The sequence below is a fragment of the Pelobates fuscus genome, chromosome 4 (genome assembly GCF_036172605.1).
Source record: "Pelobates fuscus isolate aPelFus1 chromosome 4, aPelFus1.pri, whole genome shotgun sequence".
Lineage (NCBI taxonomy): Eukaryota > Metazoa > Chordata > Amphibia > Anura > Pelobatidae > Pelobates > Pelobates fuscus.
In genome coordinates, this window is record NC_086320.1 from 351,651,695 (window position 1) to 351,723,783 (window position 72,089).

The 72,089-nt window shown below is 41.0% G+C and overlaps 3 protein-coding genes across 3 annotated transcripts in view; 2 read left to right on the forward strand and 1 right to left on the reverse strand.

The window, feature by feature from the left end:
* The first annotated feature begins 4,868 nt into the window (after nucleotides 1–4,868).
* Nucleotides 4,869–14,434, forward strand: LOC134609473 (patched domain-containing protein 3-like). Its single transcript, XM_063453145.1, has 4 exons — nucleotides 4,869–5,588; nucleotides 8,172–8,293; nucleotides 9,864–10,009; nucleotides 12,585–14,434. The coding sequence occupies exons 1-4, from the start codon at nucleotides 4,869–4,871 to the stop codon at nucleotides 14,432–14,434; spliced, it is 2,838 nt and encodes a 945-aa protein (XP_063309215.1).
* Nucleotides 14,435–23,629: 9,195 nt separating this feature from the next.
* On the reverse strand, nucleotides 23,630–38,642 carry LOC134609474 (patched domain-containing protein 3-like). Its single transcript, XM_063453146.1, has 4 exons — nucleotides 37,890–38,642; nucleotides 37,333–37,454; nucleotides 36,623–36,768; nucleotides 23,630–25,269 (listed from the first exon to the last, which is right to left on the reverse strand). The coding sequence occupies exons 1-4, from the start codon at nucleotides 38,640–38,642 to the stop codon at nucleotides 23,630–23,632; spliced, it is 2,661 nt and encodes an 886-aa protein (XP_063309216.1).
* Nucleotides 38,643–59,599: 20,957 nt separating this feature from the next.
* The window catches only part of LOC134609475 (uncharacterized), a 14,934-nt gene continuing 2,444 nt past the window's right edge, over nucleotides 59,600–72,089 (forward strand). The window contains exons 1-6 of the mRNA XM_063453147.1: nucleotides 59,600–59,667; nucleotides 60,663–60,816; nucleotides 61,521–61,681; nucleotides 62,119–62,322; nucleotides 63,817–63,998; nucleotides 69,047–72,089. The exon at nucleotides 69,047–72,089 is cut by the window's right edge and continues 2,444 nt beyond it. Of these exons, the coding sequence (XP_063309217.1) occupies nucleotides 59,610–59,667; nucleotides 60,663–60,816; nucleotides 61,521–61,681; nucleotides 62,119–62,322; nucleotides 63,817–63,998; nucleotides 69,047–72,089 (3,802 nt within the window). The 5' untranslated portion in view covers nucleotides 59,600–59,609. The remainder of the gene's footprint in view (nucleotides 59,668–60,662; nucleotides 60,817–61,520; nucleotides 61,682–62,118; nucleotides 62,323–63,816; nucleotides 63,999–69,046) is intronic.

Consider the following 72,089-nt stretch of genomic DNA (forward strand, 5'->3'; position numbering starts at 1 on the left):
TACTTTTCATAATTTAGCAAGTAATACCCTAAATTTATTAAGAAACTATTTTCACGAGGCCACCCTCCAGGACCCTTGGTGACTAATGGTACACATGGTGTATAAAGTGCGTTCTATGGGAGGAATCTATCAGACAAAGACAATCAAAATTGTAATAAATATATCCAGTCGGCTGGAATTTTTTTCTTATCCTCTTCTACACTGCAAAATTATTAGTCGAATGCTTGATGACTTGCTTTTACTTAGTAGCAGTGTGAGTACTTCAACCATAGGCCCTGGGAAATCTGTCTGGATGTCCCTTTATAGCATCCAGGGAGCACCTGTGCTTTCCAGAATGTGTATTTATTCAAACCAAAATAATGTTTCCTTGTTAGGATGTTTTGTACAGCAGTGATGGCCAACAGGTTTATCTTCAGCTCTTAGGATGAAGAGACCTGGGACTATGTAGGTTTGCAAAGCACCAAAGGAATTGTTACTAAGAGCTGGAAAGCTACCGGTTAGCCACCTCTGCAGTTCAACAACTGATTGATGACAACTGTGTTCCTGTACGTAAGGAACTAGGTATGTTTAATCTGGGCATAAACTTCAAAGACAATACAAAGTTGTTGTTCTTGTATTTTGTTTCTGTTTATTCCTTTAGCAATATCTATAGTTTTATTTTCCAACAGGCGGTTTGTTTCTGTTTTAACTTTGGCAGTGGCTTGCAGTATTTAGGTAATACGTTTTTTTTTTTTTTTAGCTCTGCTACATTGGCCTGGATGTTAAAAGTTGTTGTCCGCTCACCACAACTCACTGGTTAGTGAACAAAACCTAATTTGTCTCCGAAATAAAATAAGAACTAGACCGACTCAGAGGCAAACTGTTGCCTCTACAGCATGGATTTTAATTTGGGTGCAGGTGCCTCATTTACATGCAACATCTAGGGGGAAAAATTAAATTGAAAGAAACTGGCAGGCGCCCCTGCTTTTCGCTTGTCTTGGATTTTTGTTAAAGGACCACTCTAGTGCCAGGAAAACATACTCGTTTTCCTGGCACTAGAGTGCCCTGAGGGTGCCCCCACCCTCAGGGACCCACTCCCGCCCGGCTCTGGAAAGGGGAAAGGGGTAAAAACTTACCTTTTTCCAGCGCTGGGCGGAGAGCTCTCCTCCTCCTCTCCGCCTCCGTTCCTCCCCGTCGGCTGAATGCGCACGCGCGGCAAGAGCTGCGCGCGCATTCAGCCGGTCACATAGGAAAGCATTCATAATGCTTTCCTATGGACGCTTGCGTGCTCTCACTGTGATTTTCACAGTGAGAATCACGCAAGCGCCTCTAGCGGCTGTCAGTGAGACAGCCACTAGAGGAAATAGGGGAAGGCTTAACTAATTGATAAACATAGCAGTTTCTCTGAAACTGCTATGTTTATAAAAAAATTAGTTAACCCTAGAAGGACCTGGCACCCAGACCGCTTCATTAAGCTGAAGTGGTCTGGGTGCCTAGAGTGGTCCTTTAATATATGTAGTCTAATTCTGCAACTATAAACCACTTTGCAGTGTATTGCTTACCTAAAAGTCACCGGGATGAACTTAAACCGAAAGAGAGAAAAAAGCTCCTCGTTCTAAGTGAGCTGTTTGTTTCTTTAGCATATTATTTTTATAAAAATGGGCCGCACATCAGCCATCGAAAACATGTTCTGTGATCTTAGTGAAAGCTGACATTACATAGTACAAAGTATATTTTTATTATGGTTTTTTGATGTAGACTTTCTTATTCTCAAGGCTATATTGGCTTTTTAGTTTTTTTGGACTTTTTTTTCTTTTTATTTCCATTTCCTTTTCACTTTAAGCAGGGTTTAGAAGGAGAGTCTGCCATCTGACATTGCTGTACAATGCACACTCTGAAAGCCTGCTCATACATCTGTCTTCGTTTGGAATGTAATGGAAAATACCGTGTATAATACTGTGAGGAAGCATATTTAAAACATGTAAATAAATTTGAAACTCTTACATCTTTTTACACTTGTTTTTATTTCTAGAGTAGATTTTGTTTACCTTTGTTTCATAGGCCCCTGAGCCCAACCTGATATTCTGTATAGGCTTACATAGGCACACCGGTATCCGTGAAGTCCATAGCTAGGTCTTATGATCTGTGATCAAGATGGTGCAGTTTTAGGAATACAACTTTGCATCACTGGAGACATTGTTGTCCAGGCCCTGAACATGGTAAGTTCACATTTTGCCATTTCTTGGACTCCCAGAATTGTTAATCAAGCCCTGTTTAGAATCCTCAGATAAAGACAGAATCCTGAGTGTTTCTAAGCATTCCTTTCTCCAAACAAATAAAAAATGTAATATTAAAATGTTTTGAGAGTGTGGTTGATTTAAGCTGTATAGAAGTAGGCCTTTGCGCCCTGTCAGTGACTTCTCTAAGAATGATAAGGAAATCCCAGACATGCCCTGTTCATTACCAGTTTTTGACATTTACTGAGAAGTAAATACATAAATATGAGATGGTCATAGCAAATCTTTGAAATAAATGATGACCAGAGGACCCAAAACAGTCTGTAATGGTACTCTTAAAATAAAAGACAAGCCTTACCAAAGGATGTAATCTGAGCCAATACTATTTAGCAGACTCGCTTACTACAAAAAAACAAACCCCAACATAAATAATGATTTCTCAATGCATAAGGGAAAAAGATAACTCATTAAGAAAAGTACAATATGTGCTTCTAATAAAACTTTGGCAGGGTAATGGGGAATATTGGTCGGAGTATGCTCTACATCACGTCTTTAGAGACTATAAAGGTTTTATATTGAGGAATAAATTACATTTTGTGTTTTCCATTGGCTGATTTAAGGTATGGTTTATTTTGAGGAGGGGGTTGTTAGGAATGTTTTAGCAATTGCAAATTATATCAAAATTCAGATTCATGGTAGAAGAAAAAAATGCAATTCCGCAGCAGACAGATTTTTTTTTTTTTTTTGTTTCGTTTAGGACAGATGTCTCTATAAACAAAATATGAAATAATGGCTATAATTATACTGGTTTCAGTATAAGATTTCTACTTCCTCTTACACCAGCTATGCTTACATATCCATTAACATGACTGAAACAACTTCTTTTATAATGCAATATTATAATTGCTAGAGTTAGTGTATTTGAGTAGAGTAGGTTATGATTCTGTAAGATCAAGCCTAGCATTGAGTAGCTTCCAAAGAAACAATAGGCTTGCGTACGTTATAATACGTCAATGATGAATAAACAAAACAGAATGTTGAACACATAATTGGCTTAAAGGACCACTCTAGGCACCCAGACCACTTCAGCTTAATAAAGTGGTCTGGGTGCCAGGTCCTTCTAGGGTTAACCCATTTTTTCATAAACATAGCAGTTTCAGAGAAACTGCTATATTTGTGAATGGGTTAAGCCTTCCCCTATTTCCTCTAGTGGCTGTCTCACTGACAGCCGCTAGAGGCGCTTGCGTGATTCTCACTGTGAAAATCACAGTGAGAGCACGCAAGCGTCCATAGGAAAGCATTATGAATGCTTTCCTATGTGACTGGCTGAATGCGCGCGCAGCTCTTGCCGCGCGTGCGCATTCAGCCGACGGGGAGGAGAAGAGGAGGATCGGAGGAGGAGAGCTCTCCGCCCACCGCTGGAAAAAGGTACGTTTTAAACACTTTCCCCTTTCCAGAGCCGGGCGGGAGGGGGTCCCTGAGGGTGGGGGCACCCTCAGGGCACTCTAGTGCCAGGAAAACGAGTATGTTTTCCTGGCACTAGAGTGGTCCTTTAACAGGCCACCAGGTAACCAGACACAATGATCAAACATACTTATACGTTTCTAATGTATATGTTAACTGCTTTGTTTCTTTCATGCAGTTTGGACTTTTTTGCATTGTAAATTTTTTAGTTTAGGCAATCAGGGTGAATATAAGGAAATCGTAACCGTGCAGGCTGTCATTTGACCCTTTCTTAACAAACTTTCTCATTATTTTTTTTTATTTTATCCTTCTTGTCCCCCTCACTTTTTCCTTTTCTCATTGTGTTTTATTCATTACTTTTAGCACCCTATAGATGTATATACGATGCCTTAATGGAAAAACGTTACTGAAGTACTGTAATTGTAACATTAACCAAAGAGCTACTACACCAATATCTATATATTCTCTATTATTTATCACTCTTCTACTTCGGTGGCAATGACTGCTTCATTTTACATGATTTAAACCAAGTGCCCCCTCCCCCACCCTCCCACCCAAGTCTGTAAAAGCAGTAATGGTTGATTACCTTTTATTATGCCATTATTGATTAAGAAATAATTAGCAGACTACATATGCTTTTAGCTTTGTTTTTGTTTGTCTTGAACGGTAAACCCATAAATGCTGTCATTTTCTGTTACTCTCTTCTCTTGTTCTGATCATTTATCATCATCTTTAATAATTGTTTCGATGCAGTAATGTGTTTCCCTGCCTCTATGGTTTTGTAAATGTTGTGAAAAAAAAAACTATAAAATGCTCAAATATATTTACACATGATATCAGGTGAGCTGGCACAATTCCTGTGTTCCCTGCCATTTATTGATAATGCCATTAAGATACGTGGAGTAATTCGTTTGTCAGCTAAAATAAATGATAATGTTGGGTACTTTTCACATCTGTCTTTTACCTGCTCCATTGGATATATCAACCTACACCTTAAAAGCCTGATAATTCGCTGAAGAGTTGGCATTTTTTTTTTTGTTGTTAATCACTGATGATGTGTTTTTCAGGCTCTCTCCATTCTTCAACAAATATGATCATAGCTCTAGATTTTTAAGGCATTGTACTTGAAATAGCAAGTCATTGGCTCTTGATTATTCTTTTCATTTGATATACAAAGAGCACATAACCATGGGCAGGTGTCATACGGACTGCTTGGAGAAGCCACTCTCCAAGGGATTTCGGCATCTCGGAAAACTGATTGCCAAACATCCTTGGTGGTTCATAATTGTTCCAATTGTCCTATCAGTTGGGTTCGGAGCAGGTTTTTGTTTTCTAGAGCAAAGACAAATTAATAGCATGGAAGACCAATTCACTCCGGTGGGTGGTGCAGCAAAGGCAGAGAGGGACTTTGTTAGGATTCACTTCCCAGTCAATGATTCTGGAAACTTTTCTGTTCAACGGATGTATAAGCAGGGCACTTTCGCTTCGCTTATCATTGTAAGCTTGCCCGATAATATCTTGAATAGGAGCATATTTGAGGAAGTGCATGCCTTGGACATAGCAGTGAAGGGGTTGATGTGTCCCTCAAATAGCAGCTTCTATCAGCTATGTGCCCAAGTCAATGGTTCCTTGTGTCTTCCTGCCAACCCTTTGCTTGCTCACATGCAGAACATAGAGGACGTCACGTTCACCTATCCCATGTTCCAGAACACAGTCTTCCTGGGATTGTACCTTGGAGGAGTAACAATAGGGCCTCAAAACCGAGTTATAGCGGCTAAAGCCCTTAGGCTTTTGTATTATCTCAAGGAAGACAGTGATCATGAACAAGACAACAACCTGCAATGGCTCAATCACTTCATAACAACTATTCCTCAGAAAATCCATGAGTTGCAACTAAAATCTATAAAGGTAATTATAGAATGTAGCTAAATTTCATTTTCTTACGTTTAATGCTGACATTTCTAATTAGGCACATAGGTATACCGTATTGGTTGAAGAAAGACAAAAAAATGTCAAACTCCTTGCATTATAACGCAAGCAAGGTGCATAAGTGGTTTTGGTGCCAAATACATGGGCATCTGTGTATGTGCATGGTACCATGTTATAGAGTAGACTTGGGTATTTCTTTTTGGAAGAATTCAAATTCTCTTTTGTCCATTCCTCTGAATTCCAAATGGCACAATGGAAGAATGAATGAATCCCACAAAACTAAAAATTCAGTTTGATCCATACATTAGTTAATTCTTGTAAATAATTCATAACATTGGTACGCTTATGTGGGATTGCCATATTTAAGGGTACCATACCAAATTAGGCAGCTGTGCTTTAGTCCTTGTAAATAACAATCCCACATACTGGTGTCGAATTTGGGAGCTATCTACTGAACAGATCACAGGCCAAAATTAAGAATAGAGCTTTTATTAACGTTAACCCTTGAGCTGCTTAGTAGATTGATTTGCTTTTGGGTGAAACAAAATTTATTTTCTTAAAAGAATGCCATAGTGTCAGGAATACAAACGTGTATACCTGACACTAGGTATAAATGACTGTTTAGTCATTTAAAAAGGTGATTTACTCAATTTCTTTCAAAATTGACAATCTCAGGCAATCCAATTCTTTCCCATAGGAAAGAAACCATTGTGAGGCTATCGTGCATGCGCAGCAAAACGCCACTTTGCACCAATCAGCATCTCCTCGCAGAGATGCATTGAGTCAGTATGAAATACCACACACATGCAAATTACCATCAAATAGGATAAAACCTCAAGAAACAACAAATCATAGTGAAATCTGTATACAATACTTTAAAACAGATTAAAATTGGTCTCACTCACGTGGTACTGAGCCATTTGTAGTGGGCTCAGACTTTAAACGCGCCTTGGGATATATATATATATATATATATATATATATATTAAAGTACTGGAATATTCCACTGGATACTAAAATCTGCAAGGAAACAAGCAGAGGAAAGAGACCATTGCTAGCAGGGAACACAGAAACAAAAAAGGATACATTTGTTCTCAGAATACTCTTGCAACCTTTTTTTTTTTTTGCCTTCCATAAGTTTAAAGGGTAATCCAGACATGGACCCCTTGCTCACGGTGCCTAGAGAGATATTAGCTATGCCTCACTGATGATGCCTAACAAGGCTGAAACGATCGTCTGGGGTTGCTGTGTCTCTCGTGCAGAGGGAACTTGCTGGCATTTCGGATCTGGACTGCCCGTATGGGTGAGACCAGTCTGATATGTTTCAGATATGTTCTCTCTGTAATGGCCCAAGATAAGCTACAACCAGCTTGATAACTGAGCGGGGACCCACCGAAGGGCAGGCTATTTCAGTTACTGTCTGTTTTCAGAATACTCTTGCAACCTTTTTTTCTCTAAAAAAGGATAAATGGCAAAGGAACCTTTGTGTCTTATTTGCTACACTAGAAGTCCCTTTCTCTGCTTTCTCTTTGAGCACAAAGAAACCAACGAGAAGAGGGAAAGGTGTTACCTAAATACACCAAAGTGACTGTAATTTGAGCCAGTCTTACACTTGGCTCTTTATTTGTGAGTGTGTTCTATATATTTATAGTTTATTCCTTTTACCATACGTACTTCACCATTAGATTCTCTTTATTTTTTGTATATGTGAACTGGATTTTACATACCCCCAATTTCTAAGGGTGAGTGAATACTGTTAAACGCTCCACTTAAGGGATTTTTTAAAGGGTGTATGTCACCTTATCAAACACCTTATTTGCACTATATACTGTATTCGGTGGATAAGAGAGATTTATCAGTGATAAGAGACATGCAACAGTGTTGCAGCAGCTTATAGAGTGGGATTTTAGATACTTTTTCTTTTAAGTGCCTAATTTAATGCACAGAGCACTTTTCACAAATCACACATTTTAGATCAACATAACCCAATTGTAAAAGCCTCCAGGCACTAAAAATGTTTTCATCTGTGCCATTTTGACGCAATATCTGGTCAAATGTTTACAGTTTAGCGAGTAAAGCCTGATGGAGTATTTATATATCCTTGCACATTCCCTACTTGTTATCATAGGGTATTTAAAGGGACACTCCACTGCCCAAATTTTAAACAAATCACTATTAAGTAGATTTAATTCCCAAATTAAAAGCATTCATGCTTTTAATTATGTGTTATGTTTTTTATTTTTTATTAGACTATATCTAAAAATAACTTAAAAAACAGATCTCTAGACTTTACAAGCCCTCCCCTTCTAACCCCACCCAGACTCTCTGTGGCTGTCCAATCACAGACCTCCCAATGCAGCTCAATGAGAAGTCTTTGCATGGCAGATGCTCTGAGCAATTGCTGCCTCTTGAGTTTAGCTGCACTGAACTAAACAAACCAGGAAGTAACAGGAACAGATGGTTCTTAGCTTCCCACAACCACCCACTGTTTAATAAACTAATCCTGTTTTATAGTGATTTCTAAAAACACATCAATAACATTTTATTTTTTTATTTTTCTAGGTTTTCTATTCCACATCTATTTCTCTAAAAAATCAGCTGGAAAGAACTGTAACGACATTTATCCCCTATTTTTCCATCACCTACTTAGTGACAGCGTTATTTTCTATTGTGTCTTGCATGAGGTAAGTACATCTAAAAAAAAAGAAGGAAAAAAAAGCTTTATATATAGTTTTTATACAGCAGCTTATGTTTTTTAGATTTTAAATAGATTAGTTTAGATATATTTTAGCAGGAAGCATACATTCAGATTTCTCTTCTAGGTATTTTTTGGAAGTGTATTCTAAGTAACTGCTAAGAAAAATTAATTAAAACAATGAAAAAAGTGACATTTTCACAGTGGAAACATTGTTTGTTTGCTCATGAATCAGGCGGCAAATAATCCTTTTCCTTTGTGTAGGAAATCTTGTAAACAGAAATGGCCATTTCTGGAAGCGAACGTTCATTCCTCGTAGCCAAAAGATTAGCTTTAACATCAACAATTGTCAGATGATAATTCATTCACTTAAGTTTAGTGGGAAGGTTCTGCTGACAATAGGAATTAATAAATCACCTGTGCAGATGCGACAAATTGCAAATACACGAGTTGCAAACTTTTTTTTTCACTCAATAAACAAATCAGGTATGTGCGTTAGTAGCCAAGCATCAAATAAGTAACCGACTACTGTATTTTTAACCCCTTAAGGACCAAGCTTCTGGAATAAAAGGGAATCATGACATGTCACACATGTCATGTGTCCTTAAGGGGTTAAAGGAGCTCGGTCTCCAGACCATACATTGTGACTATCTCATGAAGATATAAACTTTATGGAATTATCAAATTGACTGTGCTGGAATTTCATTAAAACACAGTCAAAATATAGCATAAGAAAAAGTAGGTGCTTATTGCTGAAGTTGACCAAACTCAACAAAAGGCAGAGCTTCCGCCATCAGGTTTTGTCAACTCCCACAGCTGTTGCTATCAACAGCTATAGGAGCCAGAATTATTTTTCGAGAACAGTCAGACTTGGACTTTAGAAGGTCCTATGGTCTTGTAGGATTCTCCAGAGAGATTAGGGTTGAACTCTTGTGGCAGCTGGGGGATGAAGCACCAGGACTTGAAGAAACACTCGAGGAGCACCCACAGGAGACAGCTTCAGGTAAATAAGTACCTGTATATCTACTCTCGAGTGCAACCGAGCCACTACACCCCAAATGGGAACATTACTTTATATATTCTTTGCAAAGCATGCAAAGACGTTCACGGAAACAGAACCAGTTTAAGTAATCTGACTTGATTGTTATATGTTATGAATAGCAGTAGGGCTGGATTTTGAGTTTCAACTAGTGAAGCATGTAATGAAAGAAAAATGACTATTTGCATTGTGACTGCTTTGGGCCTGGAGCTACTGCTCCAATAGCCCCTATATCAATCTTGCCCCAAATTCCATAATGCTGACCCAGGAAGAACTCTTCTGCTTTAACCCCTTAAGGACACATGACATGTGTGACATGTCATTATTCCCTTTTATTCCAGAAGTTTGGTCCTTAAGGGGTTAATTTGCTTCATATGAAAATTTCTGTTCTGTCACTATAAAAAAATAATAAAATATGAAGCAAATTATAATCATACAATATCATAATTGTATATTTCTTACTCTTTAATAAACGTTGAATGAAAGCAATGTAACTACACACTATTTGTGTCTTCTTCAGATTGGACAATATAAGAAACAAGATCTGGGTTACTGCATTTGGCGTGTTTTCACCTGGGCTGGCTATATTGACCAGTTTTGGGCTGCTTTTACTTTGTGGGGTACCCTTTTCCATAACGGTTGTAAATGCACCATTTCTCATTCTCGGTAAGTAAAGCGCTGTATCTTACACATCACTCCCTATTGCACCTACCCCAGTTAGTAGTACAAGTTTATTTAAAATGTACTATTTTTTGTACTAAAATGTGAAATTCCCTCTGATTTCCTAAGAACCTATATTTTAAAAAAAAATTTAAATGCCGGTGAGATAGCTCAGTGGGCTAATGCATCATCAGTAGAATCTGTTGGGGGTCGCAGGTTTATTCTTCCGAGGTAGATAAAACGAGTGCCGTTAAATTGGGTAATAGTAGCCCCTGGATGTTGGGCTAAGGTAACATCCCCAGGACTTGAAAACCAGAATAATCTGAATGTACCTTCCCTGGTTAAATAATTTGTTATTATTATATGGCCACCATGCTTGTTTAATAATGATTTAACCCCTTAAGACCGCAGGGCATTCTATGCCGTCCTTATTTAAATGGCTCTAAACGCTCTACCCGGTCGCCGGCGATCCCACGCCGGCGATCGCGGTATGGGGACTTACCTGGGAGCCCAGGGAGTCCCCCTCCATCCTATTCGGCCCCCCTGGGCCATGTGATCACGAGGTCCTTGTGAGGATCTCACGATCACATGGACGGCATAGCCGTCCAAGGCATTGCCAGCAGGGGGAGTGCCTGAAATGACAGGTACTCCCCCTGCTGTCTGAAAAAAAAAACATGTTAAAACAGTGTAAAATTAAATAATATATACTTAGATCATATATATATTTATTATACATATAATCTAAGTATATATATATACACATATACACACATACACATAAATACACATACACTGTCTACGTGTATTTTAATATTAATATATACATAATTATATATGTATATTAATATCAAAATACACGTACAATGATATTGATTAAATATAATAATATATATAATAAAAAATAAATAAATAGATAAATACGTTAAAAAATAAAATGAAAAAAATAATAATAAATAGATAAAAATAAATATACATGCGTATAAATTCGCCAGGTTGCCTTTGAGACCATATGGTAGCCCAGGAATGAAAATTACCACCATGATGGCATACCATTTGCAATAGTAGACAACCCAGGGTATTGCAAATGGGGTATGTTCAGTCTTTTTTAGTAGCCACTTAGTCACAAACACTGGCCAAAATTTGCATTCAAATTAGTTTTTTGCATTTTCAAATATTAACACTAACTTTGGCCAGTGTTTGTGACCAAGTGGCTACTAAAAAGGACTGGACATACTCCATTTGCAATACCTTGGGTTGTCTACTTTTGCAAATGATATGCCATCATGGGGGTAATTCTCATTCCTGGGCTACCATATGGTCTCAAAGGCAACTTAACCAATCTGGCGAATTCCAATGTGAAAAAAATGAAATATGTAACATGCTATATTTGACCCTGTAACTTCCCAAAACACCATAAAACCTGTACATAGGGGGTACTGTTTTACACGTGAGACATCACTGAATACAAATATGTGTATTTTATTGCAGTAAAAGCAAACAGTATTGTGACATTCACAATTAGAATGTCACGTAGAACTAAAAATAAAATCGTATTTTCTCCCATTTTTTAATAGTTTTTTCATATTAAATTATGTTTCATAGCTAAATATTTGATGTTAAACGAAAGCCCTGTTTCCCCTGAATAACATGATATATAATAAGCGTGGGTGCATTTAATATGAAAGAGGTGAATTACGGTTGGACAGACATATAGCGCAAATGCCAGGTTTTGTTTACGTTTTGTTTGGATCACAACTTGTACATTTGGCTGTGGTCTTAAGGGGTTAATAATAATTTGAAATTTATCATCATACCAGTGATGACACAAGTCTGTCCAGTACACCTTGGAAATACCATAATGTGCTGATGTTACTCTTTGGAGTGCAGGACAATAAACTAATTGGAAAGATATATATGGTCCAGATAGAAATCACCTTCCACCACAATCTATGCTGCTCTGTCTATGAATGTAAGCTCTTTTGATCAGGGCCTTCTGTACCTCTATATTCCGTATGTTAATTACTTGTCAATATCCCCTTGTTATAATTGTAAAGCACTGTGATGGTACTATATAAATGGTAGTAATAATACAATGTAAATACTATTCTAAACTTCAAAGACCAAATCTCTTCTAATTTATCTGAAACTCTTTTCTATCCAATATATTCCAATTCAAACTTGGCCCTCGGTACCCATTTAGTGTTAAACCATTTTTGAGGACTTTAACAATGAACGAGGTCCCCTTGCTTCCCACAGCTTAGCCACTACTGAAGTTATGGCTAGGGAAGGGATCCTTAGCCAAACCAGCAATGGGTGGCTGTGTTAGGCTGAGAGCTACTGGCTCCCTCATTTTGGACTAGTTTCAGTTTATCACTGAACAGATACATGGAGGGAGCCAGTGGACTATAGGCACTATAACCACTTCAACGAGGCAACGTGATTACAGTACTCAGAGGGTCCCTTAAACACAGCATTTGTACTCGATAACTCATTTGATTAATTGGTTTATATTAAGTGGATATTAACTTGCCTCATTCAAGTATCTAAATTTTGTCTTTTTTTATTTTTATTTTTTTTGCAGGAGTTGGGGTTGACAACATGTTCATTATAATCTCGTGTTGGCAGCAAACAAAGGTGAAGGATACACTTGAAAAGAGGATGGCTGATACTTATCAGGAGGCAGCAGTTTCCATAACCATAACCACTCTCACAGACGTTTTAGCTTTTTACATTGGCCTGATGACACATTTTCCTTCAGTGCAGTCATTTTGCTTTTACAGTGGCACGGCTCTCGTCTTTTGTTACCTATATTGCATTTGCTTTTTTGGTGCTGTCCTGGCGCTAAACGGTAAACGGGAGAGTGAAAATCGGCATTGGTTAACTTGCGCAAAATTAAATGGCACGCAAGCATCACTAAACAGCCCCACATACAACGTGTGTTGTGTTGGAGAATGTGTTGGACTTGGTGCAATACAAGAGACTGAAACGGAACATCCTATAACAAGATTCTTTCATAAATATTATGGACCTTTTCTGACAAACTTTTGGACAAAATTCATTGTTTTATTTTTATATTTGGGCTTTCTGATCAGCAGTATTTTTGGGTGTATTCAGATACAGGAGGGTATCGATATTCGCTATCTTGCCAATGACGGTTCTTCCTTATTGCAATTTTTTAACGAAGAAGCACTTTATTTTTCCGAATATGGCCCAAGGGTAATGGTTGTGGTTTCCAATGACGCAGAATACTGGGAGATAAAGACTCGCCAACTCATTGAGACTTGCATGCGGGAGCTGGAGAAGAATTATTATGTTGCAGAAGAATCTACTGTGTCCTGGCTTAGAACCTACGAAAGATTGTCAGACATGGCACAGCTAAACATCAGTGGTAAAGAAAACTTTATAAAACATCTCGATTTACTGTACGCAAAATTTCCAGAGTTTAAACAGGATGTGGAACAGCGAGGAAATGAAATAAAAGCTTCTCGTTTTTTCATTCAGACTTTTCATTTGTTAACCAGCCAGGATGAGAAACAGATGTTAATCCAGTTGCGTAAAATTGCTGATAACTGTGATGTAAATGTTATTGTATATCATCCAATATTTATTTACTTGGATCAATATGTTATAATAATTCAAAGTGCAATTCAAAATATTATCGTGGCTACGGCTGTCATGCTTGTCATATCCTTACTTTTCATCCCAAATCCACTTTGTTCCTTATGGGTAACGTTTACGATAACCTCCATTATACTCGGCGTCATAGGCTTCATGGGATATTGGAGAGTTAATTTAGATTCCATATCAATGGTAACTCTAGTTATTTGCATTGGATTCTCTGTTGACTTCTCAGCCCACATCGCTTATGCATACGTTTCTAATAAGAAGACCAATGCAAATGAACGAGTGATTGATGCTCTGCACGTTCTTGGTTACCCTATTGTACAAGGAGCATTGTCGACAATCTTGGGGATTTTGGCTCTCTGCGCTGCTGAGAGTTATATTTTCAAAACATTTTTTAAGATCATGTTCTTAGTCATTACTTTTGGGGCCCTTCATGGTCTTGTATTTATTCCAGTATTCTTGACTTTATTCGGGGCGTACGAAATTACATGTAGCGAAAAAGTAAAACCGCAAAACACAAATATTCTAACAACATCAGAGCTAATTTCAGGGTGTCCAGAGGAGTATGACAACAAGATGAGGATGCAAGAGCTACCAGGCAATGTGAGGCCAATGACCACTGTAATGAATGTTACCGAGCTCTGCAAGTTTTATTGCTATCAGAGCTGCCAGAACAATGTTTTCACTGATCTGCAGACAGTGAGTGATCTCAAGGTAGAAAATGAATGCAGAAACAATCAATTACAATACAGGAGGAGAATGTTGGAACTGTACTTGGAAGGTAAAATTGATCCTGATTGTCCTTGAGTCTCCCTTCGATTAACATACAAGGTAGGCATTTTATTTAAAGAAATAAGATGCTGTAATAAAATTAAGTTAAAGGGTTACTCCAGGCACCATAATCACTTCATTGATTTGAAGTGGTGATGTTGACTGGAGTCTGTATCTGCAATATTTCACTATGTAGCACTTCACATGCAAAGTCTACCCCTCTGCTGCCGGAGGTGAAACAAAACCTAAAGCAGCATAAATGTTATAATCGTTATTAGCCAACCTGGAACAAGAGAACTGGCTAATGTGAATTATGTGCATAGTGGACAACTTTCTTCAGCATGCAAAGACATCCAATGGAAGCACGGCCCTCATCCATGCTGCCCATGTCCTCCACTTAGACCGCGCTTCCTGATATCAGGAGCAAGCTGCAGGGGGAACTTGGCCTCACAGCTGTAATGTAGGTACGTTTTAGCTTTATTTATTTTTAATTGGGACAAGGCCAGTACAGCAAGGGTTTACTTTAACAAAAGAATATGTTATATGAAAACACTGAATTTTGGTTGGAGTAATCCTTTAAAGCAAATACATTGATTTGGGGTAGAAAATGTGTAAATGATAGACTAGGGCAGAGCGTGCTGTTGAGTTGGTTGTCTGCCTGACTTTCTGTTTGACTGTTTATCTTCATCTGACTGTTTATCTTCATCTGACTGTTTATCTTCATCATCTGTTTAACTGTCTGACGCTTTTGTCCAGGGCCAGCCTTATGGGTGTGCGCGCTGTGCGGCCGCACAGGGCGCCATGGAGCAGGGGGCACCCTGCGGCCGACACAGCTCACACATGGCCGGCCGGAATTAAAAAAAAATGTAAAAAAAAAATTGCGGCGGGGGCGGAGCTAAATGCGCCGGAAAACTGCTGCAGGGGAAGCAGGAATGAGTCCCTGCTTCCCCACCAAACAGTCTACAGGAGCTGCACTGCCTCCACAATGAACTCCACAGGTAACTGTGTGATTGTCAGTGTGAGTGTGACTGTCTGCCTGCGTGTGTGTGTCTGTGTTACTGTCTGCCTGTGTGTCTGTGTCTGTGTGTGACTGTCTGCCTGTGTGTGTGTGTGTGTGTGTGTCTGTGTGTGACTGTCTGCCTCTCTGTGCCTGTGTGTATGACTGTGTGTGTGTCTGTGTGAATGACTGTCTGCCTCTGTGTGTGTGTGTGTGACTGTCTTTCTGTGTGCATGACTGCCTGTGTGTGTGTGTATGACTGTCTGCTTGTGTGTGTGTGTGTGTGTGTGTGTGTGTGTGCGTGACTGTCTGCCTGTGTGCGTGACTTTCTGCCTGTGTGTGTGACTGTGTGTGTGTGACTGTCTGCCTCTGTGTGTGTGTGGATGTCTTCCTGTGTGTGTATGCCGTCTGACTCTGTGTGTGGGTATGTGTATCACATACAACCAATACATGCGTTTCACACACTGTTAATACACCTATTACAAATATCACAAACGGCCAACACATAGCATACATATCACACACAGTCATCACACCTACTATCACATACACAGACAACACAAACATTACATCATACATGGATGACGGGGGGGGGGGGCGCTGTGAAGATTTTTTGCACAGGGCGTCTAAAGGCCAAAGGTCGGCCCTGCTTTTGTCAGTCTGTCTCTATCCTGTGTCTCCATTATCTCTCATTGTTTGTCTGTGAGTTTCCATCATCTGTGTGTATGTCTCCATCATATGTTTGTCTGTCTTAATAAACCATTACTATTACTCGTCTTTGAAGAGCTGTGATGCTGTGAATATATTCTAACAGAAATAGTGTGTCCTACTGTCTGTCCATCCTCAATGTAGCCCTGTGTGTAAACAGTAATTAAAGTGTTTTTTTTTTGTTTCTTCTTCAAAATAAGTGTGTATTTATTTCTTGTAGTGTTTATAATGTGGCCATGTTTCTGTAATGCTGCTACGACGTTTGTGTCATATGCTCCCAAATTAAACATAATATCCTTTACAGAAAATGTATAAAGATTTTGACATTTTTAATTGCATAGTAATATTGATAAAAGATGTTAGAATGTTCGCTCACTTTAATCAGAGCTATATCATGAGGGGACACACTTTGCTAGCCTTACTAGAAGCACTAGCCCTTTAGGCATGATTCTATAATTTGTAGCCAATAGCAAGAAGGGAGGAAAATAATTTGAAAGTGAATTGTTGAATTCAGGATGCCCAGTGGGTGCCACCATCTTCTCTTTTAAACTACTGGCACTTCATCTGTGAGAAGCTTATATTAGTGCTGTACTATGGCATATGAGTGAGAGTACAGCACTAATGTATACGGAGGGTCCCACGAGATCACCAGCCATCACTAGCATCAGCTTGGAGAAGTGAGAAAACTTGGCAGAGGTAACTCAGCCTTTTGTCAAGCAGAAGAAAAATACATAAAACAAAGTAGTCCATACTTTACCTTATGGTTTTTAGGAGAAAAGATAAAAAAACAAGAAAGGACGAACTCATTAGGAGTGAGGAAGGGGAACAGTTTGAAGTTAAGTTTAGGGTGACAGAGCAGCTTTAATATTTATTTCACCGATTAATACATCTCAGAAGACTTTACACTTTAGTATTTATGTATTTTTTCCCCGTGTTCTCTGTTACTACATACTTATAGTTTGATGTTGAACTTTTATATTACATATAGAGAGGCAGTGGTGTACATACCGAGGTCGCAAGGGTCACAGCTGCGACTGGGCCCGTCACTCCACGGGGCCTGGCTGCCCTGCGGACCCCTGCGACCTGGTGCCCGCCGCCATGTGTTGCGGCCCCGGCCTGTGTGGCAAACCGCCAAGGCCGTACGTTCAAGGGGCCCATCGGGTGGCCCATGTTGTTAGGGCCACCCGACAGAGATGAATTTCCATGGATTGTGTGTACGCCACTGTACAGAGGTCTAAATTTAGCAAGTTTGTGGAAGTTACCATTAAAAGATCCAGCCAGTTTTGGGGGCTGAACTATAGCTATCTTTGAATGTTATCATCATTTTGAAACCCTCACTGACATTTTCTGACACAAGGGCGAGAAAATTGCAGAGATTTCAAGGGCCTCTCTTATTCTATGATGTCTGGACCGCTCTTTAGTGTGGACGAAAGAGGAATAAGTTCTCTAATTGGGATTCTTGGCATTGTGCATCAACGTTATCCGAAAATATTCTACTCAATGTTCCAAGCTGTAGTCTGTGTTTAAATTGCTGCATGATATTGCATAGATAATGTCAGAAATTAATAAGGGAAACAATTTTGTTCCAAGCTCAGGATATTTTTTTTACTGCAAATTAAAAAAATATATAATTTTACAATAACACGTAAACTCTAATTTTATCTGAATCTACGGCATCATTACATCATATAATTTTAATTGATTGCTAGAATATTTTTGATTGCTCACTTTAAATACATGTATGAGATATAAACTTAAAAATTATAAAACTGCATTACATTTTTTTATTATGCTTGTGTGTCTATTATATATTTATTATGCTTGTGTGAACCAATACATATATTTTGTTGTCAGTGTTTATTCATATTAATAACATAAAGTTAATTACGATATGGATGTTCAGTAACATTAAGTCGCTTCTTCATTAGATCTGGGATTCTTACTCTGTTAAGACTGTATGATAATAATAATTGCAACATTTGGAATGTTTAGCATTTTGCTCATTTAGACAATTCACCACATTATAAGTTGTTACTCCTGCTTATTTTTTTTTATTGCCAACAGTCCTAAAAGGTATGCAAATATATTCAGAGGCAATACAAACCATTGCTGAAAATCTATTCATAAATAGGACTATACATAGGACATGAGGCCACCCATTTAGACTGGAAGAAAGGAGATTTAGTCTAAGGAAAGTAAAGTTTTTTTTTTTGCAGTAAGAACAATAAGGATGTGGGATTCACTGCCTGAAAATGTGGTTTTATCAGAGTATGTACAGATGTTTAAACAGCAACTCGACACATTTTTGAAAAAACACAATATTCATGGATGTCATTTTTTAATATGTGAGGTAACAGCTGCTTGATCCAAGGAGATATCTGACTGCCATTCTGGTGCCAAAAAGGATAGTTTTTTCCCTAGTTTGTTGGATCAACAACAAAAACAGATGTGAGGAAGGCTGAAATTCATGGACACATGTCTCTTTTCAGCTATGTAACTATGTAACTATGTAAAATTGATGAAGTCCTGATATTGGAGTCCAGTGGCTGAGTATCCTTAGTGAGAAAACGGCAGCCTAAGTTCATGGTTAAATGGGTTCATGGTGCACTAGATCAGAATTCCAGGATGTGCCATCCGATACAGTTTGATGATGTGTAGTGCTTTGTATATGGGCAGTCCTAACTGGCTTTCTATACAGGACAGCCTTTCATTCTGGCATTTATATCTACTTGGATGACATATCCCTTTTATGATCAAGCTTGCCACCAGTGTTACAATTTACGTTGTTGTATTTATTAAAAAAAACAAGCCCCCAAACAAACAGACAAAAAATGAAGAGACAAAAATTGGAAAATATAAGTATATAACTTCCCAACATATATAAAGAGTTTGTAATATTTGTCTACATAGAGAGTGACCGTATAACCCACAGTGTTGCAACTCTTTAAATTACATAAAAAAACCTTCTTTTACCTGTAGTGCATTTATACAACATAAATAGTATGTGCAGTTGAAGCTATATAAAGGTAGGAGCTTGAGGTATTGAGGTAGGATCAGCTGAAATTAAGAAAGAGAAATATAATTTCAATAATTAAGAGATAGGTAGTAGGGATGTGCATGGCCATAAAAATTTGGTTCGGCATTCCGAAATTCGTCACTCCGGCAATTCAGGACTTCAGCACTTACGAAATTTGTCACTTCCGAAATTCGGCACTTCGGTTCGGCTCGGCACTTCCGAAATGAAGGACTTCGGCACTTCGGTTCGGCACTTCCGAAATTCAGCACTTCGGATTAGGGGTAGGGTTGGGTTAGGAGTAGGGTTAGGGTTGGGTTAGGAGTAGGGTTAAGGGTGGGTTAAGAGTATTGTTAGAGTCAGAGTTGGGTTAGGGGTTGGGTTAGGGTTGAGTTGGAGTAGGGTTAGGAGTAGGGTTAGGAGTAGGAGTAGGGTTAGGAGTGGGGTTAGGGTTAAAGTTGGGTTAGGTTAGGGTTAGAGTTAGGGTTAGAGTTGGGTTAGGGTTAAGAGTAGGGTTAGGTTAGGACTAGGGTTACGGTTAGGAGTCGGGTTAGGGTTAGGGTTGGGTTAGGAGTAGGGTTAGGGTTAAGAGTAGGGTTAGGGTAGGGGTAGGGTTAGGCTTGGTTTAGAAGTAGGGTTAGAGTTGGATTAAGGTTAGGAGTAGGGTTAGGATAGGGTTATGGTTAGGTTTAGGAGTAGGGTGTGGGGTACCCTAACCCTTCTCCTAGCCCAACCCTATCCCTTCCCGTTTTGGCACTTTTCAGAAGTCTGAAGCACTTCAGCACTTTGGAAATTCGGCAATTCGATTCGCCACTTCCGAAATTCGGCACTTCGGTTTGGTTCGGACTTCCACAATTTGGCACTTCGGAAATTCAGCAATTCGGCACTGCGGCCATTCGGAAGCATCAGAATGTCCGAAATTTGTCCAAATTTCAATTGGGACCGAACCGAATTGCAAATGTCTAATATATGATTCTGAAGCTGAGAAACAATAAATGTTAGATTTATACACCCTCTGTCGATAAGACAGGATCCATTCGTCCCTCGCTTCCTTCAATTTGTACCGGAATTACATAACTCTACAAGAGGTAGGGAGACCTTCACACGAATGGTAATGTAAACATGGGTACAGAGGGTTGATTCTGCTTCTATGAAACACTTCCACTGTACTTCCACTACTGGAGTACAGGGTAGACTAAATCAAATAAGAACAGGTTCGGCATCTTCTGGTTTCTAAAAATGTATTCTCATTAACACAGCTCTATACTTTAGACTGGAGTAGGCAACCTACGGCACTCGAGTTGCTGTGGACTACATCACCCATGATGCTTGACCAGCATTATGGCTGTCAGAGCATTAAGGGAGATGTAATTCACAACATCTGGAGTTCAGAAGATTGCCTACCCCTGCTCTACATTGCTATGGTTCAAGTGTTAAACTGTTCAAATTCACCCCAGAATGAAGTACCCTACACTGAATTAGACAGTGACCAAAGACAAAAAGGTAATGTAGTACTTGGTCACTCTGCATGGTTTGGACATATATCCATTAATAATATGCATTTCCCTATATAATACAGATGTCTAACTTTGGCCAAGCAACCATACTTACTGTATAAGAACAATATGTGCTCATACAGGGAGTATTTTTAGATTCAGATGGAATTTTTTGCGACAGTGCATTCCTGAACAGGAGTCATTACACATTTTTATGTGCATACAATAAACCTTTGTGTACAACGTCTAAGTAATTTCATGCCTAGTTTCAAACAATTTTCATTCAAACACATAGTGAAAATGTTAATACAATTAAAAAGACATAATAAAAGACTCAGTTCATTGTGACAAATGTAAAAATTAAGATTCAGAGGTTACATAATTATATAGCTGAAAAGAGACTTCCCTCGTCAAGTTCAGCTTTCCTCACATATGTTTTGCTGTTGATCCAAAAGAAGGCAAAAAACCCAGTCTGAAGCACTTCCAATTTTGCAACAAACTAGGAAAAAATTCCTTCTTGACCCCAAAATAGCAGTCAGATGTCTCCTGGATCAAGCAGCTATTACCCCACTAATTAGAAATTATATCCCTGTATGTTATGTTTTTGGAAGTATTTATCCAATTGCTGTTTAAACATCTGTATGAACTCTGATAAAACCACCTCTTCAGGCAGAGAATTCCATATCCTTATTGCTTTCACTGTAAAAAAACTTTTCTTTGCCTTAGATGAAATCTCCTTTCTTCCAGCCTAAATACGTGACCTCGTGTCCTATGTATAGCCCTGTTTATGAATAGATTTCCAGATAGTGGTTTATTCACTAAAAAGCAAATTGTTATGAAATCACAAGTAACTTATAAATCTTTCATTTAGAGTTTTTTGATCATTTGATCATACTGTTTAGTGAACAGACCCTTATCCAGATGGATAAGTAACCTTTGGTGAGTTATGAGTCATTTAGCATTAACATTATGAAAAATGTCAATAATCAACAGCCTGATAATAATCTCCACATTACAGTAATTTTCTTGCCAAATTCAGACAAATACAAGGAGTGGTAGAGAATTGTGGAACATGCACTGTATAATTTTACATTAATTAAATTAATTATGTTTGCTGGTGAAATGAGGCGGACATGGCTCTCACAAATTAAATGTCAATACACTTATCATTAATTCTAATTTCTTTGCGTGGGTAATATATGGCAAGGAAAAGTCATTTACAAGTCTAGAGCTACTATAAGGTTTCAAGCAACATGGTGAGGGTTAAAATTGCTGTTGAGAGTTGTGGCAAAAATGAGAACAGAGCAGTTTAATCTCTGAGCCTAACTGGCTCTCTAATTCAATCAAAATCAGCACTCTACATACATAGACCAAGCAAATAATTTAACTGTTGCCATAAAGTTGACCCCTCACTGTATAATACAAATGTTGGACCTTTATAATTCCAATTTCGACAAGAATAGCTTAGCAATTTCTAGGTGATTTTATTTCTATATTTGTGATTTTCTTTATTTTAGCAGTATTAATCTCTTGAAATATGAGTTGCAGGAAATACAGACAGTATTTGTTAGCACTGCCACTGGGCAAATAATTTGGACGTATAAAATCTGGAACTGAATTCTAGTTATCCTGCAATGTTCGGGCTGGCTAAAATCCAGACAGAATTTTGTCTTATTCACAGCCAGAATTGCAAATTCCAGACAGTTCCAGAATCCCATTAGGCAGCATAGGTACCTGCCTACAGGCCCATGTCTCATTGGAGGCACCTGTTTTAAGAGTTTACAATGTGCCTTTTAGAGCTTAAGTGGAAAGATGGGGAGAGATAAGCACCAGGTGCCTTAGCCAGTGTCCTCTGTACTCCAGTCAGCCACCTATGCTTGATAGTAAGGCTGCAGAAAACCCAATTCTATCCCCCCAGTGTCTGTTAGGCTGGGCATCTGCTCACCAACAATAACAAACAGGAACAGGAACATCACTGAGTGATGCACACTGTATATCATACGACAGCACTAAGTAATGCACACTCTATATCATAGGACAGCACTGAGTGATGCACACTGTATATCATAGGACAGCACTGAGTGATGCACACTGTATATCATAGGACAGCACTAAGTGATGCACACTGTATATCATAGGACAGCACTGAGTGATGCACACTCTATATCATAGAACAGCACTGAGTGATGCACACTCTATATTATAGGACAGCACTGAGTGATGTACACTCTATATCAGGGATTGGCAACCTTCGGCACTCCAGATGTTGTGGACTACATCCCCCATAATGCTCTTACACCCATAATGCTGGCAAAGCATTATGGGAGGTGCAGTCCAAACCATCTGGAGTGCCAAAGGTTCCCTATGCCTGCTCTATGTTATAGGACACCACTAAGTGATGCACATTGTATATCATAGAACAGCACTGAGTGATGCACACTATATATCATAGGACAGCACTGAGTGATGCACACTGTATATCATAGGACAGCACTGAGTGATGCACACTGTATATCATAGGACACTACTGAGTGATGCACACTATATCATAGGATGGCACTGAGTGATGTACACTCTATATCATAAGACTTCACTGAGGGATGCACACTGTATAACAGCTACTGCAGCACTAATAGCAATCTTAGGAAACTACCGAAGACATAAGAGGTGTGAGCACTTGACCAATAACCCTTCAAACTCCTAACACCGGAGAGCCTGAAACCACTAAACTGAAGCCAATGATGCTAGTCCTGCACTGCACTGTTCAAAAACAGTGTGACTCTTAAGATAGGAGTGGGGGAAGCACCAGGGCACTAATGGGACCATTACCACTAATGAAAATTGTTCTGGTAATAGTGCTTGGCGTGTTCATTTAAAATGGTTGACATTGAAGGGTACAGTTTTTAAAAAGTGATGCCATCAGAGTAGGTAACTTTTGACCTCCACTCAACATTTCACTTCTTTCGCCATGGTTACAAATCAGAATTATAACAAATAAAAAGTGAACGATAATTGGTTTAATTGATATGGCTGCCATTGTCCTTTGCGCGTGGTTGTAAATCTGAACACTTAGTACTATTTGATTCATTGGTGGCGTCTGCGTAAATGTTATTTGAATTGTTCCCTGTTGCATTGTCTCTGCATTTCCTATCACAATTTCCAAAGAGGGTTAAAAACACTGGAAGAAAAACCAAGCCATGGAGCATCCCAAATGTGATAACAAGGAATATGATCTTGAAAAATGTTCTAAAGATGTAACTTTCTGCTGTTGAAAGGACAACGACGCCCAAGATAGTTGATAAACCTCCCTGTAAAATGGGGTAACCCAATGAATGCAAAGCATCTGCTACTCTACTGTTAGCTTTTGGGCTACCATTAGAAACATAAGCGTATGAAATGTGAGCTGAAAAGTCAACCGAGAACCCAATACATATAACAAGGTTGATCATTGATATAGAATCCAGGTTTACCTGCCAGTAAGCCATGAAACCAGTGACACCAACAATGATGGAGGCGATTGCAAAAGTCACCCAGAGTACACAAAGTGGGTTTGGAATTAAAAGTATTGAGATAACAAACATAGCAGCAGCAGCAACAAGGATATTTTGTACAGTGTTCTGGACAATAACTGCGTATTGGTCAAAATATATAAATATCGGGTTATATACCAGTACTGGAACTTCACAGGACTTAGCTATTTCACGGAGTTGGTTTAACATATCTTTCTCATCAACTGCGGTAATTACATTAACAGTCTGGATGAAAAAACGAGAGGCTTTTATGGTGTTTGAGTTAATATATAGATCTTGTTCATAGTTTGGGAAAGCCCTGAATAACTCAGTTAAATTTGCAATGAAATCATTTTTGTCATCTATACCCGGTTTAAATTTTTCGTAGACTCTCAACCATGATTCAGAAAAACTTTTGTTGACAAATGAGTTATTTTCAAATGCCTCCATGCAAGTTTCTATTTTACTACGAACGCTAGAATCCCAATATGAGGTTTCTTCTGTAATGGCAACCATAACTCTTGGACCGAATATTGAAAAGTATGCATCTTCTTTATCATAAAATGGAATTACATAAGAACTGTCGGTGGCCAAATTGCGTAAATCAATTCCTTCCTGCACTTGAAAACAGCCATACAGGCTGCTGGCTACATACACAAAATACAATGCTATAATGAACGCCTTGGTCCAGATGTTTGTAATGAAAGGTCCATACTTATTACGGAAAAAGCCAGTAACTGGATGTTCTATCTCTTTACTTGTCTCCCTGTCATATTCTCCCCCAACACAACATGCTCTGTATAGAGAAAACCCCTCACCATCACCAGGTTTCTTTACCTTTATGCAAGTAAACCAATGCCTATTACTCTCTTCTCGTCTGCCATGGAGAGACAAGAAAGCTCCAAAACAGGTTATGTTATAGATAAAACAAAACAATATGGCAGTTCCAGTATAAATACAGAAGGACTGCACTGAGCCAAAAGTTGTCATAATTCCTATGTAAAATGCAAGGACATCTGTGAGAGTTGTTATAGTGATGGACACCGCGGCTTCTTTATATGTGTTCGCCATTCGTTTTTCAACCGAACTCATAACGTCTGTCTGCTGCCAGCTTGAAATCATGATGAACATATCATCCACCCCAACACCTATACAAATAAATCAAAACAGCCGAGTAAAGAATAAAGAGAGTGACAGAATGGCTATCTATATACTAGCTCAACGTTTTATTCATTTACCGTATTTTTCGCTCCATAAGACGCACTTTTTTTCCCCTCAAAAGTGAGGGGAAATGTCTGTGCGTCTTATGGAGCGAATATGAAGCTTTACTTACCTGTCTTGCAGCGTTGGCCGGCAGCACAGGGCGCACCGCGGTAGTGGAACTTGAATTTCATGTTCCGGTTTCCGGCGGGACTGAAAGGAAGTGTGCACAAGCTGAGTGCGCACTTCCTTTCAGTCCCGCCGGAAACCGGAACATGAAATTCAAGTTCCAGTACCGCGGTGCGCCCTGTGCTGCCGGCCAACGCTACAAGACAGGTAAGTAATTATGGGACAAGGGGAGGGGGACAGTATGGGAGAGAAGAATATGGGGAGGGGGATGAAGTCTATGGGGAGGGGGGGGATGAAGTCTATGGGGAGGGGGGGGATGAAGACTATGGGGAGGGGGGGATGAAGTCTATCGGGAGGGGGGGAGATGAAGTCTATGGGGAGGGGGGGAGATGAAGACTATGGGGAGGGGGTGGATGAAGACTATGGGGAGGGGGTGGATGAAGTCTATGGGGAGGGGGTGGATGAAGTCTATGGGGAAGGGGTGGGTGAAGACTATGGGGAGGGGTGAGTGAAGACTATGGGAGAGAGGAGAAGACTATGGGAGGGGGGGACACTATGGGACAGGGGAGAAAAAAAATATTCTGTAGAAACTGTCCCATAGTAAGAAACACTATGGGACAGTTTGTTCAGAATATTTTTTTTCTGGGTCTCTTCCTCTAAAAACTAGGTGCGTCTTATGGTGAGGTGCGTCTTATGGAGCGAAAAATACGGTTGTTAAAAAAAAGTTTATTATTTTTTATCATATGTACAAAAGAAATACGCTAGTTTCCAGAACATTTTTGAAGACCAGAGAAAAGATTTTATTGTTATTTATGGAAAATGTTTAACAACTACACATATTGCTGCTGTAGATATAATAGGAGGAGAAAGTAATACTGATATAATGAAAAATACAAAATAGATATTAACCATAGCAAAATATTTGCAATACACATGTAAATGGCATCAGAAGAGCAACCCAAGATGCTTGACTTCACTCTTGGTTACTCCAAGAATCAAGGCCATTTTAGAATTGGTCATGGTGTCCTGGGAGGGAGGGGGGTGTATAACCAGGGGCGGACTGAGAACCCTCAGGGCCCCCGGGCAAAATAAATCAAGGGCCCCCTTACAGGCCCCACCCATACTCCGCAGCAAGCGCCACCCATGTCCCGCCTCCATGCATCGCCCCAGCCACACCCTACACAATCTTTAGACACAAGGAACAAAAGTGCAATAATCCCTTCGAGGCCCCAGTAGAGACTACAATTGAGGGCTAATGGGCCATGGAGGGGGGTCTTTCTAGCAGAGGCTATCTCAGTGTCCTTTAGAGAGTGTGTTAAAAAGAATTTCCTCCAGGTCCCATTAGAGACTACAATGGAGTCTAATGGGGCCTGGAGGGGGGTCTCTCCAACACTCTGGTTCCTATTCACAATATAGCAACACAACATAGCTTGCTGATACCTAGGCCAAGTTAGCTCCTCTTACCTTAATTACTGTTGCTGGCTGGCAGTCTGTGGGCTTGCTGAAAGGCTGTGGGCTTACTGGCTGCGGCTGGCAGGCTGTGGGCTTGCTGGCAGGCTGTGGGCTTGCTGGCTACTGCCGGCAGGCTGTGGGCTTGCTGGCTGTGGCTGGCAGGCTGATGGCTTGCTGGCTGCGGCTGGCAGGCTGTTGGCTTGCTGGCTGTGGCTTGCTGGCCGCGGTTGGCAGACTGCGGGCTTGCTGGCTGTAAGCCTAACTGGTGGCCTGTGGGCTGGCTGGCCGGCCTGTGGGCTGGCTGGCTGGCCGGCCTGTGGGCTGGCTGGCTTGCTGGCTACTGGGGCACTTGTAGATTATTTAAAGAAATAATTCATGCACAATAACCACTACTGCTCTGTGTAGTCGTTATGGTGCCAGGAGGGCCGGACCCCCCTTTCAGAGTAAGTAGTCAAACCGTTTAAGAACAGTTTGACAACTTACCTGGGGTCTGCTGGGATATGAGGCTGTAGTAGGGTATAGGAGCAGTGGTGCAATGTGTAAGGGGTGCAGTGTGTGTGAGGGGGTGCAGTGTGTGAATGTGTAGGGTGTGTGGGGCAATGTGTGTATGAGGGGGCTGTGTATGTGTGTGGCAATGTTAGTATTGGGGTGCTGTGTGTGTATGGGTGGGCAGTGTATGTGTGTGTGTGGCAATGTGTGTAAATGTGTATGGTGTGTGTGGGTGTATGGTGGGCAGTGTGTGAATGTGTATGGTGTGTGGGGGCAGTGTGTTTATGGGGCTAGAGTTCACTCTCACCACTGCGACCACCAGGAATCCCTGGTGGTCACAGTGTTGAGAGTGAACTCTAGCCCGTAGCTCCAGGGCTAGAGTTTACTCTCGCAAGAGCCGTAACGTTGCCGTGGTAACCGCGGCAACGATCTGTGCTCGTGCAAGAAGGACCCAGAGGAGCTGCAGGCTGAGCTCCCGGGTCCTCTCTTCCTCCCTCCCCTGCCGGCTGCCCGCACGGTGCCTGCGGACAGGAGAGGGGGCAATAGCCCTCCTCTTACTCCCCCCCTCCCCCTCTTCTTACCCCCCTCTTCTTACTCCCCCCTCACTCTCTTCTTACTACCCCCTCCCCCCCTTCTTACTCCCACCTATTCTTACTCCTCCCTCTTCCTACTCCCCTCCCCCTCTTCTTACCCCCCTCTTCTTACCCCCTCCCTCTCTTCTTACCCCCTTCTCTCTCTTCTTACACCCTCCCTCTCTTCTCCTAACCCCCCTCTCTCTTCATACGCCCCTCCCTCTCTCTTCCTACCCCCCTCCCTCTCTCTTCTTTCCCCCCTCCCTCTTCTTACCCCCCTCCCTCTTCTTACCCCCCTCCCTCTTTCTTCTTACCCCCTCCCTCTTTCTTCTTACCCACCCCCTCCATTTCTTCTTACCCCCCTCCCCTCCCTCTCTGTTCATTTCCCCCCCTCTCTGTTCATTTCCCCCCCCTCCCTCTCTGTTCATCCCCCCTCCCTGTTATTTCCCCCCCTCCCTGTTCATCCCCCCCTCTGTTCATTTCCCCCCCTGTTCATTCCCCCCTCTCTGTTCATGCCCCCCACCCCCTCCCTCTCTGTTCATGCCCCCCCACCCCCTCCCTCTCTGTTCATGCCCCCCACCCCCTCCCTCTCTGTTCATGCCCCCCCACCCCCTCCCTCTCTGTTCATGCCCCCCCACCCCCTCCGTTCATTTCCCCCCCACCCCCTCCGTTCATTTCACCCCCCCTCCGTTCATTTCACCCCCCCACCCCCTCCGTTCATTTCACCCCCCCCACCCCCTCCGTTCATTTCACCTCCCCCCACCCCCTCCGTTCATTTCACCCCCCCCACCCCCTCCGTTCATTTCACCCCCCCACCCCATCCGTTCATTTCCCCCCCCAACCCATCCATTAATTCCCCCCCCACCCCATCCGTTAATTCCCCCCAACCCGTTAATTTTCCACCCCATCCGTTAATTCCCCCCCCACCCCATCCGTTAATTCCCCCCCCACCCCACCCCATCCGTTAATTTCCTCCCCCACCCCATCCGTTAATTTTCATTCCCCCCCCACTCCGTTCATTTCCCCCCCCCACCTCTGTAGCGTGGCCGAGCTGCTGTCCGGTCAGATGCCCGGCCGGAGTGATAGGAAGGTGCACACTGAGTGTGTACCTTCCTGTCTGTCCGGCCGGGTACAGGAAACAGAAACTCCTGTTCCGCGCGGAACAGGAGTTTCTGTTTCCTGTACCCGGCCGGACTGACAGGAAGGTGCACACTCAGTGTGCACCTTCCTATCACTCCGGCCGGGCACCGCGGACTGGCGAGCGCTACAGAGGAGGGGAGGTGAGAAGCTGCAGCCGCCTGAGCGCTCTTAAGAGAGCGCTCAGGCGGCTGCAGCATTTAAAGGGGCGGCCGGGCGGGCCCCCTGATGGCGGGCCCCCCTCCCGGCCGGGCCCTCGGACCATGTCCGAAGTGCCCGACCGGTCAGTCCGCCCCTGCAGAGCTTAGCCACTTAGCTACTCCTTAACCCCGTAGCTGCCGAAGTGTAGCCCTGTTCTGGGCTGGGTAATTAAATTCTAGGCAAAATGCACAGCATGCTGGCGCCAGACAGTCAACAGCAGTACAGCCCCCACCTCAGTGCCACCCCTAACCTCCCCCCAGTCTGTCCTCCCCGATCCCCTCCCCTCCAGAGAGAGGGACTGATGTCAGCCAAGGAGTAAAGGGAACTCGGCAATTGAACGGAGGTAACTTTTAGCTTTTTTTTTTTTTTTTTAACTTTGGTAAGCGGCAGACCAGCTTAGAAAAGGTTACTCTAATTAAAAGCAGTCGTTTCTGAAACAACAGTTTTTTGGTCGGAGTTACCGTTTAATTGCAACTATAGACAATGACTAGTGACAAGGGCAAAAATGTTCTATTAAGTATTTTTTTTTTGATACACCTAAATAAAGAATATTATAATGGTTAAAGGAATTAAGCAATTGCGGAATTTTATTTGAATTTGACCTATTTTAAAAGATTGCAATGTTTTACCAGAAGTAACATATACAATATCTTGTTAAAGGGATACTATAGTCACGAGAACAACTACAGCTTAATGTATTTGTTCTGGTGAGTATAATAGCTCCCTCCAGGCATTTTAATGTAAACACTGCCCTTTCAGAGAAAAGGCAGTGTTTACATTGTCCCTAGGGACACCTCCAAGTGGCCACTCCTCAGATGGCCACTGGAGGGGCTTCCTGGCTCAGGGCTGCACAGTAGGCAGCCCTGCCATTCAGCGTCCCCACGCTCTGCATGGAGACGCTCAATTTTCCTCATAGAGATGCATTTATTTCAATGCATCTCTGTGAGAAGGTGCTGATTGGCCAAAACGGTGTTTGGTCCCGCACCCTTGCCGATTTTAGCCAATCCAATGTTTTTGGCGATTTTGATGATGTCACCAAGGGGGCGGGGCCAGCACCAGCAGACCCGTGGAGAGCTGAAAATAAGGTAAGTTTTAACCCATTCTGACAGGGACAAGGGGGGGGGGGGGGGGTAAATGCATCATGATTTATTATTATTTTCCCCTGTACACTTGTACCTTGTTTATTTACCTTTGTATACCATATACAATTCTTAAATAAATAAAAACAATTGTTGATTGGTCATTATGATTCTTGACCATTGTTTTGGTGTTTTATGTATTATATATTTTATACTATTGTGGGGTTTTTATTTTTAAGTATTTCAAGAAATGTCTATCTCAAAAACACATAAGTAATTACAAAAGTAACCTAGTTCTTAGTAATTCAACCCTTTTGCTGGTAATTTATAAATTGTAGATTATGCTAACGTAGTGTACCTATAATCTTAATTTTAATAATGACAGGAGGCGAGTATTTTGCATAACTTCCTTTACTTTATGCCTCCAGCAGCACAAGTCAATCAGAAAACTTTAAACCAATCAGTAACCAGCATCACATCCATATATAAAGCCCTGACAGTCACATGATTTCCTCTTTCTTTGATGCGAAAACAGTCCATTATAGCGTCAGGGAATTCGAATAACAGTCTTGAGTAACGTGTAGAACATAATTTGGAACATGACTTGAAAAACCTTCCAGCTTTATCTTGATTTTTATCTTTATGATGGTTACTCTGAAAAGAACAGAAATACGTGAAAGGTGATGGAACCCAACTGATGTCCACATAAAAACCAGTACTATATGCATCTATATTTATATTACGTTAACAAATTGCAACATTAAACAACCATAGTATACTTAAATAATCGCCACGGCTGTAACACCCGTCAATCAAATAAGCATCCCATAAATATACTGAAATATCCCAAATCTTATAATTAGACTGAGAATGATAACCAGAAAATTAGAATTTCCCAGAGTATAGGGAGGGAAACAGGGAGGGAAAATACTCGCCTCCTGTCATTATTAAAATTAAGATTATAGGTACACTACGTTAGCATAATCTACAATTTTATCACATGACAGGAGGCTTCGTATTTTGCATTTTTAAAGCTTGGTATGAGTGAAAAGGATGCGCGTGTGGTTGACGAAAATAAATATACGGATTGTTCATGGTAACTGGCTTGTATGGTTGGTATAAGCCCAGCAGATGTCTTTAATGTGTCAATCTAAGTGTTGTCTGGATCTCCATACAACAAAACACCGCTATAACTGCACAAAGATTGGTAAACCGTCGGGAACAGGGTAAAATACGGACGCGAAAAAGGATTTAGTTCTACGAGACACCGTAGAGGTCCTTCCTTCTGGTGATACCGAAAAAACATTTACGTCGAACTCCAGAATATCTGATACCCGACGAAACAAATCTAACGTAACGTGATTATGGCTGACGGAGGGGTAGGTTATTGTTATCTGACTAGTTCCGAAAAACCCAATCGAAGTCTCACCACAGTGATACTTTTGCTCGTGGTTCTGGACCGTATGCTACCCCGCGGAAAACGGCCTATCAAAAGTTCTTGATCGACCGGAGTGTCGTGAATCGTACTACGCGCTGTCGAAATAAGGGAACGTATCCCGATAATGGATCGGTCGGATCGTTCCGATCGGCCCTTCGCGAAATTTATGAAACAGATTCAACCTCGAGGTAGGTAGGGGTAATAAAAAAGATCGTAGTCCCTTTCCATACCCCAGTGAATTCCAAGTGTTCCATGTGGATAAGTTATTTCGGGGAATACCTGTTGTCCATGAGTCCCATGACTCTAGTTGGCTGCGATAGTCCCTTGACATACCAGTCTCCCTTGGAAGACATCAATCCACCAACTCTAGCCGCTCCTACATTATCAATCGATGATGTTCTCCCCTTGATCTGCCCGAAGGCAAGTTAAAACTGAAGGAGCAGAGGATGATCCCAATTAAAGACAATCATTCTTGGTGTCCCGCTTAGCTCCTCTACCTCTGTAGTGGGTACTATCGAAGTCCTTGCCATTCTGATCCCAATTTCATAGGTGTGCCCGGATCTTATGCAGTGAGTTTTCAGTCGATGTCTGGCCCGGTAGTGAAGTGGTCCTGGGAAATAATCAAGGTACTATGGAGCCTTTCCGCCATCTCCGTCGAATTTCCTTACGAAAGTCGCTATCGTTGATGCGGGAAAGGTGCAATCCGTCTAGGGTGGAATCTATTCCGAAGTAGAGGTACGTAGTTACTCGGAACTGGAACCGAACCGACTCCTCTCTGTTCACTATGAATCCCAACAATTCCAGAAACTGTGCTCTTCCGTGCGTCCTGACCAGCTTCCAAAACTTCTTGAGGTACTATGTGAACCAATAGGTAAGTGTCCTTTCAAATCTAACCTTGCAAAATCCTTTCGAGGAGTAGGTCTCCTAATAGATGTATACCTTCCTTCTTGAGATGTCGGTACGTCCCAAAAACCATTGGGTTGGCCTATGTTGATGATTGGGGGAGAGTCTCCTGTCTTCTTCTTTACTACTATTACGTGGACTTCGGTCTGATCGGGACATAGATATCCCTGCAGTGACACCGAGCTCCCTGTTGAGGACTATCTTGTTCATTCCTAGATGACCTGGGCATTCCATCCTGAGCTTGTTTCGTACTTCTTTTCCCCTAAGCCGAAGGTTGGCAAGGTGTGCCCGGTGCTCCGGCAAACCCCTTTCGGATGATCCTGGGTGTCTGGTGGTACGCGAGTCAACCAAGGTTGTCCAGTGTGTCAAAGGAAACTTTTCTTGCTAGGTGGGTTCTGTCGCTTTTCCTCTTCCGATGGAGGCTCTCCATTCTCTTATGATCTCCAGAGAAGGGGGGGAATGGAGTCCTCGTCCCCTGATGATGGAGTCTGAGATGTTCAATGTGCAGGACGTTCTGAGAGACGGCTCCGCTAAGTCGGGGTGTTCTCTTTCCCTTTTGGGGAAGTCGCGTTGGGCCCTTCCAATGGTGTTTAGGTGGTAAGGTGCCCGACTTGTTAGTCAGCCTCTTGGAGAGGACTTCTTCCCCCAGAGTTGCCCTGGCGGTTTTAATCTTCACCTGGAAATCGGTCGGTGAATTGAAGGAAATCCAATCTGTTGGTTCATACCCTTTCGTTCTGTGGAGTCAGGGGCGTACAACAGTACGCTTATAGTCACTCAGTGTGCCTCTGTGTATAACCGGGGTCACCCAGTACTTCGATTAATCGGTACCGCTTTCGCAGTATCTGGGTAGTGGCCTGAGAATGAGGACACCCTCCGTAGGGCCGGTATGTACCCGGGTATGGGAGACTTGAAGGCCTCCCTATGTATAATCTAATGGTTCATCCTTATATGTCCTAGAATTGTGGAGTTTGGCGGAATAGTGAGTTCTCCTTCTCGGTTAAGGGAAGGTTGTACTGATCCTCTAATTAAAACATAGAGGTGTCGGAACACATGCCTGTAGTGTACCCTGGTCTGTGCATACAATGCCAGAACATACTCTGAAGGTAGAAGCCCTAGACAAGGGCGCGGGGGATCACCCCTTCGTACCTATGTCACTAGCACCGGAGTAAGACTAGCTTAGGGTCACCCAGCGTAGGGGGTCATCCATGTATGTATGTCTTTTATGGTCTGTTGGGACCCTCTTCCGGGCTCTGGGGTACCTAACCAGGTGTCAGGTACGGTAATACATTTATTGCCACTAGTAGGTCTCCACGTACAACTGGGGTTCCCCCAGAATTGTTTCCATCAGTGCCACTTAGAGATTTCCTGCGAGTGGTCTGAGGAGGGGGTCGCCCTCAATAAGACCGGGATGAACGGTCAGAAATGCCGGGACGTAAGCCCGTGTATGGGGAGATATGGTAGTCTCCAAATTATCCAAGGGGTCACCCTTAATGGATATAGTACTGTGGGGCTTTGGCAGCACCGTGAGCTCTCCTTCTTGGTGCTGTCGACATACATGTATCCATTGTGTTCCGGTCTGGCATACCGTAACAGATCGTACTCCGTGGTTATCAGCCCGTCCTAGGGCGTGTGGATTAGACCCCAATATCTACATGTCCTTAGCCATTCCGGGTCTTGGCTGGGTTCTCCGACTTTTTGAGGTATGTCTTGCCAGTCCTCCTCCTCCGAGGGCGAGTCCTCTGCCCTCCATTCGTCTATGATTTCTAATGACGGTGGTGATAATGGTTCCTCATCCTCTGATGAGGGTCTTGTGGAGGGGAGCGGTCCATGCCTTGGACTGGCGGTTCCGCTTCCTCAGTATATTCCCTTCACCTCTTGGAAGGGTTGTGTTGGAGCCCATCCATTGGTGTTTGGACGCCCATGTCTCCTGCCTAAGTTGTGTAGGTTCCTTATCCTCTGTTCTTGATGGAGGTGTGGTGTCCACCATCTCCGGCGCTGTCTGCGTCATCCTTTTGACTAAAGCCTTTTTCCCGAAGCCGACCCCGCGGCAGTGATCATGGCCTGGAAATCCACCGTTGATGATGGAGGAGTGTCTGACACCATGGTAGCATGATTTTCTCCCTTCTGTGGGGAGACAGTTTATACGTCAGTGCGTATGTAACTACACAGTGGCTTCCACGTACAACTGGGGGACACCCAGGTACCATGTACTCAGTACCACTAGGAATTTGACTAGTGGTCTGTAGAGGGGTCACCCTCCTATCGACCGGGGTGAACGGTCATTAATGTTGGGACGTAGCCCGGTAATGGTCGGGACGGAGCCCGGTAATGGTCGGGTCGGAGCCCGGTAATGGTCGGGACGGAGCCCGGTAATGGTCGGGACGGAGCCCGGTAATGGTCGGGACGGAGCCCGGTAATGGTCGGGACGTAAGCCCGGTAATGGGAGGTATCGAAGACCTCAGTACGCTTTTGTAAGGAGTCATCCTTGTGTAATTTGTCTTGTATGTCTTGTATGTAATTTTGTGGAATTTTTTGCCACTGTGGATTGTGCGTACTTCGTTATAAGCCCCTCATTGGGCGTGGTGGTCACCCTTTGTAAACAAATTTGTAATGGTTTCCGGATAGTTCTTTGGTGTTTTCACCCGTGTGGATCAATCCTCATTGCCTTCTGTGAGTGATCATCCAATTGGGCAGTGCAGCCTGAGCCTGATGGGAGTTGTTCTTGGTTTGGTGTAGTACAATCCCAATTGTAAGTTACCTGCAGTGGCCCCTGAGCACAGAGTTGCAGGGGTTAACTGCCGTGAGAAGTGCGCTTAGCCTGATGGGAGTTGTTCCTGGTTTGGTGCAATACAATCCCAATGATAAGTTACCCGCAGTGGCCCTTTAGCACCGAGTTGCGGGGGTTAACTGCAGTGAGAAGTTTGCTTAGCCTGATGGGAGTTGTTCCTGGTTTGGTGCAATACAATCCCAATGATACGTTACCCGCAATGGCCCTTAGCACAGAGTTGCGGGGGTCAACTGCAGTGAGAAGTGTGCTTAGCCTGATGTGCAATACAATTTTGAAGGTAAGTTAACTGCAGTGGCCCTAGCAGAGAGTTGCAGGGGTTAACTGCAGTGAGAAGTGTGTTTAGTTTTACACATATATATTAAGTGGCAAAAAACTTTCATTTCCAACAGCATCCAAAACTTTTACACTTTACCTTTAAAAAAACCTAGTGCCAGTTCGTGGGAATCACGAACTGGCGAAATTAAGATGGCCGCCGAGGATCTCGCGGTATCGCGAGATCCAAGATGGCCGCCGTTCGCGCGTAAATTTTCCCGCTCGGTCCGCGATCTCGTCCGCGATCGCGGCCCGACGGTACCGGTCGGCACCCCCTTGTGCCCCCCCATCCACCCTCCAGCATCCTGGACCCTAAACAAACCGGTTGGACCCGCGCGATCGCGGTAAAATGCCGCGAATCGCAAGGGTCCTCAGGCAAGCAGCCTGACACAACAGAGCCCTGAAAGGGAAAACCCCAGGGTAGTGTGGATGAAAAAACAAAACAAAAAACGGACCGTCCAGGGAGAAGGGGATTGAGGGGAAGCAGGGATAATAGAGGGACAGGTTAAAGCCCCAGACAGGGGGTTAAAGACACAGTGTACAGTAGAAATTTAAAGGTATAAATACAAGTTAGAATTGCACTATAAACAGAAAGCATTTGAGAGCATAATACTCTGACCTGTGCCTTGGCTGGAAGCAGCAAAGAAAGAGGAAATCATGTGACTGTCAGGGCTTTATATATGGATGTGATGCTGGTTACTGATTGGTTTAAAGTTTTCTGATTGACTTGTGCTGCTGGAGGCAAATACGAAGCCTCCTGTCATGTGATAAAATTATAATTTTATAAATATTTTTAAGCACCTAAAATAAGAAATGGGGCATTGGCTGCAGTAACAACAAATGGGACCCCACAAAGTAACAGTAACCCAAAACTGCTCAGGACGGCTAAGCCAGATGTAATGACTCCAAATGAGGCGACCCACACTTTGTTTCTCACACAGTCAAATCTGTAACATTAGGATGAATATGTGATAATATAAATGTAGAGTACATAAGACTTAGTATGAGAAAAATGTATAGAATTAGCAGTGATGATAATTTTGTTGAACATAGAAGGTGGTTGAGATTTACTTAAAGTTAATCAGGGTGACAATGTTTGGGATAGAACCTGATATATATATATATTTTATTATTCTTTGAGACTGACCCAAGACTGGTCAGGAAACAGCAACCAGAATTTGCACAAAATCAATCCTTGATTTATTATTTTGGTGCTGTTTTGCACAATTAGCAAAACAGCTAATTGTGCAAAACAGTTTTAGGAAAAATATGTATTTTGTCACCACTTTATGAACACACCTTACTTTTTGAACATGTTGTATTTTGCAAACTATGGTGTTTTCTGTTACCAGTGGGCTATATCTGTTGTTATATTAATACATGCTTGTCTTCTCTAAAATAAAAAAAATCTAACATTTGGAGCTGCTACTGTTTTTGTTTGTATTTTATCAGTTTTTTTTCTCAATAGCTGCATCGTCGTGTTATATTTATCTTGTCAGATATATACTTACCTTGTGCACGTTGTGATGGAAAAAAATATTGTTAGGAAGTAGGTAACTGAGTACAGAGGGATAACAGATCGTGTGGTCACTTCAAATTCCTGCTGCATTGATACAGATGTATAATAGGACACCTCATGTGAAGGAAAAAAAAAACCAAAATGTGTGAGATAGAGATGTGTTTCTTAAATAACACAAAAACTCAATAATTCTATGCAGTCAGTCAGTCTATGTTTGATATTTGTTTTCTTGGTTTAGAAGTCTAACAGTGAGTGTTACAGAAGAATATATTGGGTTATGTTACAAATGCTTTAAAAGTAGTTGAATTATTAATTTTTTGAAAATCGTATTATATGAATTTATTCATTTACACTTAACAGCATGTCATTACATAGTAAGAGGAAAGTCACCAGTCTGTTTAAAATCTAACTTAGTGATGTACATTCTTTATCAAACAACGCCAATGGCACATTATTGTACTTAATTGATTGATAATTACATTATTCTACAAACATATTGATGTGCATTAATAATTATTATTGTAATAATATTATAAAGAAAATATTTACCTGTATATGTTTTAGTTTCAAATTGTTTATTTTTAATGGGATGGATGTAATGAAGTGGTTGATCCATAGTAAGCTGTTATGCCTGTCCTGATCACTGTCCTCTCTGATATAGTACACCAATCTGATAGCAAGGGCTTTCTGCACGGTGTGTTCTGGTCCCAATGTGACACCTCCGACATACATTCCTAGGAATGTTCCATTTTGGAACAATGGATAAGTCACATTTAGTATCTCTATCTGATCGGGGTTATCTTGTACTGCAGCTACCAGAGGATTTGGTGGGAAACAACGAGGGCCTTGGACCTCTGCGCACAGCTGTTGGAAAGATAGGTTAACATTGTGTCCTTGTTCTGACCTTGTGATATTCAAACTTCTCACCATCTCATCCAACAGCAGAAGTTCCCTGAATGCATTTACATGCAATATATTATCAGATAAACTGACTGCAATCAGTGAGACAAAAGATCCTTCCGTATAGAGCCTCTGAGGAGAAAAATGTCCAGAGTCATTCGTTGGGAAATGCTTCTTGATAAAGTCTCGTTCGGTTTTAGCTGGACCTCCAATGGGTGTGAACTGTTTTTCTATATTATTAGCTTGTCTTTGTGGTAAAAAATAAAAACCAGCACCGAGTCCTGCAGATATAATAAAGGGAATACATAAAAACCACCAGGGGTATCTAGCAACTATTATTCCAAGTTGCTGGAATCCCTGAGAGAGTGGTCTCTCTATACAATTTGTGCGACATCCAACCATTCTTAATTTCAAATAACTAAGTCCTCTTAAATATGTGACAAGAACTATCAGAAGAAAAAGATCTGCCAATTAAAAAGTGAAAGCAACACTCTGAATGGATTTAAAAGAACAACTAATCTGAAACACAAATAGCATTAGTCACATGTAAATAAATTTCCCAGAGTAGAACAGTGTATTTTAAACAATGCTGGAACCAATATATTTGTCTACATAGCAACCTCTGGTGAACTCGTGAGATGAAGGATATGTTCAATATTCTGCAAAGCAGAAGTTGTTTAAAAGCAGAATTTGTTTAACCCCTTAAGGACACATGACATGTGTGACATGTCATGATTCCCTATTATTTCAGAAGTTTGGTCCTTAAAGGGACACTATAGTCACCTGAACAACTTTAGCTTAATGAAGCAGTTTTGGTGTATAGAACATTAGACCATCCTTATATAAATGCATTGGATCAATAATTTCCTATGGGGATGTTGAAGATGCTGGATGTTCTCATGCAAAGCGAGACTAGAGGCATCCAAAACATTGCAATATGAAGAGGTCTGGGTGCCTATAGTGCCCCTTTAATGTTTATTATATACTCAGTCGGTGTTATAATTTGTATTGCTCACGATTTGTCTTTATGTAATGCTGAACTTCTGCATATGTCATGCACTTAGATATGTTTTTCTTTATGTGAACACTATTCACGTTTGACAATGTCTTGTATTCATAGTTCTTTAATAAAACGCATGGTTCAGGTGGCAATCCCTGGGATTAATGTGGAACTGAAAAGCCTACATTATTTCATTCTTCTCAGAACCTTCTAGTAAACATAGTGATGGAAAGTGACAGGCGGACAGATCATACTTGTGTACACCTGAGCTTCTCAATGACCTGAGGGACATATTAAGAGCCTCTCAACCAGAGAATAGCTTGCCTCCATGATCAACAGCCTTCCATGATGACATTATGGACACCAAGATGAAAAGCAGGTTCTCAGAAGTGTAAGGGGACAAAACTGCTGTAAGAAGAACACTTACCTCTCTACAGGAGCAATTATAGGCCCACTCTTCCCATATCTCTATGCTCCATAGATGCCCTGTGGATATGGACATCAGCAGCAGAAAAAACAGCCTGGGTGAGGACTGTCCCTGAAACTCAGATATCAAAGATTTGATGCAAATCCTATAATCAATAATGAATCAACTGCAGGTGTGACCTGCCTAGACCACAATAATTATGGATTGGACCCATAGAGGCTTGAAGCCTTAATCTGGTAATACTCAGACGCCTAGAGGTTTTGTATGTATGTTCTATTATTACCAGGAAAATAGCTTTAAGGTCTGTTTAGCAGGTCCACTGTCTTAATGTACTATTTTATCAAGACCTATCCCGGTTCACACTGCAGGCACAGTGCTTTTTGCCACCTTTGCCTAAATATCCAAGGGCTTAGAAGTACAGAAGGGGATACCTCATGAATCCATTGTGTCATACAATGGTCTTAAACATTTAGTCTGCCAGCCGTAGGATGTCTAGTCCTTCACATGTGCCTTGGGACTGTTGCCTGCTCATACAGAACCCACATTGCCAACTCACTGAATGGTTTAAAGTCTGATATGAATACAAATCAGTGCTCACAATTTCCACTTACCACTAGGGACTAAGAATATAGCCCTGGACACTCCAGGCTTGCAGTGGCAAGCAACTTTTAAGGCTTGGCTAGTAGTGTAAGACTTGACATTTTAAAGCTCTGTGCAAATTATGACAATTAAGCGCTACAGAATCTGTTGGCGCTATATAAATGGCAATAATAATAATAATAACACTCCATTGTTGTCCTCAAAGAGTTTCTTAATTCTGTTGTTGTTGGTGTGTTGTGTAAATTGGTCTTTTATTTTTTGGTGTAGTAAGTGTGGCTAGTGGATGTAGAGTTTGTATGTCTCTAGGGAAGGGGTAGGCATTCTTTGATAGCACTATACCAACATAAAACTGTGATGTCTATTAAGGTGCCTGTCTACTAAGGCAATGGTTATGTATGTCGTAGAATTCTGCATGCGTTATGTATGGGTGCAGTGGCTGCCTTGTGAGGTTTTATGAGTAAGTATAAGGGGATAAGGTATGTCACAATATGGGAGTTTGGGATCCATCGGTACCGTAATCCTTCAATTAATCCTCAGGTGGATTTTTACATGGAGTAGAAGCAATACCAAAGGCATACAGACAACCATTTTTCACTGATGGAGAGTAGAGAGTATAATTTGCCATATTTATATACTAATAACTTAAACGGGAAACTCCAATGATATCTAATGTGATTTAATGCTGGTAGCTGTGTAACTGGTTTTAGTTATTGTCTCCTTGCTACAGTAGCTGCGGAGAAGTTGTTAAAAAGCTGTTCTAGAAAGTTATTAACAGTGGCAGGTCCCTTCCGGGCAGATTTCAATAACTGCAACTTAATTTTGAGGTAATGAAGTTGGACATCATCATCTCTGGGTGCTCTATCAGAAATGCTTCTACTTAAACAATGGTGCTAATCCGTTAAAAGCATATCTTCAGGAAATCCAGGTATGTGTGTGTCTCCTGAGGTAGTCATGAAAAATGCAGAAAAGGGAGGCGGAGCCAACAGCGGAGCAGAGCGGTCGCACTCACCAGGAGCTCCCCGCCAGAAACCGCAAAATACAGCCCAAAGGGAGATTTTGCGAAGCCACCCGAGCACACTCACCCACGCCCGACACGGGGACTAACCATGGGTCGGAAAAATAAGAAACCCAGAGCCGAGCGAGACCCCGCCACCCACGACATCGGGGAACTTCTCCGGCGCTCGCAGAAGTCCGCATGGGACAAGATGGCGGCAGGAGATGATGGCTATTCCTACTCATCGGACGATTTCTACATAGATCCCGCAGAAGGTATAGCACCTGCTCCACCGCCCAAAACAAAGCCCTCCAATACCCCTACAGAGGAGCCAGTCACTGCCTCCTTACTCAGGAGTATGCTGGCGGAACTCAGGACCAACATAGCGGCCGACATGGCCTGTATAAAAGAAGCAGTGGAGGGGGTCACCACCAGAGTCACGAGGCTGGAGGCCTCAACTTGCACCCAGGATGCAAGGATAGCATCTCTAGAACAAGCGCTGGAGGATGTGCAGAAACTACAGAGTTTCAAACGACCGGATTAACACGCTGGAAGACCAGCGACGGCGCTATAACGTTAAGCTTCGAGGCATCCCGGATACTATAGGCCAAACAGACCTGCCACACTTCGTTAGGCGCCTGCTTGCTGTCCTATTACCGCCCAAACAGGCTAAAGCTGTGCGCCTAGATGGGATGTTCCGTCTACCTAAGCCCACAACGGCACCAACCACAGCACATACAGATCTGATACTCCGCTTTCAAACCCTGCAAGATAAGGCCCAACTGCTAGCAGCTACGCGGGGGAAAACCCCCCTGACATTTGAAGGTGCCACGATATCCCTCTTCCAGGATCTGACGAAAAGCACCCTGGAGTGGCGCAAGACCCTACAACCACTTCTACAACATCTCAAACAGCAGAACGTCCCATACAAATGGGGGACACCGAACATGCTCAACTTCACGTACCAAGATAGAGCTTACCGAGCCGGTAACTACCCTGAACTGGACGCACACCTACGCACAGCAGGCCTGATGTTGCCCCATGGAAGAGAGAGCTCAGACCTCGCTCGACTGGATCCAACCGCTGTCGCTGACTTCATCCCAGGGGCGCCCACCCGACCACCGCACCAACGACAGAAAACCTGAGGAACAATACAGCTGAGAGGGTTCCTGTTATACAACCCCACGGACTGCTGACACCGCAATCCCCAGGGAATGACCCCCAGCCCATGATGATCCCGCTCTGTTCCTATATGAACTCTTATACTGTTAACCTCCGAGTTCCTCCCATTTACTTTTGGTTACCCTAAGTTGCATTCTAATAGACAAAAACAATTCGTATAGGTCCACCTAGCTTAACCTCCACACACCCGAGATGGCCCCACAACGAAAATCACTACACCCCTTACCGGGGAACGCTTACACACTGACGACCAGAGGCACTCCCAACCGTGCCTGCTCCTGACTCTCCCCCTTAACCGATATCAGCAGACGCAGCTACCGACATACACATGGGGACAGGGGGAAAACCTCGGGTGAGAGAGTCATGTACCAGTTCGGGGTGCACCCCGCATCACAGTACACCTTCATGGCTTGTTTTAATGCAGATCTACTAAACACAACACATGCCCAGATACGCACACACAAAAGGCACACTCACGGACCCCTCAGGATTTGGACATGTCAGACATACTAATAGACAACACAACTATACTCTTAATAAATAAAATGTGCTAGGCCTATCTAAGCCATAGCAATGTTGATGCTTGTTACTATGTGTGTCTACAAAAGCTGTTGTGGCAATGTGGATATTTTTGTTGAATCTGCACAATAAAATAAAGAATTAAAAAAAAAATGCAGAAAAGATGAAAAAGGTAAATATAGAAAACAAAACATATGAAGCTGCTTTTTCTGACCGCAAAATGAGACATCTGTCTTTAAAGCATGCATGTTCCTCTAAATGTTAACATAAATCATTCGGTGTCCTGATCTATAGTTTTAAGAAGGACTTCTTGGCAGCATCTAACATGTGGGATCACGTAGGGTAAATATAATCCCTTTCCCGTTCAAACTATTACCTTTCAGACTTTGACTTCAGTTTTTCTTCTGCCGATCAACACTTGTTTGTTTTACTTTTCAGAGTTTCTGTTCAATCCTACACATGTAATCAATAGGCCATTGGCTTCCAAAAGAACAATAATATCAAATCAAACAATATGATTCCATCCAAGACTAAGCTTACCAGTGGCATGCATGTTTTCTGAAACGTCTATAGTTAATAATAATTATTCTTCACGGTACACAGGAAAGGAAACAATTAATTCATAATCAGATCTCACAACTCTTTTGTGTCCAGAACACAAAAATAAAAATTTATGGCAGTTAAGCTGTAAAGAATAACACAAGACAGTGTCATAAATCATCCTTTCATTACGAGAACAAGCCCTGAGTTTAATCAATATTGGCAAATGGCAACTAAGCAAATGACTCAACAGTTGAATCTGGTTATTGTCCAATGTTTTATTAGTTCCGCCATATTATATGTGCTGCAGTAAAGCACGTAAATTAAATAAAATATTGCAACAGGATTGCAATAGGACTAGAGATGTGCAATTAGTTTCATTCTAAATGGAATTTTGTCCAAATCCATCCAAATTCGACAGTTTGGAAGAGTCCAAATTTCACAATCAACTGAAAAAAATTCTATTATCTGCTAAACAACTGAAAAAATATAAGAAAAGGGATTTTATTAATTTTGATCTTTCAGCTGCTTAATAGATAACTCCCTAATTTGCTATTCTTAGGTGGGATTGACATATTTAAGGATGCTAAATTAGGGAGCGATCTACTAAACAGTTGTACAATCAAAATTAAGAAATGGCCTTTTTTTAGGTTGTTTAGTAGAAAACTCACTAATTAGCTATAGTTAATTAAGGATACCGAGCATCCGAATTTCCGAATAGACACAAAACAAAACTAAATGAAAACGGACTGCTCTGTAACAAATCGAAATGAATAATTTAGGATCCATTTGTTTTGATAAGGATAGCAAATTAGGGCGTTAGATACTAAACAACAGAAAGATCAAAATTAAGAAATGGGCCTTAGTAGATAACTCCCTAAATTGGTACTTTGTAACTTTGTGACTGCCACTAACAATCATTCCCCTCTAAGGAATAATAGGCATCGAAATTTACAAAATTAACAAAATGTTTAAATGAATTTCGCTTTGTCTGATTCTATATTTTCCAAATTTTAGATGAAAAACAAATTAGAAAATGAATGAATCAAAACAAACAATTTTTCTCCTGTGCACATCTCTAAACAGGACTAATCATGTTTTTATCTGTATTCCGGGCACTGTCATCTATGATTCAGTGAACTGTAAACAGGGTGTTTGACCTAAGTCCAGCCATGATGGAGCTACATAGCATGTTTGAAGGATGGCATTCTAATTGTCAGGGCTTTGCGCTGGCCGGCTGTTTACACATGAAAAGAACAACAAGTCCCAATTCATTTTCTGTTTATCTCTCTTAACATGAAACCACTTTTTAGGAGAGGATTTACCACTTCTAATAACATGATACAATTTATGTGTTGTGGTTCTCAGAATTATTTTCAAGCAATTTACTGAGCAGAGGCCCTGTCATTTACATCTCGACCTATGTATCAATCTCTTGGAGCCTTGTTCCCGTGCTAAGTTGATGGACATAGCTACGAACCAGACCAGCCATGCTTGGAAATAAAAGGAAAAAGCAGTAACATGTATCTTAGACTTTTAATTAGCTGCAGTATTACACATCACCAATAAAGGAACACTATAGTCACCTAAATTACTTTAGCTAAATGAAGCAGTTTTAGTGTATAGATCATTCCCCTTCAATTTCACTGCTCAATTCACTGTCGTTTAGGAGTTAAATCACTTTGTTTCTGTTTATGCAGCCCTAGTCACACCTCCCCTGGCTATGATTGACAGAGCCTGCATGAAAAAAAAAACTGGTTTCACTTTCAAACAGATGTAATTTACCTTAAATAATTGTATCTCAATCTCTAAATTGAACTTTAAAGGGACACTCCAGGCACCCAGACCACTTCTGCTCATTGGAGTGGTCTGGGTGCCAACTCCCACTACCCTTAACCATGCAAGTGTAATTATTGCAGTTTTTCATAAACTGCAATAATTACATTGCAGGGTTAACTCCACCTCTAGTGGCTGTCTACTAGACAGCCACTAGAGGTCACTTCCTGGGTTCTAGCACAGGAAACCTGTGCTAGAGCGTCGCTGGACGTCCTCACGCTGTGTGAGGACCTCCAGCGTCGCTCAAAACCCCATAGGAAAGCATTGAAATGATTTTTCAATGCTTTCCTATGGGGAGACGTAATGCGCATGCGCGGCATTTCCGCGCATGTGCATTAGGTCTCCTCGGCCGGTGGGCGAGATCAGTCTCGCCCACCGGCCGACGTAAGCAGAAGGTGGAGCGGCGGGGGAGGAGCAGGCAGCGACGTGGGACATGTCGCTGCCTCAGGTAAGTCACTGAAGGGGTTTTCACCCCTTCAGCAACTGGGGATTGGGGGGTGGGAGGGAGAAGGACCCTCCAGTGCCAGAAAAACGGATCGATTTTCTGGCACTGGAGTTTCCCTTTAATCACATACAGGAGGCTCTTGCAGGGTCTAGCAAGCTATTAACATAGCAGGGGATAAGAAAATCTTAATTAAACAGAACTTGCAATAAAGAAAGCCTAAATAGGGCTCTCTTTACAGGAAGTGTTTATGGAAGGCTATGCAAGTCACATGCTGGGAGGTGTGACTAGGGTTAATAAACAAAGGGATTTAACTCCTAAATGGCAGAGGATTGAGCAGTGAGGCTGCAGGGGCATGTTCTATACACCAAAACAGCTTCATTAAGCTAAAGTTGTTCAGGTGACTATAGTGTCCCTTTAACCCCTTAAGGACACATGACATGTGTGACATGTCAAGATTCCCTTTTATTCCAGAAGTTTGGTCCTTAAGGGGTTAATGCCATGTTCCCAATTTGATATGAATACAACACAGAACCAATGCTCTGCTGGATACCAACCCCAACAGATAGCTATTTAATCAGTGTTTGATGTCCGTACAAAGGAGAAGTTCTTATCCAGATTTTAAAATCCAGATAATGATCTGGTGGAATTCATTGTTACAATAGCAGCTAATGAATACAGTGGTGAAAGAGTTATTTGAAATCCAGACAAGCCTATCAATTTCTTTTAAACTCTCATTAAGCTGATGGAGATTTGCCCGACACCGCAATCATGCAATGTCTGTTACACAGGAAAACAATAAACTAAAGGCCGTAATGATTGATTAATCACATTATGAACTGTACATGTCAATTTGTTATTGATTTATGGGCAAATGAGAAAACAATGTAAGTGGCTTGAGCAATATTTACTGATAAGAAATACTTGATTGGTTAATGCAACAATATTCTTATTAGAATGAAGCATATTTAATCCAGTTCTCGGTAGGTTAACATGATTTTCGGACACCATCTGTAAATAGGTAAGGTCTGCACAATTAATGTATTAATGTATGTAATTAATGTGAATTAGTATTAAATAAAATGAAAATGTTCTGACATCTAGTAAGCTTTTCTTATTACGTTAAAAGTATTCTACAATTCATTATTATTTTATAGTTTATGTTAGATATTACCCAGATTTTATCCTTCTTTGGATTAATCTTATTATATTTTATTATTTGTGTTTTATTGATAGAGCACAAGCAAGATCTGTAGGCAGTATGCCTCTTAGCACAGTTACAAACGTGTTAGTGTATGGGAAACATTGTATGCCGTACAACATATAATATTGGTATTTGCATTCTTGGACAGAATTAATGCATGTCCTGGTCTTGCGAGCTTGCACTCTAGAGGGAACAAAAAAAGAGGGGGTGGGGGGGTGGGAGAATCAGTAAGGAGTATTTGGGCTAAGAAGGTAGGGCATGAACCCAGGAGTAAGTAACTTGAAAAAAATAAGAGAAACAAAGTTTCTAGCCCGAATATTTTAATAAAATGTAACTTTTATTATAGCAGTCAATAAAATTGGTTATAGTATGGCCAGAAGGTGGCACTATAACCGCACTAGAATAGATGAAAAATCTGACTAAATGTAGCTAAGTGATTACTCACACAATATATACAGTGTAAAACAAAAAGAAGGGGGTAGAAGAGATAGAAAATATACATATGTACAAATGGTGGTAGCACTAGAGCTGAGTTGCAACAGTATGAGACAGAGGTGTCACTAGAGAAATATATGTTATACCCAATAGTCCTAGTTGCCATGAGTGCCATGGGGAGCCCTCGGCTAAACAGTGGTCAAACTCTGTGTATGGCTACTAAAAGTATGTACAGAAGAGTCCTAAAAAGGAGTTAGTGGTATAAATAGACCAATAAAGCACTTATGTGCTATAGTGAGGTAGATGAAATAGTGGTAGGAAGTCGGAAAGCTGATAAGCCAAAAGTCTGAGCCGTGCTTTCTAAGGCTCCTGTTAGGAGTCTATAGAGGTAGAGATAGCTATCACATGTCAGTGTCCTAGATCACTTTTTATATACCAAAGTATAGGTTGATACTACTGCTAATATTTAGCCGATCTGTGCCTTCAAGGGCACCGGTGTTTAACTAAGATAAACAGAATCTAGCTGTCACAATTAAGCAGTATATAAGTGCTTTAAAAAGGTCAATCAAGCTGCTTGGTATTATAGCTGTTCTGTATAGAAAGAGTTAACTAACTGTTACTAATAGAACCGAAAAAATGCCGGTCTATGATATTTACACTATTCTGTGCCTTCAAGGGCACCTATTTAAGTTGAAGTATAGAGTTAACTTGCTATAGCTAGTCAGGCAGTATATGCCGATCTGTGTGCTCGGGTCCGCCTGTGTCTGAAGGATACAATTGCCGGAGGTCTGTTACACGTGCTAGTTGCACAGAGAGATGAATCAGAGGGTCTGTTGATCGATCTGCAGGTTAGCCACAAGTACTGAATGAAGCCCCGACGCGCGTTTCGCCGGTAGGGCAGCTCTTCAGGGGGAGGTCAACTTACATACTGCTTAATTGTGACAGCTAGATTCTGAAGGAGCTACACCTCACTGAATAGATTAAAAGAAGATTAAACAATTACTTAGATACAAACTTGTAATAAAGTATGGATAAAGCTGAGATGTGCAGTGAATTTTTGTGTAATAATCTAAAAATCCTGATATGTAATTGTCAGGGTACCTGAGGCCTCTACCTCTAAGGGAGGTAGAGACTTGGTGGTTTATCCGTCCAGGCGAGCTGTTTGCCCCGTTCCTCGCGGTTCATCCAGTCACTTAAACACCGGCCGCGAGGAATCCACGTCCTTTTCTAGCAGGACGCTCAATACGTGACGTCATGACGCTATCACGAGCAATCTGTCACTCAAGTGTCCGATATCCAATCGGTACTTGTCAGAGGCGTGATTTACATCCAGAGCCAGGGTATTTAAGCTTACTCCTTACTTCAGCTCATTGCCCTGTCGTGGTTCTAGCTTGTCTAGTCACTCAGTGCTCTGGTATTCTAGTTTGCTCTATTGGTTTTGACTCGGCTCGTTGTACTACCCTGCTTCTCTGTTATCCCTTGACCCGGCTTGTCTCTCGCTTATCTGTCTTCTCGCTCCCTCGACCTCGGCTTGTCTCTGACTATTCTTTACTCTCGGTACGTTAGTCCGGCCATTCTAAGGCCCGGTATACGTACCTTTCCACTCTTTGTACTCTGCGTGTTGGATCCCTGTCCCGATCCTGACATTACGACAGGGCCAATGGATCCTGCAGGTACAAACAGTCAGCTTGGTTCTTCGGATCCCAGGTTTGACGCCATGGAACATAGGATGGATCAGATGGCTTTGGCACTACAGGCACTTTTGTCTCGTGCTAGTAATCCACCTGAGGAGACACGTACTCCTTCTATCTCTCCTGCAGTCTCAGGTCTAGAGGTAGCCACTGTGGGTGCTTCTTCCCGTATTACCCCACCAGTACGTTATGGCGGGTCACCGGAGAAGTGTCGTGGCTTTCTAAACCAGATTAGCATCCATTTCGAATTACAACCCCGCTCTTATCCTACAGATAGAGCAAAGGTTGGATTTATTATTACTCTACTCATTGAAAAAGCTTTGAGATGGGCCAATCCTTTATGGGAGAATGATAATCCACTAGTCTATAATTATAATGCCTTTGTAGCTGCGTTTAGAAGAACTTTTGACCCTCCTGGCAGAAAGGTCAATGCAGCTAGATTAATGTTGCGCCTTAAACAGGACAATCGAACACTTGTGGATTATGCACTAGAGTTCAGATCCTTGGCGGCAGAAGTTAAGTGGAACGAACAGGCTTATATAGATGTGTTTCTGAATGGGTTATCAGATGTAATTCTTGACGAGGTCGCTACTAGAGAACTCCCTGAGAATTTGGAGGATTTAATTTCTTTTATATCTCGTATTGATGAACGCTTAAGAGAGAGGCAGAACACTCGAGATAGGACCCGTAGACCCTCCTTTAAACTAGCTCCTACCTTTCAAATCTCTGAGTTCGAAGACTTACGTATTCCTGAACCTATGCAGATAGGCAGTACTCATCTCACTGAAAGGGAGAGACAGTACAGGAGAAGGGAGGGTTTATGTATGTATTGTGGAGTCAGGGGTCATTTACGCCTAAATTGTCCCAATCGTTCGGGAAACGCTCGCACCTAAGTTCCTCTAGAGGACAGGCCTTGGGTGTTTCTACTTTGTCCTCTATTCACAACTACAAGGAGCTCAGGCTTGTGTTACCCGTTTCTTTAAAATGGGAGAAGGGAGTAGTTAAGACTATGGCACTAATCGATTCTGGAGCTGCTGAGAGCTTTATAGATCAGGGTTTTGCTGCCAAGCATGCTATTCCATCCCAGTTAAAAGAGACACCTCTGGCTGTCGAGGCCATCGATGGTAGACCGTTACTTGAGCCTGTTATTTTCCATGAGACCATACCGATTAACTTGACTGTTGGCATCCTGCATAAAGAGGATATATCCTTAATGCTCATTTCTTCTCCGTCTATTCCCATAGTCCTGGGGTACTCCTGGCTGAGGAGACACAACCCTATTATTAATTGGGAATCAGGGGAGATAGTTTCGTGGGGAGAGAATTGTCAAGAAAAATGCTTGCGGAAGGTCTTACCTCTTGGATTAACTAATACATCGAATACCTCTGACAATCCTACAGAGACACAAATTCCGCCTCAGTATCTAGATTTAAAGGCAGTATTTGACAAAAAGAAAGCCGATACCTTACCCCCACACAGGTCCTTTGATTGCAAAATTAACCTACTCCCTGGTACCATGCCTCCCAGAGGTCATGTATACCCATTATCTATAAAGGAGAACTCAGTCCTAGAGGAATATATTCACGAGAATTTAGACAAGGGATTCATCAGGAGGTCCTCCTCCCCTGCCGGGGCTGGATTTTTTTTTGTTAAAAAGAAAGATGGTTCTTTGAGACCTTGTATTGATTATCGAGGCTTGAATAAGATAACCATTAAAAATGCCTACCCGATTCCCTTGATCACCGAACTCTTCGATCGTTTGAAGGGCTCTACAATTTTCACCAAGTTAGACCTCAGAGGGGCATATAACTTGGTGAGAATCCAGCAGGGACATGAGTGGATGACGGCATTCAATACTCGATATGGTCACTATGAATATACTGTTATGCCTTTTGGGTTATGCAATGCGCCAGCTGTGTTCCAGGATCTGATAAATGAGGTTCTTAGGGAATTTCAGCAAGAGTGCGTCATTGTATACCTAGATGATATACTCATTCATTCTAGTGAGATTGAGATTCATCACAAGCAAGTCAGGAGGGTTTTGCACAAACTTCTCCAGCATGGCTTGTACTGCAAGTTGGAGAAATGTAGCTTTGATCAAACCCAGGTAACCTTTCTCGGCTATGTGATCTCTGGGGAGGGATTTAAGATGGATCCGGATAAGCTCCAATCCATTCTAGAGTGGCCTTTACCCACAGGTCTTAAAGCCATACAGAGATTTATTGGTTTTTCCAATTATTATAGGCGCTTTATTAAGGGCTATTCTTCCATTATTGCACCTATCACTAACATGACCAAACAGGGGGCTGATACTAAGAATTGGACTACTGAAGCTCTCCTTGCGTTCAAGACTCTCAAGGAGCTTTTCGCTTCCGCTCCAATTTTAGTTCACCCTGACACTTCTCTGCCTTTTTTGCTTGAGGTAGACGCATCAGAGACTGGTTTAGGTGCTGTTCTATCTCAAAGGTTGGGTGTTGATAAACCATTACATCCATGTGGATTTTTCTCTAAAAAATTGACCGGTACTGAAAGCAGGTATGACATTGGTGACAGAGAATTACTAGCGGTTATCAAGGCTTTGAAAGAATGGAGACATTTATTGGAAGGTACATTACATCCTGTTACCATTCTGACAGACCACAAAAACTTGTCCTATATCGGAGAGGCCAAGCGTCTGTCCTCCAGGCAGGCTCGTTGGTCGTTGTTTCTTACCCATTTCAATTACGTTCTGACTTACAGACCTGGGTCAAAGAATTCTAAAGCCGATGCGCTATCTCGCCAATATGAACCCTCTGCTTCAGTTGAACCACTTTTGTCCTCCATTGTACCCAAATGCAATATTATTGCTAATACCAGTCTCAAAATTCATTCTCCGCTACTTGACCAGATCTTGAAGTCACAACATCTAGCTCCCGGAAACACTCCTGAGGGAAGAAACTTTGTTCCTCCTGAACTTCAACTGGAGCTCTTACAATGTTTTCATGAAAGTAAAATAGCTGGTCATCCTGGTATTCGCAAGACATACTCTCTGATATCCAAGGATTTCTGGTGGCCTTCACTTCGAAAAGATATTGAGGAGTTCGTCGCAGCTTGTGAGACTTGTGCCAAGACTAAACTACCTCATGCATCTCCATGTGGCCTCTTACACCCCTTGGACATTCCTGAGAAACCTTGGTCCTGTTTGTCCATAGACTTTATCGTTGATTTGCCTGCTTCCAAGAGACAGACTGTTATTCTCACGGTGGTGGATAGATTTACTAAGATGGCCCATTTCGTGCCATTACCTAAACTTCCGACTTCTCCTGAATTGGCGGAGATTTTTGCGAGAGAGGTCTTTCGCCTACATGGGATTCCTTCAGAGATTGTTTCTGATAGAGGTTCTCAATTTGTCTCACGTTTCTGGAGATCCTTTTGTTCTCAAATGGGCATCAAATTGAACTTCTCCTCTGCCTATCACCCTCAGTCTAACGGAGCTGCTGAACGTACTAATCAAAAGATCGAACAGTATCTACGTTGCTTTGTTTCCGAACACCAGGACGATTGGGTCGGTCTGATTCCTTGGGCGGAGTTCGCACACAATAACCTTGTTTGCGATTCAACTCGCTCTAGCCCTTTCTTCATGAACTATGGCTTTCATCCTTCGATTTTTCCTTCGGTTTCCTCTTCTCAGGGGATACCGTCGGTTGATGATCATGTCGCCAACCTGAAGAAATTATGGGATCAGACTCGGCAAATTCTATTACATAGTTCCTCGCTGTTCAAGAAACACGCTGACAAACATAGAAGAGCGGCTCCTGTTTTTGTTCCTGGGGATAGGGTATGGTTGAGTACCAAGAATATTCGCCTAAAAGTTCCATCTATGAAATTTGCTCCTCGCTACATAGGCCCTTACAGGGTTCTCACTCGTATCAATCCGGTTGCGTATCGCCTTGCTCTGCCACCTGCCTTACGCATTCCTAACTCTTTTCATGTCTCCTTGTTGAAACCCCTCATTTGCAACAAATTCTCCTCTAAGGTCTCCTCGCCTCGTCCTGTTCAGGTGGAGGGTCGGGAGGAGTACGAGGTCAGCTCCATCATTGACTCCAGAATTTCAAGGGGAAAATTGCAATATCTGGTCAACTGGAGGGGATATGGTCCTGAGGAGAGGAGTTGGGTACCTCAGGAGGACGTCCATGCTTCTCGCCTTCGCAGAGCATTTCACCTCCGCTTCCCATCTCGTCCCGGTTCATTCCGCCCGGTGGGCGTATCTGAGAGGGGGGGTACTGTCAGGGTACCTGAGGCCTCTACCTCTAAGGGAGGTAGAGACTTGGTGGTTTATCCGTCCAGGCGAGCTGTTTGCCCCGTTCCTCGCGGTTCATCCAGTCACTTAAACACCGGCCGCGAGGAATCCACGTCCTTTTCTAGCAGGACGCTCAATACGTGACGTCATGACGCTATCACGAGCAATCTGTCACTCAAGTGTCCGATATCCAATCGGTACTTGTCAGAGGCGTGATTTACATCCAGAGCCAGGGTATTTAAGCTTACTCCTTACTTCAGCTCATTGCCCTGTCGTGGTTCTAGCTTGTCTAGTCACTCAGTGCTCTGGTATTCTAGTTTGCTCTATTGGTTTTGACTCGGCTCGTTGTACTACCCTGCTTCTCTGTTATCCCTTGACCCGGCTTGTCTCTCGCTTATCTGTCTTCTCGCTCCCTCGACCTCGGCTTGTCTCTGACTATTCTTTACTCTCGGTACGTTAGTCCGGCCATTCTAAGGCCCGGTATACGTACCTTTCCACTCTTTGTACTCTGCGTGTTGGATCCCTGTCCCGATCCTGACAGTAATCTAGAAGATTAAAGTCAAAATGTGCAATAAATCCAGATATCTAACTGGCTCGGTTACAGGTAGAACAGAGTAAATGTAGATATGCTAGAATTGCACTAAATCACTAAACCTTTTTACAACTGAACTAATCAATTTTTTTTTTATTTTTTTAATGTCTTCGTCACAACTTTTATTAAAATCTGATTTCCTCTGTCTCTCAGATCTTTCTGTAACCAGACTTCTCCTTCCACAAACATTAAGCTCCTTTGGCATTTGCGATTGAGCTTTGTCCTGGTTCAAACCACATCTTTGTAATTTTATTTTAACGTCTAACCTAGATTAAAGGGAAACTCCAGTGCCAGGAAAACGATCAGTTTTCCTGGCACTGGAGGGTCCCTCTCCCTCCCGCCCCCCAATCCCCGGTTACTGAAGGGGTCAAAAGCCCTTCAGTCACTTACCTCAGGCAGCGACATGTCCCACGTCGCTGCCTGCTCCTCCCCCGCCGCTCCACCTTCTTCCTCTGTCGGCCGGTGGGCGAGACTGATCCCGCCCATCGGCCGAGGAGTCCCAATGCGAATGCGTGGCAATGCCGCGCATGCGCATTGGCGCATCCCATAGGAAAGCATTGAAAAGGAATTTCAATGCTTCCTTATGGGGAATAGAGCGACGCTGGAGGTCCTCACAATAAGCTGTGCTATGATGCAGGAAGTGACCTCTAGTGGCTGTCTAGTAGACAGCCACTAGGGGAGGACTTAACCCTGCAAGGTAATTATTGCAGTTTATAAAAAAACTGCAATAATTACACTTGCAGGGTTAAGGGTAGTGGGAGTTGGCACCCAGACCACTCCAATGAGCAGAAGTGGTCTGGGTGCCTACAGTGTCCCTTTAACACAACCTCTTCCTTATAGAGAGGGCCGGTGTAACCATAAGGCAGCACAGGTGACCTATTTAAGGTCAAGAGAGTTTAAGATCAAGCTCCTTCCATCTTTTAGATCACTTATATGCATGCAATCAATTATCATCTTGTGAGTGCATTTTAGCCTTTAGCGCAATCTTGGTGTTTTTATATACTGCACTGTAGTGGACCTCCCTGTACCCCTGGCTGGGTACCTCTGCCAAGGACCACTTCCTAGCTGGAACATGGGACAAACATGCCCACAGTCGCGGTGGCTTGACTGGGGCCCTGGAACCGAATGGGGAATTAGCTCTAGTCTTTACAAGAACTTTCCCCGTTGAATTCCCTGCAAGCTGGAACAGTAGACACAGGAGTAAATCTCCTTTCCTTCCAATAACAGGACGACACACAGTTTTGGAGTGTAAGCTGGAATAGATTTTAATGGAGGCACACTGGCCTTTTATGCAAGTTTCCCAACAAGGGCGACACCCAGGTGGACCTGGTTGGGCACAGGGACACAAAGTGAACAAACCAATAAAAACAGAGTCATACATTGAGACACTCCCATACACAAACAATAGAATGTACTTGCGAGATAATTAAATCAGGAACTGTACTAATCTAACCTAATTATCTCCAAGCACAGAAAAAAACATACAATTTTATGAAACCCCAAGAAGTCACATCCCCTGAACAACATATCCAAAAATCACCCAGATCGGTTCAAGGGGTTCAGGAATTTCCTGGAAGTCATAGTTTTGGACCGACCGCAAGCATGGCCCCATGCCCAAAACAGTTCCAGGGAAATCAGTGCTAACAGTCAGTCAAGTACGGTAGTCTTTTACAGGTTTCCCTGCAGGGCCCATAGTCTGTGGGCAGGACGCTGGCAAACAGGCTCCTCCAGGAGCTCGTGGCAAACTCACTTGGAGAGGGGAGTTTGTCACATGCACCATTATTTGTTATTTTCATTCTCATTTTTAGATTGTATTTATTGTATTTCTACTTAAGAAGATCCAAGGGAGCTTCTTACAATCTATTGTACTACAATGATAAATTGTATTTTATATACTTTTTACCCACTTTGGTGAGCACGTGTGTTATTTGAATATATATTTTTATTTGTATTGCATTAGGAATATACAACATCCAGAAGAGCGTGATTATATGTTCTTTTCGAATGTTCATCACTCTTATACTCAAATTGATTCTTTTTTGGTTAGGGCTGACACATTGGAGCGAACCATTAAGGCTGCAATTGGACCCATAACATGGTCAGACCACGCACCAGTCTTTTTAGAAATAAAGAATAATGCTGAATATAAATGTAGAGATAGGTGGAGATTAAATGAAACCCTCATAAAATCTGAAATAAATGTGGAAGAATTGCGCACCCAGGCCAGAGATTTGTTTTTAGAATAATGACACAGGGGACGTTTCAACTGCTATGTTATGGTGTACTTTTAAAGCATATATGAGAGGATGGCTTATAACATTGGGTGCTAACATAAAAAAACTGAAAGGAAGAGAGCTGAATGAGCTTAATATAGATCTGGCAAAATTGGAGTGACTCCATAAGTTTACTTTAGATCAAGGAGTCTTGGAGGATATTGAGGAGATTAGGAAAAAAATCTTGGTAAGAAGAGAAAATAAACAAAGCAATGTTAACATTAAAGCAGGGATGGTATTATGGAAATAATAAAACAGGTAAAAATCTTTCAAATAAATTAAAACATAAGAATAAATTTCAATCCATAAAGAATATCATAGTTGGAAACAATTTTTTTTTACTATAAAAGTTTGTACAATCTAAAACTCAAGGAGCCTTCTAATTGGGAAATACAGCAGTTTTTGGATAAATAAATTTGCCAAAAATACCCATTGAAAAATCAATTCAGTTGAATAGTCCTTTCTCTATACAGGAGCTATAGTAACACCATCAGTGCACTAAAAGAGGGCAAAGGCCCAGATGGTTTCTCAGCGATTTTCTATAAGAAATTAAATGGAATAATTTCTCCATATATGTTGAGGACATTTAATGAATTTGCCAAACATAACGTAATTCCATGAGAAATGCTTCAGGCCTCCATAATGCCAATCCTAAAACCAGATAAAGATCCGGCATATACTTTAAATTATAGACCAATCTCTCTCATTAACCTAGACATTAAATTGTACTCTAGAATCTTAGCCGACAGACTTAAAGGAATCATACCAGATATCGGGCACTTAGATCAGAGCGGGTTTGTGGAGGATAGGGGTACGCTCGACAATATTCGGAAATTAATTAATGTTTTATATCACGCGAGTTAAAGTCCGTCCCCCTTTGCCTTGGTCACCCTTCATGCCGAGAAGGCCTTTGACCGTGTTAGCTGGATATATCTGGAAGAGGTTCTGAGTGCCTTTGGCATAGGCGGTGTTTTTAAGGAGTGTACAATGGCATTATACAAAGATCCCCAAGCTAGGGTCTCGGGATTTACGTTTCAATCAGAATGGTTCCCAATTAGAAATGGGACACGACAAGGTTGCCCCTTGGCTCCTTTGCCATATATCCTTTCTATAGAGCCTTTGGCAGCAGCCATTAGACAGAATGAGGATATCATTGGGTTAAAGGTGAACACTTCGGAGAATAAAATTACACTCTATGCAGATGACGTCCTCCTGTCTCTCACGGACCCTAGTAGATCTATTCCTGCAGCATTCTGTCTGATTAAGGAATATGGTAAAATTTCTGGTTATAAAGTAAATATAAAAAAAACACAAATTCTGATAAAGGGTTTAACCGAGCCTAGGGAAAAAATGCTTAAGGAGGATTTTAAATGTGATTGGGAGGCTAGGAGCATAAAATATCTAGGGGTGAGATTATCTTTGGATTATAGTGAAATCGGTAAACTTAACTATCTAGAAATAGCTACTCAATTTAGAAAAGTTCTTAAATCATAAAGGGGTGTAGAACTTTCATGGATGGGAAGAATTGAGGCAGTTAACTCCTATTTACTTCCCAAATTGACTTTTTTATTTAGGAATCTCCCGTTGATGGTGGATTCCCAGACGATACGCGGTCTTCAAAAACAGATTTCAGATTATATCTGGCAGGACAGGCGACCCAGAGTGTCACTGGAAATCCTACAGAGAGACTGCAGGGAGGGGGGAGTTTCCTTTCCGGATGTTGACAGTCCATCTAGTTATGTGTGATAATTTTACAACCTCAAGACCAACTTGGCTAGATATCTAAAAAGCTGATCTTGGTAATACTGAACCTCTATATCTTATTTGGTGCGATAGTGAGCTTGTGAAAAGCAGAAAATCTAATAATCCGATGAACAATACAATAATATATGTAGTAAAGCATTTAAAGAAAAAAATATGGTACCAAATACATATCAAGAAGTGCCCCACTAGTATGTTTAAAATATTATATAAAACATACAAGTATTCAAGAATGGGAAAAGTGCGGAATTATAAATTTTGAGGAGTTATTAGAGGGAAATCAAATCTTACCTTTTCCAACGTTACAGCTTAAATTTAATCTCCCTTCTAAAGAACTATTTAATTACTTAAGAATAAAATCCTTTATCTTAAGCAAAGAACTTGCGGAAAATACCCCATTTGATCAATTTATAGAATCTCATTATAGAAAAAAAATTGCTTCCCGATTTAACCGTTTAATGAAAAATCAAAAGCAAATAGATAAAGCGTCAGCATTGATTAAATGGGAGCAAGATTTTCAATTCTCTTTTTCGCTCAAAGAGTGGTTATCGGGCCTACACTTAGTGAAAAGGCATATGCATGGAGTAAATATACGGGAAGTGTACTTTAAACTTGTTTATCGATGGTACCTAGTGCCCACCGTCTTCACAAATTTCAACCTATACTCCTTCCAGACCTTTGGAGATGTGGTAGGGCACGAGGCTCTTTTTCCACATATGGTGGGATTGTGATGAGCTGAATCCCACGAAATTAATTCTATATGAGCTAGTAAGTTTTATTCTTGGGGCACAAACTGATATAACTCCCCAACTGTTTTTGTTTCATTTAGAGATGCCAAGGGTTAATACAAAGTGCAAAATCCTCTTGATTCATATTTTTATGGCAATTAAAATAGTTATGGCCAGGAACTGGAGAAACATAGGCCCCTTAAATTGGCATGACATTTGTTCACAAGTGGATTTCCAATACAGGATGGAAGCAGGCATAGCATTAGACAGAGTATCCAAAGAGAAATATGACGAAATTTGGGCCCCTTGGGTTAGATATCTAAGATCAAATGATTAAATCCCATGCCCCATCAAATCCCCAATATCACCTTCTCTCTGTTAGGCAAGTTAGTGTTTTTTGTACGAGTATGAATCAAGTCAATTTGTTTACTTTTTTTGACATGAATATATTTATTGTAAAAAAACGAAAAAATAAAATAAAATTTGGTCTTATATATTATATATGATATGCATAATCTGTAAACACAGCAATATAGTATAGTAATCTATTTTGTAAATATGTTTATGGACGAAATTTAAGTGAAAAATAAAGATATATTAAAGGAATACATGTATGTATTTCTATTGCTGAAATGTTCTTTAACTTCACTTTCTAAAATCAAAAAGTGACAGTGGCCACACTGATAGAAGGGAACTTATAGTCCCAAAACATTGGTATTTTCGTTAGTATAGGTTACCTTTAAGTATATGGTTTATTGTTATAAAACACTGCATTGTTCAGTTAAGAAATTTTATAAAATGTGCTCAATGTGATTGATAAAAACAAACAAGCATGTGAATGTATACTTTCAGGACAGATCACCAGAATGGATGAGACGGACGATAAAATTGCAATAGTGGGAATTGGCTGTAATTTTCCAGGTGGTGAGTTTTCCATCAATGACCTGCCATATGTAAAAAATAAAGCCATGAAAATTGTCAAAACGCAGTTGTTTTAAAACTTTTTTTACAGCAAACTAGGGTGCCACTAGTCTGCTTTGGGTACTGTTCTGCAAAACTGGATCCCAGGGACCCGACCTACAGGTTTAAATATGTCCAGTGGACAGATTTCAAGATGCAGAAGGGGACAGGGCACTAGAACCATACATAGAGTTTAGTTCTTTAGCTGCGCCCAGTGCATGCTCTGCCTTGACAGGGTGGACTGTCACTCATTTTAGGGGAGGTTCCACCCACTTTATAAACAGACCTCCCACGCCTTTCATAGGCAGGTCCAACCCTCTGTGCAGCTTGTTCTCCTGCCTGCTCACCTCTGTCCCAAAATTGTCAGGTATGCAAGAATCTAGATCACAAATCAACTCACTGATTTATAACTGACATGCAAATCAATTTATAACTTTTTTGATATGCGGTTTTCTGGATTTTATTTTATAAGTATCCTGTCCCTCCCTGTTAAAATACACCTACCATTAAATTATAGACTGGTCATTTCTTTGCCAGTGGACAAACGTTCAAAATCAGCAGGGGATCAAATACTTTTTCCCCTTACTGTAGAAATCATGCTATTAAAGGGCATCCGGCCTCTGATCTAAAAGCCAAAGTCCTACAGTGACCCAAAGGGCCTCAATCACTGCCCTCATGGCCACTCTGCCCTTCCCTTCTATCTTCGGGTCCCTGGTGCCAGCCACCCATGCTGCATCCTCTCTTGCTCCTCTGTACTGCAGTCTGGAAGCAGAGAGGAAGTGAAGTTTAATCACTTCCTCCCAGAACAAAGTAAATAAGTAAATTCAAAGAAAATTTAAAATTTAAGGCCAACGTATCTCAACCAAAACTATAGATGACATATATTTTTCCAAAGACAAAAGTAGGTGATAAACTTGCTCATTCTATTTTTCATTTGTCATTAAATTGTCATTTAACAGGTGAAGGGATAGATAATTTTTGGAAAGTTCTTGTTGAAGGAAGGAATTGCACTGTTGAGATACCAGCTGAACGCTTTGACATAAAACACTGGTGGGATACAGATTCCAGTAAACCTGGCAAAACGTATACAAGTCGAGCTGCTCTTGTAGACGGGTATGTGTGTCACTTTCAATAATCAGAATAAGTGTCAAAATATATGAAAGCAGAGGAAAAATTTAGAAAATAGGCTCTGTGTTCCGAAATAAAAAGACAAAAGGTAAAGAGAAACAGCAACAAACAAACCTATATTCCTAAAGCTTTATTGCCCCTGACTCTAGTTATAGAGCACCCCCGTTTTATTTTCATAAAATAATACATTTATTTACCTCTTCTCCTCAGAGATCAAGATGGGTCAATTTAGTGGTCTTTTACAAATTCACAAACTAACATTTAAATAAAAAAAAACAAGCTTTATATTTACCCATAAATATATTAGTTTCCCACCGGTGACATCATATGACATCTTTAACCAGTAGGAATAAAAATGGTTGTGGAATATTATATTCCACACATCTAAAAATGTACATGGTTTGCCAAGGTTCCTGTACTTATCTCCCCTCACCAGCTCACATAAACTCAGAAAAGGAACATTACAAGTGCTGAATACAGACTCCCTAAGTAGACAGGAGCCAGTAGGCAGGCACCTACTCTGCCTAATCGAAAATCCAGGCCCTGAGTATGGTCTTTAGGTCATTAGAATTTTACTTTAAACATATTTTATACAGAAAGTGCTAAAAATAAAATAAAAAATAAAACCACGTCTTAAAAAATATTTGTCTACTATTATAATGATTGGACCATATTTGTTAACTTTATAGATTTAATGAATTTGACAACAAACTCTTTGGGATTCACAATTCCGAGGCGGAGAATATGGATCCTCAGCACAAATTACTGCTTGAATGTACCTATCGTGCCCTGGAGGATGCTGGCTATCCAATGGAAAGGGTCAATGGAACGCAAACTGGTGTCTTTATAGGTAGCAGATTTTTACCAACAACTGAAATATATTTTGTTGAATGTTTGTGGGTTCTTTTATTACTTTTTATTGTTTTTATCACAGACATTCTTCAGTAGATACATAAATATACCAAAACCAAAACATTTAGTAATTGGGTTGTTCTATATGTTTACTCAAGAGCACTGGTTTTCATTGTTGGCTGTTGTATTACAAGTTACATAATTTACTACCTGTCTGATTTATGGGAAATACAACACAATAGTTGAAGGACAACTTTGGATATCACTGACATTGGAGCATCAGTCGGTTAATTTCCTCTGATAAGGGACGTTTGAAGTTAATTGTATCCCCTAGATGAGACGGGAGCTGAGAAGTTATATGATGGGCAATTGTTAGCCATATAATGTGTAATATATACAATGTGATAAGCTTGACATATAATTTTCTTGTTTTAGGTCTCATGAACAGAGATTTCGATGTGATAGATAATAACGCTGCTGAATCCATCAATCATTTTAATGGCACTGGGACTGCAACAAGTATTGCAGCAAACAGGATATCTTACTGCTTCAATCTGACTGGACCATCCCTGGCAATAGACACAGCATGCTCATCCTCTCTTGTAGCTCTGCATTACGCCTGCCAAGCCATCAAAAATGGTACAGGCAGCATTTATAGAAGGCATCTACCTTCTTTTAAATACATTTATTTTAAGAAACTCGAGATACCTGCATTTCTTGCATGTATTGTAAGAGCAATGTGTTTGAATGTTTCGTTGCAAAGATATCTATGGCCAATATTGATATGATATGAAAGAAACCTGTTGCAGAATGAAATATTTCCTGGATTCAATAATCAATAGAACAATGCAAAAAACTTTAATGTACATGCTTTTTAAAATTTATTTACTTATTTATCTGTCTACCTTTTGCAGTATTTTCGTTTCTATTTATCGTTCTCTTAATATTTAAAATATTTAAAAATTTGCCAATATGTTATATTTTGCCAATGCTTTTCAAATTATTTAATATCTTTGGGTAAACTTTTAAAGTCATTTAATATTTTGAAACACGTTTTAATATTTAGATTTTTTTTATTATATTGATTTTTTTTTTTATGTACGATACATTTTTTTAGATTTTAATATAAAAAAAAACCCCAATATTTTATCCAAAAATTATACCATTTGAAAAGCTATCCAAGTATATTAAATGAAGACTTTGGTCAGTACAACATCCCTCATGCTCTGTAACATACCACATATTACATAATTACATGCCACTATGTTTCTTGCACCCATTCCTATATAATTCTGGTGGAGATGCTCGTCAATATTATGTGAAAACTGATTTCAAACCATTTAAAGAATCCCTTACTAGGCATCTGTTGAAAGCAGCTACATCAATTGTAGACCCAGGACATACTTGAAAACGAGAGAAATCTCAATGTCCTTCCTGGTAAAACTTTTTTTAAAATAAATACATTTCACATGCAGAAGTCCAGAGCACCCTTTTTAACAGCTACGATCTAAAGAAATAGATTAGAGTAGTGGAAGAAACATAGAAACATAGAATGTGACAGCAGATAAGAACCATTCGGCCCATCTAGTCTGCCCAATTTTCGAAATACTTTTATTAGTCCCTGGCCTTATCTTATAGCTAGGATAGCCTAAGAGCTGAAGGTTTTCCTGCATGTATGTAGTTAATTTTGTGTGGTGGGTTAACAAATCCAGTGGGCAACAACAATTCTCAGACACTCACTGGTAGTTTTTCACAGAAATGGGAGGCATTTCTGAATAGGGAGAAGTATTGGAGAAAGGAAAATAATTTTTATAATCTTTCTCTATTCCCTCCTTTATCTTCTGATGCTGATCTTCTTGAACTCATTTGCTTTGTTCAAAGTTTTCCAGATCACTTTACTGATTGTAGGCACATGTATGCAAATAGATTCTCTCCATTTATGTATTATATTCTGTACCAATATCAGCTGTCATTTTATTGGTACGCTATTGTTACATATAATTATTTAAAAAAAAAAAAAAAAAGCTTAAAATAGAGCAACTTTAAGACTACCGGGAACACAATTAGGGTAGAATAAAATATGAAACACCAGTTCATTGCACCTTTTTCATTGCTTTTTAAAATTACAAACAGGAGACTGTGAGATGGCGGTGTGCGGTGGTGTGAGCTGTATCATCGAGCCTCGAGTCTTTGTTACCCTTTCTAAAGCAAAAATGATCTCTCCAGATGGACTATCTAAACCTTTCTCCAAAAAGGCTGATGGATATGGAAGAGGAGAAGGATGTGGTATAATTATTCTCAAGTCCTTGGGAAAGGTATATTTCATTTTATTGTTTTGAATATTTCTATCGTATATCTTCAATATAGTATCTCAATAACTCATAGAAATGCAACTCACGTTTACAAGAATTGTGGACATTTTGGCAATTGTAACAAGATGACTTTAAAGTAATCTTTGGACTGCCCAAACTGGAGTATAAAGTGATTTATTTCATTTTTGTTAATTCAGGTTACTGTCATATTAACTCTTTTTTTAATTGAATTATTTTTTTAATGAAAAACTATTTTGTCCAAAATAATTTTTCATAAATTAAAACTGTCACTAGGTTTTATTAGTTTAGTTAAAATAAAATGTTACATGTATTGTAGTCCCTGTAGGTAATACTATGTAATGCATTCATGAAAGCAAATATCTATTTTCAGGGGAACAGCAAAGGCAAGAATGAGCCTTCAAAGAAAAGGCAGTGTCTACATTACTGCCTAGTAATACATCTAGTGGCAATTATTTAGATGACCACTAGAGGTGCTTCCTGAATTAGTACTGCACAGCACTAATGTTCAGCCTCTCCACACTCTGCATGGAGACAATGATTGCTCCACATAGAGATGCATTGATTCAATGCATCTCTACAAGCAGATGCTGATTGGCACAGTGTAGTGTTTTGACAAATGCGCATTAGCTTCCCAATGCTTTCCTACGGGGAAAGAATTGGATTGGCTGAGATAGTCAATTCTGAGGATCTCAGCCAAGGAGGCGGGGCAGGTCCAGCACAAGTGGATCCGTGCAGTGCTGGAATAAAGGTGAGTTTTTACCTTATTTAGGGAAGGTAAGAGGGATGGGGACGGCGGAGGGGCATAATTTTTTCGTTTTATTGGTCTTACTTGTTTGATTGTAAAAGTTTGGTTTGTTCTGATGTTCAATATTAACTAATTCATTAGCAAAACTGTAGGAGATATTGCCAGCAGAATTTTACCCTGTTATACTGCACTCGTGTCCATTAGTCATAATTTAGAGAACTACAGAGCTAGTATGAATCATCTCTAACAGAACACAATGCTATTTTGAATAATAGTTATATGGACTTCTACAGGTGATACCAAGAAATAGCATTTTCAAATTCCCATTTATTTGGTCTGTTTTTCTCAACAGGGTTTGTCTGCTGTTAAATCTAGAAATGTCATATATGGTGCTTTCATTTTATATTTCACACTTTATGTATTTTACGAATACTCTTGCATAAAGTTGTTTTTAAAAATGAAACTTTTTGAGTATAAATATGTAGAATATGCAGTGAAAGATTTATTTTACAAAACAGCATTGAATGACAACAGAAAATCGATTGTAATAATATTTTTTAGCACAGCCAGTTATATTTGAGTCTTAATTAATCACAGTGATGCAGTTACTCTTATATGTAAAGTATCACTTGCAGTTAGGGAACAAAAGTAAAAATGTCAAACCATCAGTAAGGTGTAAAATTGTAGCATACACCTGTGCAACAAATCAGTAAATAAAATAAATGTGATAGGAATTAAAATTAGAAAAAGGTATATTAAAATAATTAAAACACTTTATGTGCCGTGTTTTCCTAAGGGATACACTGAACCATGAATAGTTAGTGATTGCAAAAAACCTTCAAACATTAGGCTTAAGATTTGGAAAAAGTCTCCAACTCCAACTCTCCAACTCAGTGATATCCAGGGCATGACTATTTTGGCCCGAATTGTTCTAATTTTGTTTTCAGTTTGCCACTATTTATTGAATAGTGAGTATTCCTTTAAATGTCTTATTGTTTTATATTGCATAATACAATATCATAAACCTACATGCTCATATAAAGAGGATACGAATGCACCATTCACATTTCTGATAAAAGCTGATACTATCTACATTCCCTTAGGTTTGTCAACACAGGTTTGTATTTAGAAAACAATAAAACTTTTTTAAACAACTCATACACCAACTTAAATGGACATCTATTGTTCAATTCCTGGAAGCTTTAGACATCTCTCAAGATGCTGATCACCGAGCCTAACAGTTAAACTGTGGAATGTAGCAATTTAGTTGTCTTCTCAACTGTGGCAGGTAGTCTGGACCTCACACGCTTGCTTAGTATCTTATACCCTTTGCAATTAAAGCATGTAGTAGAGTTTTGTCAACTGCAACAAAGTAAAAAATAAGGTAGAAAAAAAGAAAGAGAGAAAAAAAAAAGAGTTGTGTCCATAAGCAAGAGGCACCCCTCTGAGCTCAGAGATTGCATCGGCCTCAAGCCCATTGAAAGGACGTTAGCCGGGGTAAATTATCACAAAAGAAGATACAAGTTTGCTCCCTACCCAAGGAGTTCATACTATCATAAAGTTTTGGTGGTCTCATTAAAGGACCACTATAGTGCCAGGAAAACATACTAATTTTCCTGGCACTATAGGGTCTCTAGGTCCCCCCACCCTCAGGGCTCCCCTCCCACTTGGCTCTAGGGCGTGTAAGGGGTTAAATCTTACCTGTTTTCCCCTGCGGGGCTCCCTCTGCGCAGGGAACTCTCCTCCTCCTTTTCACCGTCATCGGCTGAATACGCATTCAGCCAGTCCATAGGAAAGCATTCTCAATGCTTTCCTATGGACGCTGGCGTCTTATCACAGTGAAAATCACAGTGAGAAGCGCGGAAGCGCCTCTAGCGGCTGTCAATGAGACAGCCACTAGAGGCTGGATTAACCCATAGGTTTGAGAAACTGCTATGTTTACAGCAGAAAGGGTTAATCCTAGATGGACCTGGCACCCAGACCACTTCATTAAGCTGAAGTGGTCTGGGTGCCTATAGTGGTCCTTTAATTATTATTATTATGATATTTATAGAGCGCCGTCAAATTCCGCAGCGCTTTACAATGGGTGGACGAACAGACATTGTGACATGAGCTCAGAGATTGCATCGGCCTCAAGCCCATTGAAAGGACGTTAGCCGGGGTAAATTATCACAAAAGAAGATACAAGTTTGCTCCCTACCCAAGGAGTTCATACTATCATAAAGTTTTGGTGGTCTCATTAAAGGACCACTATAGTGCCAGGAAAACATACTAATTTTCCTGGCACTATAGGGTCTCTAGGTCCCCCCCACCCTCAGGGCTCCCCTCCCACTTGGCTCTAGGGCGTGTAAGGGGTTAAATCTTACCTGTTTTCCCCTGCGGGGCTCCCTCTGCGCAGGGAACTCTCCTCCTCCTTTTCACCGTCATCGGCTGAATACGCATTCAGCCAGTCCATAGGAAAGCATTCTCAATGCTTTCCTATGGACGCTGGCGTCTTATCACAGTGAAAATCACAGTGAGAAGCGCGGAAGCGCCTCTAGCGGCTGTCAATGAGACAGCCACTAGAGGCTGGATTAACCCATAGGTTTGAGAAACTGCTATGTTTACAGCAGAAAGGGTTAATCCTAGATGGATTAAGCTGAAGTGGTCTGGGTGCCTATAGTGGTCCTTTAATTATTATTATTATGATATTTATAGAGCGCCGTCAAATTCCGCAGCGCTTTACAATGGGTGGACGAACAGACATGTAGTTGTAACCAGACAAGTTGGAAACACAGGAACAGAGGGGTTGAGGGCCCTGCTCAATGAGCTTACATGCTAGAGGGAGTGGGGTAAAATGACACAAAAAGGTAAGGATAGTATTAGACTAGTGACAGTTGCAGAAGAGAAATCAGTTGGGAGCTATTAACAGTTTAATTGATACGCTTTTATGAAGAAGTGGGTTTTTAACGATTTTTTGAAGGAGTGGAGACTGGGTGAGCATCTAACGGAGAAGGGAAGCGAGTTCCACATGAACGGTGCAGCCCTCGAGAAATCTTGAAGGTGAGCATCAGAGGTGGGAGTACGGATAGAAGATAGACGTAAGTCTTCAGCAGATCGTAAGGGCCTAGACGGGACATACTTGTGTATAAGGGAGGATAGATAGATGGGAGCAGCATTATGTAGCGATTTGAAAGCAAGAACCAGAATTTTAAATTGAGCTCTATATTTTATAGGAAGCCAATGTAGGGACTGACAGAAGGGTGAGGCATGGGAGGTGCGGGCGGACAGGAAGATGAGCCTCGCCTCCGCATTCATTATGGACTGTAACGGCGCAAGTTGGGAGCACGTAAGACCACTGAGAAGCGGATTACAGTAGTCAAGGCGAGAAAGGACAGTGGAATGGACCAACACCTTAGTCGCATCTGGCATTAAGTAGGGGCGGATGCGCGCAATGGTTTTGAGATGGAAATGACAGGATTTGGCGATGGAAATGACAGGATTTGGCGATAGATTGAACATGAGGCTTGAAGGAGAGGTGGGAGTCAAAGAGAACACCTAGGCAGCGAGCCTGCGTGGTGGAGCTGATGGTAGCACCGTTGACTTCGAGGGAGACAGACACGGGAGTAACAACACTTGAGGGAGGAAAGACTAGAATTTCAGTTTTGGTCAAGTTTAGTTTAAGGAAGTGGGCAGCCATCCAATTAGAAACAGCAGAGAGGCAGTCAGAGACACTAGTCAAGAGGGACGGGGAGAGATCAGGAGAGGACAGGTAGATTTGCGTGTCATCTGCATAGAAATGAAATTGGAAGCCAAAGGAGCTGACGTTGGCAGGCGGGCATTCCCTCCAATGGCCATTGGAGCAACTAAATAACCTCAATATGTCTAAATATACATAGGGATTAAGGAGAGAGTGCAGGTAACATTTTTTCTTTTCTTTGGTTTTTACTATATATTGGGGCTGATGTGTACTGTAGTCCTTGCAGCCGGCCCAGTAGTGCTGGGAGTGAGTGCAGGACTTCTCTTTTTGTATTTAAATTTTGAATGGTGTTTGAATGAAAATTTTGCTTGAGTGTGTAGAGAGGCAATCTGTATCCCAGTTATATAGGGTAAGTTTTTGTTTTTTTTGTAAATTGAGAGTTAACAGTGGTACTAATACAGCTATAAAAGTAGTACCATTGTGATGTAAAATAAATGGTTCACTTTTCTTATGACTTGAAATAATAATAAAACCTAGAATACTAGTCATTGAATAAGTTCTACTATAATGTACTGTGTAAATGTATTGTTCTGCTTTGTATTCTAGGCAAAGGAGGATAACAGCAAAGTGTGGGGAGTTATATGTGCCAGTGCGGTAAATCAGGATGGAAAATCAGTGACACCATTAACCAAACCATCTCAAAGACAGCAGGAAGCTTTGCTAAAAACAATCTATTCTATCATTGACCCATCTACAGTGCAGTACGTGGAAGCTCATGGCACTGGAACCCCTGTTGGGGATCCTGTGGAAGCAGCCAGCATTGGAAACATTATTGGGAAAAATCGTCCTACTGGATCACCTCTAAAGATCGGCTCAGTTAAAGGAAATATTGGTCACACAGAGTCTGCTTCCGGGGTGGCTGGTTTAATTAAAGTTCTCCTAATGATGCACCATGAAGTGATTCCTCCATCATTGTATTATTCCAAAGATCTAGGAATTATACAAATAGAAGAAGCCAATTTAACTATTCCAATAACTCCTGAAAAATGGACGCACGATGGAAAACTTGGCAGAGTGGCTAGCATTAACAGTTTTGGGTTTGGGGGGACTAATGTTCATGTTGTGCTGAAACAACATAAACAAAATTCCTCAAAATGTTTATCAAAAAGGCCTGTTGAAATTTTTGTTGTATCTGCAGCTTCCAGTAAATCCCTCCAACTCACCATTGAAGACACAAAGCAGCAGTTAAACAAAGTGGACTCTTTGTCTCTGGAGAACTTGGTCTACACATCTGCATGTAGAAGAAGCCACAGAAACTTCAAATTTAGAAAAGCATTTCTAGCATCGTCCTTAAAACATTTACAAGAACAACTAGCAAAAGCAAACAATGAATCATTTCCTGCACAAAGAAGTCCTGAACTAGTGTTCGTGTTCTGTGGTAATGGACTTCTATATAAAGGGATGTGCAAGATGTTACTGAGATCAGAACCGGTATTTAGAAAGAAATGCATTGAGATAGATGAGTTACTTCAAGTGTATACATCTCTTTCCATGGTGAAGTTACTAGAGAGTGAGTTTGATGACTTCTCCAGACCAGACATTGCACAGTTACTGCTCTTTACCATTCAGACTTCATTAGTGGCTCTACTGAGACATTGGGGGGTCAAACCAGACACCATCGTTGGACACTCAGTTGGAGAAGTTGCTGCCGCCCATTGTTCTGGACTTCTTTCACTTCAGGATGCTGTAAAAGTGATTTATTACAGGAGCACATTGCAATCCAAAGTCACTGGAGGGAAAATGCTGGTAGTGAGCAATATACCTGTGACCGAAATATCAACAGATATCAGGTCATACGGACAAAGAATAAACATGGCCGCTTATAATAGTCCTACCTCATGTACAGTGTCTGGCGATGCAGAATCAATAGTAAAACTCTATGATCAATTAAACCAACAGTACAGCAAAAGGAACATATTTCTACATCTACTTGACGTTCCTGCTGCATATCACAGCCACATGATGGATCCTATTTTAGCGGAGATAGAAGACAAACTGCAAAATTTGGAAGCACAAACACTTGAAACTGACATTATCTCCACAGTGACTGGATTGAAAGCTTCTAAAGGGGATTTTACAACTGGAGGATACTGGGCTAGAAATATCCGTGAACCAGTTGAATGTGAACAAGCAATAAAATCTTCAATTACTGGTAAACAAAATCCAGTGTTTATTGAAATTGGGCCAAAGAGAGCTTTACAAAGGTACATCGTGGACATTTTAGGTGAGAGCTTTGTTATTTTACGTGCTAGTATGCCCTTTAAAGAATATGAGACAATATTCTCTATCTTGGTTAAACTTTTCCAAGAAGGATACAATCCTGACTGGTGTAAAGTCTACGAAACATATACGTTTTCACCAGCAGCTCTTCCCAGATATCAGTTTGACCATATGAAACAAGACGTTAAGTTTGAGAAAATCCGTCAAGGAAACCAAGGTCTCACAATTTCAGGTCATCCTCTGATACATCATGTGAGTGAAGACTTCATGGAATGTCGATGCACTATTTCTAAAGCCATCACACCCTATATCTATGAGCATAAGAACAATGGATCAATTCTCGTTCCAGGTTCATTTTACATGGAGCTTGGCTTAGCAGCTGCTTCGTTTATTTTAAAACCAAAAGTTCCTTTAAATTCTCTTGAAATAAACATAACATTTTCTAGACCATGTCTTCTTACCCAAGACAGTATTGATCTTACAACAAGGCTAAAACAAGAAGAGAAAGTGACTTATTTTGAAATCTTATCTTCGCATGTTTATGCATCAGGAGAAATTCGAAGAACAAACATGGCTGAAGAAAAAAGAATTTCCCTTCTCAACATCTTCAAAAGATGCTCATATGTTTTTGAACAGGAAAAGATGTATCAAATATTGTCTAAGTTTGGTTTTGAGTATGGGAAAGTTTATAAGGAGCTCCATGAAATACATTATGGACAAGAATTTAAAGAAGGAATTGCTGGAGTCACAGTAAGTGAGGAGATTACAGGAACAATCCATGAATATTGTATCCATCCTGTTGTCCTAGACTACTTTCTTCAGATGCTTGTTATTGTTACTGTAGGATCAAGAGATTACGGTGCTCTTTTTCCTTCCTCCATCGGCAGTCTTATTATTCTGAGACCTCTCCAGGAAAAAATGTTCATTTACATAAAAGTCATTAAAATAACAAAGAATGACTATGAACTATGTGGATGCTTTACTGATCACAATGGTTGTATATTAGTGGAAATAAAACATGCTAAGCTAACATCAGTCAAACAAGCATTACAAGAGAATGATTGTTTTTTCCAAAATGTATGGAAGACAACCCCAGGTTTAACAACAAAAAAAATTAATAGTAAAAGCAACCCTAGTTTTCTAGTGTTTGGTGACAACTATGGCGTAAGTCAGAAATTAATGAGGAATATACGTAATGGGTTGAAATATGTCAGCTTTATCAACTGGGAATCCAGCATTCAATTAATTAATACACTCAACATTAAAGATAAGGATGCTTTATTCATGTGGGGAATTGACAGAATTAGACTCCAGCCATCAGATTCAAACACCGTCTCACAATACTTAGCAAAGTGCTGTGAAACTTATC

Coding starts and splice junctions, on each gene's coding strand:
- LOC134609473 (XM_063453145.1), top strand. CDS start 4,869: ATGGGCAGGTGTCATACGGACTGCTTGGAGAAGCCACTCTCCAAGGGA. Junction 5,589..8,171: donor TGCAACTAAAATCTATAAAG/GTAATTATAGAA, acceptor TTATTTTTCTAG/GTTTTCTATTCCACATCTAT. Junction 8,294..9,863: donor TCTATTGTGTCTTGCATGAG/GTAAGTACATCT, acceptor TGTCTTCTTCAG/ATTGGACAATATAAGAAACA.
- LOC134609474 (XM_063453146.1), bottom strand. CDS start 38,642: ATGGTTGGATGTCGCACAAATTGTATAGAGAGACCACTCTCTCAGGGA. Junction 37,455..37,889: donor TGAAACTAAAACATATACAG/GTAAATATTTTC, acceptor CCTTCACATGAG/GTGTCCTATTATACATCTGT. Junction 36,769..37,332: donor TCCATCACAACGTGCACAAG/GTAAGTATATAT, acceptor CTAATGTTACAG/ATTTGACTGTGTGAGAAACA.